General features: G+C 37.7%; 1 protein-coding gene and 2 long non-coding RNA genes across 19 annotated transcripts in view; 1 reads left to right on the top strand and 2 right to left on the bottom strand.

Moving 5' to 3' along the window:
- The window catches only part of LOC110889982, a 15,244-nt gene extending 4,696 nt beyond the window's left edge, over nucleotides 1-10,548 (bottom strand). For 13 of the 16 annotated variants that reach the window (XR_004872332.1, XR_004872336.1, XR_004872324.1 and 10 more), the window contains exons 1-3: nucleotides 2,578-3,898; nucleotides 899-2,152; nucleotides 1-609 (exon numbers count right to left, since the gene is read on the bottom strand). The exon at nucleotides 1-609 is cut by the window's left edge. This is a non-coding gene — a long non-coding RNA (uncharacterized LOC110889982). Of the gene's footprint in view, nucleotides 610-898; nucleotides 2,153-2,577; nucleotides 3,899-10,289 lie in introns of those variants that run through there. The other 3 variants (XR_004872327.1, XR_004872326.1, XR_004872331.1) reach the window with 2 other exon arrangements.
- A 19,961-nt stretch (nucleotides 10,549-30,509) lies between these two features.
- Nucleotides 30,510-38,953, top strand: LOC110889980 (ABC transporter G family member 11). 2 transcript variants are annotated; one of them, XM_022137554.2, is made up of 7 exons: nucleotides 30,510-30,892; nucleotides 31,852-31,931; nucleotides 32,033-32,497; nucleotides 32,582-32,668; nucleotides 33,471-33,596; nucleotides 37,786-37,980; nucleotides 38,093-38,953. In XM_022137554.2, exons 1-7 carry the CDS (start codon nucleotides 30,619-30,621, stop codon nucleotides 38,855-38,857), a joined length of 1,992 nt encoding a protein of 663 aa, XP_021993246.1. In that variant the 5' UTR covers nucleotides 30,510-30,618; the 3' UTR covers nucleotides 38,858-38,953. The 2 variants fall into 2 exon arrangements, with proteins under 2 accessions (XP_021993246.1, XP_021993247.1); XM_022137555.2 differs by lacking the exon at nucleotides 37,786-37,980 and having other exon boundaries at nucleotides 30,512-30,892.
- A 5,218-nt stretch (nucleotides 38,954-44,171) lies between these two features.
- On the bottom strand, nucleotides 44,172-49,097 carry LOC110889981. Its single transcript, XR_002564103.2, has 3 exons — nucleotides 48,757-49,097; nucleotides 44,566-45,236; nucleotides 44,172-44,471 (listed from the first exon to the last, which is right to left on the bottom strand). It is a non-coding gene; the product is annotated as an uncharacterized LOC110889981 (long non-coding RNA).
- Nucleotides 49,098-72,089: the final 22,992 nt, after the last annotated feature.

Raw genomic sequence — 72,089 nt, 5'->3', positions numbered from 1 at the left:
TCCACTTTCCCATTGATTATGTTGAGCTAACATTGGAAGGTTCCATGAGACCCATTGTAGTGGCAATGCTAAGGCTTGATTGCCAGCAAGAATTGTGCATTCAGTATAAAGCATGACCAATCTTGGGGCTTTGACGTTACTCATGGTAGCAACAGCTCCAGCCTCCATTGCTACCTATATGAATCTTACCAGTCACAATATACAATACAATTAATAGTTTTCAAACAAAATAAAAAAAGAGGGCATTATTATTATTATTATTATTACTATTATTATTATTATTATTATTATTATTATTATTATTACTACTACTATTGTTGTTGTTGTTGTTATATGTTGTTACCCCATACATGATTAACGTGACAATTGTACTTTCATTGATAGCACACGAATAAATCATTGTCAAATATCATTGGTTTTAAGAACCTCACTGGTACCATCACATCTAAGTAGCTCACAGGGGAACAACCTTCCAAATCTGCATAAATGGAAGATAATCCACCATTGATGCCTTGATGGCCACCCATCATGTTCTAACAATGTCTAAGAAGGGGCATGTGTTCACTACCAGTTGAAACTTAATTGATTTATCAATCTCATGTCTGTTACCTGTCGAAAAACAGAGAAAAATATGATTACTAAAAAAATAAAATGAGTCAGTCCATTGCTACCTATATGAATCTTACCGGTCACAATATACAATGCAATTAATAGTTTTCAAACAAAATAAAAAAGAAGGCATTATTATTATTGTTGTTGTTATGTGTTGTTACCCCATACATGATAAGGTGTCAATTGTACTTTCGTTGGTAGCACACAGATAAATCATTGTCAAATATCATTGGTTTTAAGAACCTTACTAGTACTATCACATCTAAGTAGCTCACAGGGGAACAACCTTCCAAATCCGCATAAATGGAAGATAATCCACCATTGATGGCCACCAATCATGTTTAACAGCGTCTAAGAAGGGGCATGTGTTCACTACCAGTGGAAACTTAATTGATTTATCAATCTCATGCCTGTTACCTGTCGAAAAACAAAGAAAATATGATTTTTAAAAAATAAAATGAGTCAGTTCTTGAATATAGAATCTACATAGAAATGCATTTAGTTAAAATATTCAAAACGTTACAACACACCCCGCCTAAAAGATATAATCCACTTTTGGGTTCAAATTACATATACTTTTTTTGCCCAAAATATTTTCCCATTGCAAATTATTAATGTGGATATATATTAGTTACATACAATTAAAGAAAATTGGAATGCTTTGATGTACAAATCAACCCTTTAACCCTTTAGACCAACAAATGACTTTGACTTTTGCAGTCAGCATAGTCATTGTTTTAAAATATTTATATGTATGATCGAGTTACAAAGTGAGGGTGAACAGTGAATAGGCAAATAGTATAATATTTATAAAAGTTGTAACAAAACTTCTCAAACGTAATATATATAGAAAAATATAAAGGGTTGGTTTTATGGCGGTTTGGTTCGATTTTTTCTACACATATAAGCATAACCAAACCCTAAAACTTCTTATAGAAAACATAGCTAAACCATCGGTTTCTCAATTAGTGTCTCTTGCTGACTATTTTTTTCTTCCAAATACCATAAACTACTACTTATCTCACACTATATTCTCTTCCTAACTTCTTCAAGTGCACCAATTATGACTGCAGCAAGTGACTGGAGTGCTTATAATCACACAATTTTGAATTTAGTAGAAGAGTGTGTTCCTAAAAAATTGTATGTGAGGTCTAGATTGTCTAGTTATAGTCTTTTGGAGTAAAAGACATCTCCAATGTTTAAGAGCTGCTAAATAAACCAGACATAACTAAGATGTAGATGAACTTAATGAAAATTGTCACGACCCCAGACCCCATCTGGCCGGAATCGGTGCCGTGAGCAGTCCAGTGGTACCGGTGATTATTTTGAAAAACATTGCAGCGGAAATTTCATCAGGACCGTGAGTTAGGAAAAATATCAGAGTTTAAAAACACCGGATTTTATTTAAAAAGATGGAATAAATTCCATGTTTTACAAAGGTAGCTTTTAATAAAAACAATATTTCTTAATTTGAAAATAAGCCACTTCTTGAAGTCCTTCAGTGTCGGATCCAATCCTTACTCCAATCTATTGTAATTACCTGAAACGCGTTTTAAAAAGGTTTTGTCAGCGGGAAATACTGAGTGAGTTCATTCATTTTACTAAAAACGACTCATTTGTTATAATTTACAGTATTAAGAGTTTTTACATATGTTTATTATCAACCAACATTTCAAGAATAGGTATTTGTCACAGACCAGCTCTGTGACTGTGGTCATATCACCATTGGCTGGCCCAATGAGTGACGTATGTCACAATTAGGCTCGCTCACCTAATGTGAAGGAAACAATAATAACAATACTGTGCACAATACCCCACATACCGGCTGTAATTTGGTGATTACATAAACTTAATCACTGTAATTATAACTCTGAAAAATGATTTGGAGTATTGTAAAACAGTTAATAAAAAGAAGAATGACTCACAAACTGTGAGAAAAGAGTTTATAAAAGGGGAATGACTCACAAATCAGCATGCAGTATTTGAATTAACAAGCTTCATGGTTCAGATTCTTCTGAGAATTAGCATCTACTTTGATTGTGAGTGTATTAAGACTAATAATCCTAATTTAGGAAAGGATGCACACAAAACCGGGTTAATGATCAATACAGCAGTTACGATAATTTCCCGAGATCAAATTCTCACAATGAATGACAAAGTGCAATACTTCAACTCATTTATCAAAATGACAAACGACAAAGTATAGTACTTCAACTCATTATCGAATTATCGACAACGACAAAGTACAATGCTTCAACTCATTTATCGGATTACCGACAAACGACAAAGCATAGCCCAATGTGGGCAGCACTTAGACATTCTTTGGGTATATTGATCCCGGAAACTGAATCGTAATAGCGATCGAGTAATTACCCTGTTCTGCGGCAGCGATTTGATATTAGTGTGTGTGTGTTGGACTGTTTCTGTGATAACTTGATCTACGTAACTCGGATTTACGTCGTTCCGAAGACAGAATTCAAGTCCCAACCCCCTCTATTTATACCCGAATTTTGACACCGTCGCGTAGCGCGAGGGGGTACCCCTATAGGCGTCGCGCTACGCGAGTGGTCACCCTACTTTCATAGAGTAGCCCTTCGTGCATGTAGGCTTGCTGTGTCGACAGTTTTTCAATTCTCGAATTTTACAATTAGTTATGAGGATAATCGTTGGCTAGGGTTTATCCCCCTCTGAGTTTTAGGGGCCCTGATCCTGATTCTGATTGTTCTGGAAATTTTATGGTTAGTGCAGAATTACTTGGGTGTCTCAACTATGGTTCTCTATTGGGTAAATAAAATAATAGGCATGACTTTTGATGAAAGTTTGTTTACAAAATAGAAATAATAAATAATAAATAATAGTTTTGGGTAACTTACAAAAATAGAATAAAATGGTGAGAAAAAGGAATGGACCCACTGTGTAACTTTAGGGTTCAAATAGAAGGACTCCTGGTATAAATTTTGAGTATAACCTTTGGGCTAAAAAAAAAAATATATATATATAATATTCGTGTTAACTATAATACCCTTAATTTAACCTTGTCCCGAAGTCCCAAGACAGAACCCAAGCGAACTTAGTCGGGCAGAGCCTTGACATGCGTTATGGGCTCAGATCAATCGGAAAGGGTAGCGATGATTTGGGAGTTAAAACACTTAAAACAAGCAGGGCATTATTATTATTTTTATAGAAAAATAAAAAGAATAACAATGAGAGAGATGGAAAATTGTAGAAGTAAAGAATTGAGGGAGAGGGCGAGATTCTGCCAAAAAGAAAGAAGCTATCTCAATTTAAAAGTGAAAGATGGGTATGGCTATTTATATCATTTTTAGAGTAGGTGTATGATAGACATATGATGAACACGTATCCCTCAATTTATTACATTTAGTTTGCTTTGCTACACGTATACCTATGAGGTGTTAGTGTTTTTTTATTATTATTTTATCTATTGTTTCTAGTTGTGATTATTATTATAAAAATAATAGGGACCCAAAATAAAGGATACGAAACATACATGAATTTTGAAAATAGAATATGAAACTAGTAAACATTTTATTATTTTATTATTATTAAGATGGGACAGGATCTTTACTTTATGGGATTTCTTTTGGTTTTATTATAATTATATTATTATTATTATTTAATATATATTAATTGGACGAAACATGTCCATGAAAAATGTTTTAAACTTTCAATTTATATATTTTTATTTTAATACCTATATTATAATTAATTTAACTGGTCCACTTATTTAGCTTGTATAACTTTTAACATATGATGTTTTATAAATAATAATTATGTTATTAGAGCGAGAATATTTTTGTCTACATTTTGAACCAAGTTTTTATTAAAACAGAGTAGGTTTAAAATACAATGTATTTTTATAATTATTATATGGTTTCTAGGCCTGACTATGAACATATTTCTAATAGTCAGCTTACCCGTAGATTACTAGTCTACTAATATAAGTTTTCATATACTTTTATTTTGTTAAACAGGTTACCCATATATAGGCCAATTAATTGGTATAATATTTCAACCAACTTTATAAAATAGTGTTTAAAACTATTTGGGTTGAAAAAATATAACTAGTTATTAGTTACTAGTGGTTAATAAATTTAACCAAACCTTATAATTTATATGATAAAAATTGGTATGTTACATCCTCCCCACCTTGTTTTAAATCTCGTCCTCGAGATTTGGCTATGATATTTCTTTTAGAGTTATGTTACTTTTTGATTAAAAAGAATAATATTAAGGTAAATGATACCAAATCAAAATATCAAATTTGGTGACTATGAGTTGTACAATAGATGGGACTCAATGGTTCAACTGAATTAGTGTAGGAATTTGATGACAAACGAATGAGATGAAATGGTATAGTTTTCAAGGTAACTAGGTTCAGGCCAAGAGATATATGATAAATAGATTTTAAAATAAATGTGAAAGACTCTTTGGAATCAATAAAAATCTTTTATCAAAAGAAATCTTACTTGATTGACATCTGAGGAAGACTTAGAATTGACGGGTTCAAAAAGGAAATAAAAGTATAAAAATGATTTGTCAAATATTGAATTATGATATGAGAAATTAACGTGTTGAGATGAGTGAATTGCAAAGATACACCAAAGGACAATAGAGTTAGTGTATCATTGTTTAAAGTTCCAAGTTATTGTGAAATAATGTGATAGTATATTATTAATGACTATATTTTTCATACTATGTCATAGAGATGGAAATATAATAAGAACAAGTTGTTTTGGCATGACCAGCTATTATATTATATTACTAAAGCAAATGTAATATATATTATTTGTTACGCATTTTTAGTATATGTAAATGGTTACTACTTTCAAATAGATATTATTTTAGTATTGTATTATACTATGTAAAATAACTTATTTTTATTATGTAATATAGATTACAAAATATTATAGCGAAGTTATTACATTTACAAATATTTTAGTATTATGATTTTGTAAAAGAATCGCTAATTATTTGAAAATTGTGAATAAAAGGGGTAAAAGTATTTGTAAAATATTTTATATAACACTGGGTCAATTCTAGGTGATTACTCATTTTTATTTTGAAATCATATAGCGTTGTAAAAATGTAGTTACAAATGTTGTGGTGGCTATTCTTTATGTATTACAATGTTCTTCTAACCTAATGTAGTCGCTGACTACTACTTTATTCTTATATGGTTATTTTCTTGTTATAGTGTTATAGTACATAGTTACCACAAAATATGTGATACATAATTTATTTATATAATTTTATTCGTCCCTCTGAAAATATGTCTTCTCTTTTTAGTACATAGTAAAATATTTTTATATATAATTAAATTTTACCACATAAGTATGATGACTTCATTAACTAGTCATTATCATGGCGGATATTGGTTAGTGCTGCCTTGTTTAAGCATAGGTGGCCAGTCCATGTCTAAATAAGGCTAGGCTATTCAATACATGCCCCTGATAATAACTTTAGTATCTAAAAATAATAATACCAATAATATTACTAATAATAAAATTGATATTAATTGTTAATAATAAATGCATAAACTTTAAATGAGAATATACTTTAAACAAAATTTTATACGTAAAAATATAATTTCTTTACCTTAATGGTTTTAACAAAATTTTAATTACAGAAATACTATATTGTAAGTTTCTATATATAATCAATTAAGTTTATACAATGTTTTTCGATTAATGATGATAAGGTAAGAAATATCACGAAAGGCTCGATTGGTTGTAAGGACTACGGAATTTAGGACATGAAATGGTGGATCATTATTTTAGCACATAGTTGTGTTAAGATTGCTTTTATAAAATAAATTAACAAAGCGGATTCAATATAGATAACTAAATAATTAAATCCTAGATTAACGCAATCTTCAAATTTTTTTTTTTTGTGAAAATGTCGTTACAAGTGCTCGTGATCAAAGAGATGATTTGATGAATTCGAAGACTAAACAAGCATGTTATGGTTCAATAGAATTGAAGTGCTTGTTGGGATTATTTCGAATTTGAATATGATGGCTTAAAATATCATATGGGACTTTGAATTTGAATACGAAATGTGAGCAAGTTCAAAATGATTGGACTTTGTTTAAACAAAACGGATTCAAGAAAGTTTTGACATGGTTACAACAAAACCATGTATACCATTAAAAAGGAAATCGAGTTTTTCAAGAAATTTATTGATTAAATATCAAAGAGTAATCATTTTGCAAAACGCGGTTTACAATGCAAAGATCAAGTATAGCGAAATAATATTTGAGGTTGGATAAAATAATAATTTGGAATGAAGCCTTCCTATGGTCTTCATAATTCTAAGGAATCATATGTACAACAAACAGTGCATGTGTACCGTGTAGATTTACCAAGAAATAATATAGATCAATATTCGCCATGAAAGAAATTCTCATTGTATGATGATCATTAAGGGAAGTAGCAAAAGTTTATTCATAGAGGTAAGAATTGCAACGAAGGAACTTCTTATCTGGAATTTCGTGTGATAACTATTTGTTAAATGACATTATCAGAGAATGTCAAATGAAGTGAAATGAAATAGGGGATTTGTAAAAAATATATGACTTCTTTTGTAGTGCTAATAATTATGACTCAGGTTAGTCTATGCACTGATGTTTGTGAAATATTGTTCCAATGTACCTTAACGAGATTTTGATCGTTTGTAAGATCCGGTGGCAAAATACCGCTTTTTGATTAGTAGTACTTTTACCGACGGAATTAATATTGGTGTCATCGTGCCTAATTTATATTTTTTTTTCAAAGGTCTTGCCTTGGAAGTTGTGTGTGATAAACTTTGACGTCTGTGGACGTATAATTTAAGTTTTATGTGTTTTCTTGTGCATTAGCACAACTTTACATGCTTCTTACTTGCGTTCATAATTTATGGCGTTAATAATTTATGGTAACGCATTGGTAATTCTTATGGTGTCCCAACTTAATGGGTTTCCATTTATTATTGTTGCTCGAGTTAGGAGGTAGATGATTAAACAAAATAATGTTTGATATCGATATAGGTAAGAGATTCTTGATAAAGGAATCTAGATTTATTATTAACACATATACTTGTGCTTTATCCTTAATTATCAATTGTTATGGCTTTTGAAATTTCTTATAGATACACATATCTATATAATCATATATTTCACATGCTGTAATATATATATCCTTTATAAGGTTAATGTATTTAACAGATTCTTTATTTTCAAAAACAAGTCTGATATCAGGCCATGATACTTACTTAGGGAAATTTTATCACTTGTTTGACATTTTATATACCCCATCTTACCCGGTTCGCGCCGGAGAGGTAATCTCAGTATATCCGGACAAGTTGGAGAGTCTGCTACTCTATACCCAGTTTTGCCGGAGAAAATTTTCTATTTCCCATAAATAGTATCTTTTTCAAAATTTTAAAAGTGTCTCTTTTATTAGGACTTTTATCCAGAATCAAGAAAATTTGTATTCCCATAACATATCTTATTCTAGACCACATAATATTAATAAACAAGAATAAATAGCAATTAAATGCTATTGCCTGCTAGTCGTTATTCTTACGAAATACCAATTATACTTATTTATACTTATATAAGAAATTTTATCTTTGAAATTTATATTAAGACAAAATTCTTAAGTTCGAGTCTAAATATCATTTAGAGTGCTAGATAATATTAAGTTTCTAATTCTCCGTTTAAACTTAGATATTATTATAACACCTAATTGTGTAAACCAGTGGCTTAGCTTATACTAAGGCATCTTATGTTCAAGTCTAAATGCTATCAAATGTGCTACCAGTTAATACTAATCTGCTAACTCTTTTATTTAAGTTTAAGTATTATTATCACAACACTTATAGGCTTAAAGCAGTGGCTTAGCTCTGATACCACCTTCTGTCACGACCCCCGACCCCATCTGGCCGGAATCGGTGCCGTGAGCAGTCCAGTGGTACCGGTGATTATTTTGAAAAACATTGCAGCGGAAATTTCATCAGGACCGTGAGTTAGGAAAAATATCAGAGTTTAAAAACACCGGATTTTATTTAAAAAGATGGAATAAATTCCATGTTTTACAAAGGTAGCTTTTAATAAAAACAATATTTCTTAATTTGAAAATAAGCCACTTCTTGAAGTCCTTCAGTGTCGGATCCAATCCTTACTCCAATCTATTGTAATTACCTGAAACGCGTTTTAAAAAGGTTTTGTCAGCGGGAAATACTGAGTGAGTTCATTCATTTTACTGAAAACGACTCATTTGTTATAATTTACAGTATTAAGAGTTTTTACATATGTTTATTATCAACCAACATTTCAAGAATAGGTATTTGTCACAGACCAGCTCTGTGACTGTGGTCATATCACCATTGGCTGGCCCAATGAGTGACGTATGTCACAATTAGGCTCGCTCACCTAATGTGAAGGAAACAATAATAACAATACTGTGCACAATACCCCACATACCGGCTGTAATTTGGTGATTACATAAACTTAATCACTGTAATTATAACTCTGAAAAATGATTTGGAGTATTGTAAAACAGTTAATAAAAAGAAGAATGACTCACAAACTGTGAGAAAAGAGTTTATAAAAGGGGAATGACTCACAAATCAGCATGCAGTATTTGAATTAACAAGCTTCATGGTTCAGATTCTTCTGAGAATTAGCATCTACTTTGATTGTGAGTGTATTAAGACTAATAATCCTAATTTAGGAAAGGATGCACACAAAACCGGGTTAATGATCAATACAGCAGTTACGATAATTTCCCGAGATCAAATTCTCACAATGAATGACAAAGTGCAATACTTCAACTCATTTATCAAAATGACAAACGACAAAGTATAGTACTTCAACTCATTATCGAATTATCGACAACGACAAAGTACAATGCTTCAACTCATTTATCGGATTACCGACAAACGACAAAGCATAGCCCAATGTGGGCAGCACTTAGACATTCTTTGGGTATATTGATCCCGGAAACTGAATCGTAATAGCGATCGAGTAATTACCCTGTTCTGCGGCAGCGATTTGATATTAGTGTGTGTGTGTTGGACTGTTTCTGTGATAACTTGATCTACGTAACTCGGATTTACGTCGTTCCGAAGACAGAATTCAAGTCCCAACCCCCTCTATTTATACCCGAATTTTGACACCGTCGCGTAGCGCGAGGGGGTACCCCTATAGGCGTCGCGCTACGCGAGTGGTCACCCTACTTTCATAGAGTAGCCCTTCGTGCATGTAGGCTTGCTGTGTCGACAGTTTTTCAATTCTCGAATTTTACAATTAGTTATGAGGATAATCGTTGGCTAGGGTTTATCCCCCTCTGAGTTTTAGGGGCCCTGATCCTGATTCTGATTGTTCTGGAAATTTTAGGGTTAGTGCAGAATTACTTGGGTGTCTCAACTATGGTTCTCTATTGGGTAAATAAAATAATAGGCATGACTTTTGATGAAAGTTTGTTTACAAAATAGAAATAATAAATAATAAATAATAGTTTTGGGTAACTTACAAAAATAGAATAAAATGGTGAGAAAAAGGAATGGACCCACTGTGTAACTTTAGGGTTCAAATAGAAGGACTCCTGGTATAAATTTTGAGTATAACCTTTGGGCTAAAAAAAAAATATATAATGTATTCGTGTTAAGTATAATACCCTTAATTTAACCTTGTCCCGAAGTCCCGAGACAGAACCCAAGCGAACTTAGTCGGGCAAAGCCTTGACATGCGTTATGGGCTCAGATCAATCGGAAAGGGTAGCGATGATTTGGGAGTTAAAACACTTAAAACGAGCAGGGCATTATTATTATTTTTATAGAAAAATAAAAAGAATAACAATGAGAGAGATGGAAAATTGTAGAAGTAAAGAATTGAGGGAGAGGGCGAGATTCTGCCAAAAAGAAAGAAGCTATCTCAATTTAAAAGTGAAAGATGGGTATGGCTATTTATATCATTTTTAGAGTAGGTGTATGATAGACATATGATGAACACGTATCCCTCAATTTATTACATTTAGTTTGCTTTGCTACACGTATACCTATGAGGTGTTAGTGTTTTTTTATTATTATTTTATCTATTGTTTCTAGTTGTGATTATTATTATAAAAATAATAGGGACCCAAAATAAAGGATACGAAACATACATGAATTTTGAAAATAGAATATGAGTTATTATTTTATTATTATTAAGATGGGACAGGATCTTTACTTTATGGGATTTCTTTTGGTTTTATTATAATTATATTATTATTATTATTTAATATATATTAATTGGACGAAACATGTCCATGAAAAATGTTTTAAACTTTCAATTTATATATTTTTATTTTAATACCTATATTATAATTAATTTAACTGGTCCACTTATTTAGCTTGTATAACTTTTAACATATGATGTTTTATAAATAATAATTATGTTATTAGAGCGAGAATATTTTTGTCTACATTTTGAACCAAGTTTTTATTAAAACAGAGTAGGTTTAAAATACAATGTATTTTTATAATTATTATATGGTTTCTAAGCCTGACTATGAACATATTTCTAATAGTCAGCTTACCCGTAGATTACTAGTCTACTAATATAAGTTTTCATATACTTTTATTTTATTAAACAGGTTACCCATATATAGGCCAATTAATTGGTATAATATTTCAACCAACTTTATAAAATAGTGTTTAAAACTATTTGGGTTGAAAAAATATAACTAGTTATTAGTTACTAGTGGTTAATAAATTTAACCAAACCTTATAATTTATATGATAAAAATTGGTATGTTACAAAAATAAAACACTCTAGCGTATATTACCCTATAACTTCAACTATAGACCTAGTGATCATCATTGATGAAACTCAATAAATAAATGAACTTTAAAACCCACATAAGGATTAATCAAATTTCAAACCACAAGTGAAAGAAAATATATTTGTGAACACCCTATAAAATAAAAACAACCGAATACTTAATGTCTTAATCATACAACATCAAGCATACACATCCAACGATACACAACTTACAATACTTTTCTCATCCCTTGATGCCAATTCTCCCAAATCAGCACTGCAATTGTACGTCCTTTACCAACACCAGCTCCATCTACAAAAAAAAAAAAAAAAAAAAAAAAAAACCATCTCGGAGCCGTTTTCAAGATGTTAAACCACCGTGGTCATCAAAACCACCCATCAATGTCCAATGCTAGCAGTTACTTCAACTAAAATAACATAAAATCTGTTCAGTGATAATTATAGTAAACAAACTAAAAAATGCAGCTATAATATCATAAACTTTTGGTCACTTTAGGCAAAACAAAAACAATCTATCTACAAAAAAACAATATTTACACATAACACACTAACAACAAATGAACCTAATATTTCCACTTTTGGTAAACAATCAACCGAAAGTAATCACCCAAATAAAGTGAGTAAACCACACTTCTACTTCTATAACAACCAAATTAATGCAAAATCAAAATCAAATTAGCATTTTCAAACATTCAGTTTTCACAATTTCTCATGAATTCCGCCCAAATTCAAAACCATAGATCAAAATCTAAACCTAAAAACAATCTAATCGAATGAGATTCATTAAAATCAAAGATCCAAATTCAAAAAAAAAAATAAGACTAATTACACATCAAATATGATTAAAAAATCATCGTGTTCTTTATACAATCATACCAACAATTAAACATATGAAATGACAGTAACCAAAAAAAGAATCTAAGAACAAAAAACCTAAATTTAAAAACCGATTATGAACCTGATTACAACTTACGAACAGTCGATTGTAGGCTGATAACAATGAGAACTTTTGGTGATGTATGATTAGTTGATTGATTGATCAATAGTCCTTTGCAACACCACAATATGCCATAGATCTTCAATATTTGAAGGACGATTGTCTTTGAAACAATAAACAGATCTTGATTGCAATGCCGCTGGAAGAGTTCTAGGGTTTGTTTCCAGGGATTACGGAAACACAAATAGAAAATCTATTAGAAAAAGATACCGCCTAAATATGAAGCAAAAAACTCCGTAAATGCAGTATATTAGGGTTTGTGAATGTGAATTGTGAATACGAAGGGGAGAGCGTGTTTTTGTTTTAGCACTCAAATTGATTCAAAATAGAATAATAGGATGCCAGGTGGCAATAAGTGGTTTAATAAGATGCCATGTGGCATTAGCTTGTTTTGCTTTATTGTAATTTATAGATTAGATTTGATTAGATATTAATAACTATTAAAAAAATTAAAGGAGAGAATGTCATGTGACATTTATTGGAATCCTTTATTAGAAGATTAGATATAACAATTATTGGATGGTCTTATGCTTAGTGTTTATTTATTTATTTTTATAGTTTTTGGCTTTTAGTGATTCTTTTTTGGTTTTTGCATTTGTATCATTGGAATCGGTTTAATGGTTTCCAATGAGCAGAACCGATAATGACCAAAGTCGCCCGTGTAACACGGGGAAAACGATCAAATTCCGCTGAGTAGCGAGGTGGGAAAAACTTATTTTTTCGCTTTTATGATTTCTGACGAGTAGAGCCGATAACAATCAAAGTCACGTCGCTATCATAATGGAAAACGATCAAATTCTCGCTACGTAGCGCAGTGTGAAAAACTAATTTTATTTTTTGAATTGGTATTATCGGAATCGATATTGATATTCACTTTTATCAATGTTCGGTTTTATGGTTTGCCGATGAGCCGAGCCAAGAACAACCAAGGTCACGCCGCGTAACATGAGGGAAAGCCGATCATACTCCCAGCACATAGCGTGGGGACAAAACCCGGTATCGATATCCACTTTTATCGGTCTTCGTTATTATGGACAATGGTTTCTAATTAGTCGAGCCAATAATGACCAAAGTCATGCCGTATAGCACAGGGGAAAAACGATCAAACTCCCGTCGCGTAGGGCGAGAGGGGGTAACTTTTTTTAATTAGTATTATCGGTTATAGATCTTTGCTTTATATGGTTTAGCACGGGGAAAACGACCAAACTCCCGCCATGTCATGTGTGGGAAAAACCTATTTTTTAATCTGAATTTAAGGAAACAATATTGATATTCACATTTATGGTTTTTGATGAGTCGAGTCAATAATGACCAAAGGCATGCCGGCCTTGTAGTACGAGTAAAATGATCATACCCCCACCGCGTAGCACGGGGAAAAATCCGGTATCTATATTCGCTTTTATGGTTTCCGACGAGTCAAACAGATAATGAATAAAGTCACAACACGTAGCACCGTAAAAACCGATCAAGCTCCCATTGTGTAACGTAGGGGGGCCTTCTTTTAGTTGATACTATTAAAATTTGGATCAATATTCGCTTTTATCGATCTTCATTTTAGTGGTTTCTGATGAGTCGAGCCAATAACGACAAAGTCACGCCGCATACCATCGGGAAAGACAATCAAACTACCATAGCACAGAGAAAACCTAGATTTTATTATTATTACAAGAAAACATTATATATTTCTCTAATTTGCAAGATTTTCGTGCAGTAAAGGTTGTACATGCTGCTTTAGTCATGTATCACTTTTGATGGGCTTAAGTTAGTTGTACGGTTGGCTTCAGCACTATTTTTTTTTTTGTATTTCTTTATTGTATTAAGGGTGTGTACGGTTACCCATCTTCTAGAAAGAGAGAGTTCCTTAGGAGAGAGAGAGAGAGAGAGAGAGAGCCCATGCGATAAGAAACCTCCACAGGACCGCTCCGCCTCCACTTTGTGACAACTGGCACAAAACGGGTAATTTTCGTACTATTTTAATATTATTTATTATCTGCAATTATGTGCTTAAATGTCAACATTGTCTGATTTCATGCTATACATGTGAATTCATGCACGTTTTATACTTCAAATATTGCTTTATGCATTACTTTAAGCGTTGCATCAGAAAGACTAGTAAACTCACCGGTAAGACACACTGTGTCAGCAAATCTGCAGGAAGCAGTCAGATATTAGAATTAGGGCCTAGGAATAGGTCCAACATTTAAAATACATTAAAACACAGGTGTGGATACAAGGGTTAACATATAAACTTTCCGGAAGCTAAACTATGAACTAAAAAACACCCGAAACGCACTTTAAATGCAGAATTCTGCATAAATCAGCACTAATTCAGCTATAATCAGCTATTTAACACAATAATATCATGCAAAATTTATGTTTTGTTGTCCAAAATAACTTATAAAGTGTCGGGAATTAAAACTGCCACAAAATGTGCTTCTCACTTAGTGAGACTGCGCAATTCAGCACTTTAACGAACCGTAACGAAACGAATAACCGGACACTACCCGGAACATCAAAATTTGACTAGAAGTAATGTTTTTAGATATTAAACTAGTATTGCTACTAGAACACCTTAAAAATCATGAAAACCCCTAAACACATTTAAACTAAGTTAAACCCCCTCGTTTGCACTTTAAACCCTCAACTTCCAAAACTTGACACTTTAACCCCCCCCCCCCCTTCACCATAACCGGCCCAAAGGGCCCCACATGACTATTATTATTTTATATAACCATGTATCCTAACTAGAATACAAATAAATCTTAAAGAAGATCATGTGTTGAATTTTTTTTATAATGACCATAAGTATTCACCATTATCCATCATTCACAATATTCACCATCTTTGTCACACCCCCAAATTACCACCTAGGGAGTGTCCCTGTTAGGCGTGTGACGACTAGCAATGAGCCACCAATTACATTGAATCACAAGTTTGAAATAAAGTTTCATCATTTAATAATACTGAAATCCCAAACATAAGTTGTTCAAAAACCATAAGTTCAGCGGAAGCGTTAATGTATCATACTGTAAATACTATCCAAACAACCTCAATAAATAATTGTCTGATAACTAAGTTCATTAATGTAACCATGACCACTCTCGCCCTCCAGCCAGCAAGTTCCTGTGTTCCCAGTACCTAAGGACCTGCGAGCATGTAACACACGTATCAGACAAAGCTGGCGAGTTCACAGTTTTAGAAAACGTTTGTTACCCGTTGTATGTAAAACAGTTCAATAATCAATGCAAGTAATATTGTTAATATCTCATTTCCGAACAATGACGGCTCCTGAAATACACGACTGCCCTTCCCACGTACTCCTATCTAGTACTGGGCCAGACTGGGTCATTAGTTCACCTCCGTCCTCTACAGGCACGGGGTGAGGGTGCCAAACCTAAGTAGCGCTACTAACTAATACCCGATGAGGGACTTACAAAAGATGATAGGTGAGAATATTAACCAATATACCCGTTTTTACCCAAAGACTTATCCCCCCATGGGATACCCACTGACTGTCCCCAACCACTGGGACACATGCTCGAATGTAGTGAACTCACCTTGGATTGCTCGGTAGAATTAATTACTCGTTTAACAACAGTGATTTACCAAGCCCTATGATAGTTACACATAACAGTCAGTTTGCATATCAGCACAACACGTATCATTTCACATTTAATCATCAACTAGTGTACACGAATACAATGTTAACACCTCAATATCTTTCGGTTCACACTTTCATTCGACACCTCAGTTATGTTTCGACACTATCTTTCGTTTCGTATTTATCCTTCGACACATAAGTTATCAATTGGTTAATGGTTATGTTTCGACACACAGTTATATTTCGATTCACAGTCATCCTTCGACCTATTACCTGTCTTTCGACATACTTATCTTTCGATCTAATAGTTATGTTTCGAACCAAATGCTATGTTTCGAACCAAATACCATGTTTCGAATCAAATATCATGTTTCGAACCAAATGCCATCTTTCGACTATGCCAGTTATCCTTCGACTACCACAGTTATCTTTCGGTTACAATTCAGCAATTATTATTCGATTCATCAGTTACGAAACGGAACCCTAATGGTCATCAAGCAGTACAGTAAACATGTATCAAGATCTAATCAGTTTGACCCAGCAGTTTAGATTGTGCCGTCTAACAACAATTTTATCAAAACCAATATCCATGCTAACTAGTCACTATGATTTAACACATAATGTCTAACGATCTAATTCTCACACAACGTTCATCATATCAGAATTATTCACTAGTAGTTATCGGCACAAGACATGTGGGTTCACCATCACTGTTACGATAAACGATAATCGAAATTGCAAATCAAATATAATATCACATGCATAATCGGTCGTGACCTAATCGCATACGTATTCAATCCATGAACGAGGTTGTTACTATGTTAAATCAACAAGCAATCATAAGCGTTTCTAATTCACTAAGCGAACAAGAATCTTACTAACCGAAAGACAGGATCAACAGTTTGATGCTTCTAAGGAGAAAACTTGCTCTTCTGCCGTCACACAATGAGAGGGTCTAGGGTTTGTAACTGTTCGTATCACACACGTATGTTCTAAATATAACCTTAAACTCGTGGGCCGAAGGACTGGGCCGAAAGATTGGGCCGTAATACCCGGATCCCAGTCGAAGGATCCTATCCTTGGTCGAAGGATAGGGTCTTCGGTCGAAAGTTATGTCTTATGTTTCGTGATCCTTCGAAGGTTGGATCTTTCGGTTTCGTGATCCTTCGAAGGTTGGACCTTTCGGTCGAAGGATCTTTGGTTGAAGGATGTCTTAATATAAATCGAGTATTTCAATACGTTACTCATTAACAAGTTTGCAACATAATCCCACTAGCGCAATGATCTAGGATATGTAAATACAACAAAGGAGTCGGGGAATAGGATAATACTAACCTCAAGAAGTCGAGTTGTCACATCATCCCCAACTTGAAGGAAATTTCGTCCCGAAATTTAGCAAATAGGTACAAGAGAGTGAAGCGACAATTCAAGATCGTTGCGGAATTTCCTCAGGTGTTACATCATCCCCAACTTGAAGGGGAATCTCGTCCCGAGATTCACTAGTTTTGCTTGACTCTGCCTTGTCTTTGGGAAAGAGGTGAGGGTACTTTAGTTTCATCTGATCCTCGCGTTCCCACGTGAACTCTGGTCCACGTCTTGAATTCCATCGGACCCTAACAATCGGAATTCGACTGTGTTTATGCACCTTGACCTCCCGATCCATGATTTCAATAGGCTCTTCAACAAACTGCAGCTTGTCATCCAACTTGAGCTCTTGAAATGGCACAACTAGTGTCTCATCAACCAGACACTTCTTTAGTTGAGAAACGTGAAACACATCGTGAACATTGCCTAATTCCGCAGGTAACTCGAGTCTCTAAGCGACTTTACCGATCCGCTCAATAATTTTGAATGGCCCAATGTAACGTGGATTAAGCTTGCCACGCTTCCCGAAGGGTACAACGCCCTTCCACGGTGAAACTTTCAACATAACCCGATCATTAACTTCGAACTCCAAAGGCTTTCTACGCTTGTTAGCATAACTTTTCTGGCGATCACGCGCTGCTGCCATACGATCCCTTATCCGAGCTATATTTTGTGAAGTTTCCAGAATGAGTTCAGGACCTGTGAGTTGACTGTCACCTACTTCTGCCCAACAGAGAGGGGAACGACATTTCCGCCCATACAATGCTTCGAACGGAGCTGCCTGAATACTTGTGTGGTAGCTGTTGTTGTAGGAGAACTCTATTAACGGCAAGTGTCTTTCCCATCCCTTCCCAAAATCGATCACACATGCCCGCAGCATGTCTTCAAGTGTCTGAATAGTGCGCTCACTCTGACCATCCGTCTGTGGGTGGTAAGCGGTGCTCATATCAAGTTTCGAACCGAACAATTTGTGCATAGACTGCCATAATTCAGAAGTAAAACGCGGATCTCGATCTGAGATGATAGAAGTTGGCACTCCGTGCCGAGCAACTACCTCCTTAAGATACACCGCTGCAAGCTGCGAAAACTTATCTGTTTCCTTGATTGCTAGAAAATGTGCCGATTTCGTGAGTCGATCAACAATCACCCATATAGTATCGTTTCCAGCCTGAGTCCTCGGTAATCCAGTAACGAAATCCATAGCGATCTGTTCCCACTTCCATTTGGGTATTTCTGGCTGCTGCAGTAGACCCGAAGGCTTCTGATGTTCCGCTTTAACTCTTGCACAAGTTAAGCATTTGCTCACGTACGTGGCGATGAGGGCTTTCATATTCGGCCACCAATACATAACCTTAAGATCGTGATACATCTTGTCCGATCCCGGGTGAATAGAATATCGTGACTTGTGTGCTTCATCCATCACAAGTTCTCTAAGATCACCAAACAGGGGAACCCATACTCTTCCCATGATGTAGTAGATGCCATCAGATCCCTGTTCAAGCTGTTTTTCCATACCGCGTAAACCCTCAGCTTTAATGTTCTCTTCCTTCAATGCCTCAGTCTGGGCCGTACGAATCTTATCAGGAAGGCTGGAATGGATAGTGAGCTGTAATGCGCGAACGCGTTTAGGCTTCGTTTCTTTGCGGCTAAGTGCGTCCGCCACAACGTTAGCTTTACCTGGGTGGTATTTGATGGCACACTCGTAGTCATTGAACAATTCCACCCAACGACGCTGACGCATATTCAATTCTTTTTGGTCAAAGATATGCTGAAGGCTCTTGTGGTCGGTATAGATAACGCACTTCGTACCGTATAAATAGTGCCTCCAAATCTTCAGCGCAAACACCACTGCTCCTAACTCCAAGTCATGTGTCGTATAGTTCTTCTCGTGAACCTTCAACTGTCGAGAAGCGTAAGCTATCACCTTCTCGCGTTGCATCAACACGCAACCGAGACCCTGAATCGAAGCATCACAATAAACTACAAAATCCTCAGTGCCATCCGGTAGAGATAAGATTGGTGCGCTGCATAACCTTTGTTTCAAAAGCTGGAAAGCATCCTCCTGCTTCGTCCCCCAAGAGTAAACTACTTTCTTCTGTGTTAACGAGGTGAGTGGCTGTGCAATCTTTGAGAAGTTCTGAATGAAACGACGATAATACCCTGCTAGACCGAGAAATTGCCGCACCTCCGAAGGGTTCTTTGGTGCCGCCCAATTCCTAATGGCGTCAACCTTGGCTGGATCCACATGTATGCCCACCTCATTGACTATATGCCCCAGAAAATGTACCTCCCGTATCCAAAAATCGCATTTAGAAAATTTTGCGTACAACTGCTCCCTCCTCAGGAGTTCTAGGATGAGGCGTAAATGCCGTTCATGATCCTCCTTGTTCTTGGAGTAAATTAGAATGTCGTCAATAAAAACGATCACGAAGTCATCAAGGTAGGGCTTGCACACGCGGTTCATGAGGTCCATGAAGACCGCTGGTGCGTTGGTTAACCCGAATGGCATAACCAAGAACTCATAGTGACCGTATCGCGTCCGAAACGCGGTTTTGGGGACGTCTTCCTCTCTGACTCGCACTTGATGATAACCAGACCTTAAGTCGATCTTAGAGTAAAAGCTCGACCCTTGTAATTGGTCAAACAGGTCGTCAATACGAGGCAAAGGGTAACGGTTTTTGATGGTCATCTTGTTGAGCTCGCGATAATCTATACACATTCGTAAGGACCCATCCTTCTTCTTCACAAATAAGACTGGGGCTCCCCAGGGGGAAGAGCTAGGTCGGATGAAACCCCTATCCAACAGCTCTTGGAGTTGGTTTGATAATTCCTGCAGTTCCCCTGGCGCAAGACGATAAGGAGCACGAGCAACTGGGGCTGCCGCTGGGGCGAGGTCAATCTGGAATTCCACCTGACGATGTGGAGGTAAACCAGGGAGTTCCGCAGGAAATACGTCAGGATAGTCACGAACAACTGGAAGATCCTCAATCTTCCTTTCATTAGGCGGTGAATCAGTGACAAGAGCCAGTATAGCAGGATAGCCCTTACGCAAATACTTCTGAGCCTTCATTGCCGAGACAATACTAACTGGGGTCCCGCTGCGATGACCCTGAACTGATAGAAATTCCCCACTAGGAAGGGGGACACGTATGATCTTCTCCTTACAGAGAATCTCCGCTTGATTCTTGGACAACCAGTCCATACCAACGATCACGTCGAAACTTCCAAGAGTAATAGGAATTAAGTCAATGTCGAAGACTTGACCCAGAAGATCGATTTTACACCCAAATAGAACATGTGTAGCTTCGATTGTTTTACCATTTGCGATTTCTACTATGTGTTTCATTACGAGAAGTGTAGGACTTAACCCTAACTGGGAACTAAACTCTAAAGACACGTAACTCCAGTCGGCACCAGAATCAAATAAAATAGAAGCAATAACACCGTTCACTGAAAACGTACCAGTAACCACGTTGCCGTCATTCCGCGCTTCCCCAGCTCCCAGCACAAACCCGCGCCCACGCGCAACATTACCCCCGTTATTCCCCGCATTATTGTTCCCGTTACCACCCCCTGTGTTCTGCCTCAGCTGAGGGCAGTCTCGCTTGAAGTGTCCCTCGGCTCCACACTGATAACACCCTCTCTGAGTACCCTGAGTTTGCTGAGGCTGTTGCCTACCCGTCTGCTGCGCTGGCTGCTGCTGAGCTGGAAGTGTGGTCCTACAATCCCTGGCCATATGCCCTGGTCGATTACATCGATGACAAACCCGAGCACACTGTCCCTTGTGATGATAGTTACACTTGCTGCACAAGGGTAGCTTCCCCGCATATGATCCCTGCCCTGATTTGTTACTCGAGTTCTGATTCACTGATGCTGTCTGACTGAAACTGCGGGTGCTGCCAGTATCCATCTTCTTCTGAGGCTGTGCAGAGTTGGACCCCTTGTCCGTATCGTTCCACTTACGTTTGCTATCAGCAGCAGATGCAGTGGAAGTAGTGGCAGCTGTGGTAGTGCTAGAAATACGAGGTGGCAATGAGTCGCTCTCCACTTCCTGGTCAACGATCTTATGCGCCAATCTAACAATCTGAGTTAGGTTATTGAGGTTCGCCGCTGTAACTAAACCCTTCACCCGTGGAGGTAACCCCTTAATAAACAACTCGATTCTTCGGGACATGGGTCGGGACAGAGTCGGACACAAATCAGCTAACTCATACGACCGCTTTACATACGCCTCAATTTCAGACCCCACCATTTTTAGATCGTAGTACTCATTCTCTAACTTCTGTATTTCGTCTCGAGGACAGTATTCCTCTCTCATCAGTTCTTTGAAATCATCCCACGTAGTGGCGTTTGCCGCCTCAATACCTAGCAGTTGGACCTGGGCATTCCACCAGGTCAAGGCACCATCCTGAAGCGTGCCTGCTGCAAACTTTACTCTATCCCCAACTGGGCAGTTACATATCGCAAACACTGACTCCGCCTTTTCGAACCAGCGTATAAGTCCTACAGCCCCTTCAGTGCCACTGAAGGTCTGTGGCTTGCAATCCCTGAAAGTTTTAAAAGTGCAGACCGGTGGGTGAGGCTGGTTTTGTGGCGCCGGCTGACCTATTAACGAGAGAAAATAAACCAACAAGTAAGACTCAAGTTCACGATTCAAAGGAAGGAATGTCTGGTACATGTCATACCAGCCTGATAAGCTGCCAAGGCTGCAGCCACCTGGGCGTTGAGTAATTCCTCTAGCTCAGCTTGAGTCATATGGATCTCGCCATGTCCGCCACCACGGCCTCCACCACGTCCACCGCGTCCACCACGACGACCTCCACCACGTCCGTTCATGATTCTATAAGTATGGGAAGAAGTAACAAATTAACAGACCATTTCAAGCGGATGTCAAGTATTGCTATAGTATTCACAGTTTTCGAGGTTCTAATACAACATTGACTAACAACGCGGGATTCCTTTTTCACACTAGTCGAGATTTACTGGGACTCACATGCACCTCACGTTGTTATTATGTGTGCACCCATAATAATAACCTGATTTGCATGCTTATCTCAGTTCCTCCCTACTCATGTTAAAAAGGTTTCCCAAATTCATACAGTACGACCGTCGATATCACAACATAGAGCATGTAAACCCAAGAAGAGTTCTACTCTTAAAACACATAGTATAGACAGATAGCATAGTAATTCGTATTGTAATATCATGCGTGCGTTCGAGTGTGATACTAATCATGAGTATGTACTAACTATGCTATGCAATAGTAAACAAGAGACGAACCTTGCTGCCTGGAGCTGAGTGTCATGGTCCATGTCGTATCAGTTCAGTTATAGTCTGGTTTTATAAAACATTTTTAAAACCAAATTCACTATAACCAGTGGCTCTGATACCAAACTGTCACACCCCCAAATTACCACCTAGGGAGTGTCCCTGTTAGGCGTGTGACGACTAGCAATGAGCCACCAATTACATTGAATCACAAGTTTGAAATAAAGTTTCATCATTTAATAATACTGAAATCCCAAACATAAGTTGTTCAAAAACCATAAGTTCAGCGGAAGCGTTAATGTATCATACTGTAAATACTATCCAAACAACCTCAATAAATAATTGTCTGATAACTAAGTTCATTAATGTAACCATGACCACTCTCGCCCTCCAGCCAGCAAGTTCCTGTGTTCCCAGTACCTAAGGACCTGCGAGCATGTAACACACGTATCAGACAAAGCTGGCGAGTTCACAGTTTTAGAAAACGTTTGTTACCCGTTGTATGTAAAACAGTTCAATAATCAATGCAAGTAATATTGTTAATATCTCATTTCCGAACAATGACGGCTCCTGAAATACACGACTGCCCTTCCCACGTACTCCTATCTAGTACTGGGCCAGACTGGGTCATTAGTTCACCTCCGTCCTCTACAGGCACGGGGTGAGGGTGCCAAACCTAAGTAGCGCTACTAACTAATACCCGATGAGGGACTTACAAAAGATGATAGGTGAGAATATTAACCAATATACCCGTTTTTACCCAAAGACTTATCCCCCCATGGGATACCCACTGACTGTCCCCAACCACTGGGACACATGCTCGAATGTAGTGAACTCACCTTGGATTGCTCGGTAGAATTAATTACTCGTTTAACAACAGTGATTTACCAAGCCCTATGATAGTTACACATAACAGTCAGTTTGCATATCAGCACAACACGTATCATTTCACATTTAATCATCAACTAGTGTACACGAATACAATGTTAACACCTCAATATCTTTCGGTTCACACTTTCATTCGACACCTCAGTTATGTTTCGACACTATCTTTCGTTTCGTATTTATCCTTCGACACATAAGTTATCAATTGGTTAATGGTTATGTTTCGACACACAGTTATATTTCGATTCACAGTCATCCTTCGACCTATTACCTGTCTTTCGACATACTTATCTTTCGATCTAACAGTTATGTTTCGAACCAAATGCTATGTTTCGAACCAAATACCATGTTTCGAATCAAATATCATGTTTCGAACCAAATGCCATCTTTCGACTATGCCAGTTATCCTTCGACTACCACAGTTATCTTTCGGTTACAATTCAGCAATTATTATTCGATTCATCAGTTACGAAACGGAACCCTAATGGTCATCAAGCAGTACAGTAAACATGTATCAAGATCTAATCAGTTTGACCCAGCAGTTTAGATTGTGCCGTCTAACAACAATTTTATCAAAACCAATATCCATGCTAACTAGTCACTATGATTTAACACATAATGTCTAACGATCTAATTCTCACACAACGTTCATCATATCAGAATTATTCACTAGTAGTTATCGGCACAAGACATGTGGGTTCACCATCACTGTTACGATAAACGATAATCGAAATTGCAAATCAAATATAATATCACATGCATAATCGGTCGTGACCTAATCGCATACGTATTCAATCCATGAACGAGGTTGTTACTATGTTAAATCAACAAGCAATCATAAGCGTTTCTAATTCACTAAGCGAACAAGAATCTTACTAACCGAAAGACAGGATCAACAGTTTGATGCTTCTAAGGAGAAAACTTGCTCTTCTGCCGTCACACAATGAGAGGGTCTAGGGTTTGTAACTGTTCGTATCACACACGTATGTTCTAAATATAACCTTAAACTCGTGGGCCGAAGGACTGGGCCGAAAGATTGGGCCGTAATACCCGGATCCCAGTCGAAGGATCCTATCCTTGGTCGAAGGATAGGGTCTTCGGTCGAAAGTTATGTCTTATGTTTCGTGATCCTTCGAAGGTTGGATCTTTCGGTTTTGTGATCCTTCGAAGGTTGGACCTTTCGGTCGAAGGATCTTTGGTTGAAGGATGTCTTAATATAAATCGAGTATTTCAATACGTTACTCATTAACAAGTTTGCAACATAATCCCACTAGCACAATGATCTAGGATATGTAAATACAACAAAGGAGTCGGGGAATAGGATAATACTAACCTCAAGAAGTCGAGTTGTCACATCATCCCCAACTTGAAGGAAATTTCGTCCCGAAATTTAGCAAATAGGTACAAGAGAGTGAAGCGACAATTCAAGATCGTTGCGGAATTTCCTCAGGTGTTACAATCTTCTTCCTGCCCTCTTCTCCTTTGGTCTCGGCTCAACCCACACACAAACACACATCCATTTTCAAGCTTCAATCTCATGATCCAAGGTCACTAGGAGGTGTAAGAAGCTTATCTAAGAAGGTGTAAGGTGCTAGAAGTGGAAGGACCTCACTTTGGAGCTTTTAACCACTTGATTTCTTCCTTGTTCATCATCTTCATTTTTGTGCCACTTCCCTAGCCATTAGAGCTAGTAGTAAGCTTCTTGATCACTAATATAAGTCATGTTTATGTTATGTACAAGTTCCACCATTTAAACAACTTAACTTCTAATGTTCAAAATGAAAAGATCTAACATATTTATGAAGAAAACAAGTGATTACATGAATTTTTAGTGTATGTAATGAAGTTGTTGATGTTATATCTTGTGTTTATGTTTAGATCATGTATGTTAAAGCTTGGATCTAACAATTTTAAGCATGGCTCTTGAAGGATCCATGGTTAAACTTGAAGATGAACATATGAAGCATTATGTGAAACATGAAAAATGAATTTTGATGCATAACCTTGTAATCTTGAAGTAATAAAGTGTGTGTAGAACTAATTTTTGAAACTAAAACTCAAGAAAAGTTTGTTAAAAATTTAACATAAAGCTTGTTTTTGAAAGATCTAAAGTTATTAAGCATGGATCTTGAAAGATCCATGGTTAAACATGATGTTAAAAATAATGATCTTTCTAATGAACATAAAAGTGGTCTTAGAACATGATTTACAAAGTTTTGAAACCATAAAACTCATGGATGATTGAGTTAGTGGATTAAAGTTTCACATAAGTTTGTTTAAAATACTCAAGAACACTTATTTTTGGAAAGATCATCTTATATAAAGTGTTGATCAAAAAGACTACACATTTTTAACAAGAATCAAGTTCACCATGATGTTTCATATGGAAAAAAAATTAGTGTATGTTGTTGATGATTATTGTTGAAAATTGTTTTTGGTGTTGAAAAGAAAATAAACACATTCTTTGAAAATATGGGAAACCTCCATTTTTTGGGGAAACTATGTCAAAATTTTTATAAAATTTTGACACTTAGAAAATATAAGTTGTGGTGAAACTTATTCCCTAAAAATTCACTTAAAAATATTTACCAAGGTTTCCCTAATTTTGTAAAACTTAAAGTCAAGAAATGGTGATTTCTTCAAGTTTAAAATTAGAATTAAGTATGTATATTTTTAGGAAAAATGTATATATTTAGTGATCACCAAATTTTGTGCTAAGTGTATATTATGTGTATTGTATATATTAGTGTATTAGGACTTGAAAATACACTAAATACTCCCATGGAGTATGAATACAAAAACACACATACAAATACATGAGAATACATAAGCATACAAGTATACAAAAATTCCTCACAAAGAATTGAAGCACATGGACAAATACAAGAAAATATATTTACAAAAATATATTCCTTTACATATTATTGAACTTGGACATTTATGGACTTAAATATATATTTTTGGACAAATATATAACCTATACCAAGTATTGGAATTTATACGAAAATCGGGTGGATAACAAGAATAACCATATATATATTTTATAGCATGACAAAATACATATTTCATACAAGTCTTAAAAATATATTATTTTTAAAAAATATAATTCTGGAAAGTAATAAAAATCAAAGTATTGATTTTTGGTGAAAAAAAAATACAAAATACACAAGTATTTACAATAAATACAAGTATACTTTCCTAAGAATACTTGTACAAAAATAATATTGAAAATATTATTTTACAAAATACTTATATTTATTTTTGGGAAAATAATATAAGTAACATACTTGAAAAGTTAAAAATATAAATTATTTTTAACAACTTCTTACCTTGACAAAGGCTTCATAAACAAATATATATTTGAGAGACAAAATATATATTTACAAAAATACAATACATATTCAAAGTGCAAAAGCATGACAAACGGGCAAGACCCGACAAACAAGGGCACGACCCTCACAAAGATTGAACGTATAAAGAACATATACATAAACAAAAGATGATGACTTGTACTTGTGTGATACAAGTCTAGTGACTAACATTAATAGAACGCATATAGGTGACGACGCTACGAAACCAACCGGTGAAGTTTACGGCGCAGGATACGCAAAGTTGTGAGTTCATGTCCCCACTTTTAAACTTTTACTTGTTTTCTAAACTTGGGGAAAATACATGTGCTATGGTATGTTGAATACAAAAACTAAGGAATGATACTATAGATCATGTGACGTATAGGGTGCCATAAGCACCATTAATCAGTTACATACCAAGACCGCCGAACAAAAGGTTAGATCTAATGGGTTTCAGGCAACCACACTCTTGGCCACTCTTTTACCAAGCAGTGCTTTTGTGTCTCTAGTCGTGAATCGACAAGTAAAAATGCCTACGGTTTGGATGCTTCCTATGTCGTTACATATGTTAGTGGCCTCGCGAACCATTAGCGATCTCGTATTCCCTACATTTACAAAGATACTTGTTTCATACAATTACATACCATGTTTTCTACAACGGATGCTTAAATGTTTTACACAAATCTGCATGAATTCACACCAACATTATGTTGACGATTTTCCAAAACTTACATGTATTTCAGGTAACTAAATTGGATGTGCGTGCGGTCTTACTCTTGCTCCAGGATGTCGTTTATGTTTTTAGATGTGTTGTGTCAAGACTCTAATGCATCTTTTGTGGGATTTGGTTGTTATATCCCATCTCGTGTGGTGATATAATGATTAAAAACCTTGTGGTTGTCTTTAAAATAAAGTTGTAAACTTTTCAGACAATGTGTTATCTTGTGATGTAAACACTTAACTTATGTTATGTTTTTAATTATGTAATGTTAATGGCATTTGAAGTTATTACGAGCATGTAGTATGTTTACCATTCGTATGCAATGAGAACCTTTCAGGATCACACCTCGTGCTTCCACCTTAGAAAGGGGTGTGACACACTTCCCCTCCATTCAGCAGTCGACCTCAAGAGAACACAATCAGATTACACTGATGTGATAAGAAATCTCAGCAGCGACGGTATAACAATCATGGGTTTTCGTTAGTTTTTATAATTAGGGGTATCCTGCATCAAGGTTTTCATGGATTTTTTAGTTTTGATAACTTTTCTTTATGATTTTTTAGATTTGATAACTGAAGATGACGATGTACTGACCGGAACAGCCAGAGGTTATTGTTGATGGCGTCACCGTGAGAAATCGATTAGAAGTTCACTCAGAGAGCTCAGTCAGCCCGTTGAAGTTTCTCAGGTTTGATCACATTAAGTGTTTTGTACGAATTAGTTCAGGGGTCTGTTAAAATTGCTTTATATTTGTACTAATCGAAATTAGGGTTTTTACCAATCGAAGTTAGGATTTCAGGTGTTTTCCATTAATTGTATGAGTTTAGTACTTCCAAGCTTACATGAAAACACCATCAGGTAGAAGACTTCTCAAATTCTATTTTAAAGACACCAAATAAAAAATGATTTAAGTCTCTATTGAAAAAGTGAGTGACAAAATGATTTAAGTTTCTATTGAATAAGTGAACATTTGGGTTTGGTTTTGGTTTAGATTTAAAATAAATGATATATACTGTTTGTGAGAAGGTAGAAACCTCTCATAAATGTCTATGGCTTGCCAAGCATTACCACATTTGTCATTGACAGTATGCATTTATTGTCGGTTTTTTATTACAAAAATAGTTGAACTTCAGGGCTAACATAGTATTACATGTCTGTTAATATATCTTCTTAAATAATATTGACGATATATAGTTTATTAATCTATTATCATCTTACTAAAGGGAAAAAATCATTACACTGGGTAGGGATGCAGGCATATAGTTGCAAAGACTAGCTAACTGCAATTAAATCCAGCTGAGCATACTGTACGTTACTTATATTTTTTTTTTTTTTGTGAATAAAAGTATCAACACAACTAAGGGTGTGTAAAAAGTGGTCTTTAAAATCAGCTTAATTGAATTGGTTAGAACCAATTTATATGGTCTATGTTGTCATGCGAACATCACAATGAAATTAGAAAACCAAGACACATGTATGTTCTCAATGGTGGTGCTGGTGGTTCTCTACTGCCGTATCGCAGCAGCGACATGGTGTGTAGTCAGGAGCGAGGCCTCAAGAGAGGCATTACAGGCTGCTCTTGACTACGCATGCGGCACAGGAGACGATTGCGGGTCGTTGCAGCTGTTTGGATTGTGTTTTCTTCCCAACACAATTCAAGCACACGCCTCATATGCCTTTAATAGATATTACATGCGTTGATCAATGGCTCCTAGATCATGTGACTATGCTGGCACTGCTACCATTACCAAAAATGATCCAGGTTAGTTTACTAATTTTATAATTACAACTTTAAAGATGAGATTGTAAACTGATTAAAAGAATGTACATGAACATGTATTTGCCTTCTGGTTCACCATGTTTCACCATCATCAGATGTTTTATATTCGTGATTTGGTTGCTTCATAAAGAAACAAAATTATGCTTTACTAACACTTTTACTACTAAAAGTTAACTAAATATAGTAGACTACCAACAGTTAATTTAATAATTTACTTTGGTAGGTCTATGTGCTGGTTTCATCTGCTGCTACTCTATGGAAATGAGTCTACTCCTCACCAAAGCACTAAAAAGAGGCTTCACACGTTAAATAATTATAGAAACTATAGTAGTGGTAACAACTCCTTTTACTTTTTATTGGGTAATTTTTCCATAGATTATGACTAATTTGATGTAACTTTTGCATGCGTAGAGGTGGAGGTAAGAGTAACATTCACCGCTGGAAAAATTAAAACGCATTTAATATTGACTTTTCTAACACAATAAATATTTAATATGTCTTGGATGATAAGTGATAAGGTATTGTTTTACATTTTTACTAATTTTAGTTATATGTTTTTTTCTATTACTTGAAGAATTGTTGTTTCTATGCGAAATTCTTAAATAATCTATTATGTAATATACTTAATTCTATTCCTTGATATTGGAACTATGTGTACAGCCAAAGGTACGGCTTCATGGGTGGGACTTTAAGACAGAAGAGGAGCGGAGAACATACAATAAGCAATGCCGAAGGCTGCAAGTGAGTAGTACCGGCCGCAACGCGGCAAGTGCTATTTCTAGTTTAATACAATTTTGTACCATACATGAAAAAAATATTGTTTTATTCTTATCAGCCATCATTATAAAATGTTTGTTTTATTCTTATTAGCCATGTTATAAAAATATTGTTTTATTCTTATCAGCCATCATTGAACATTAAATATTGTTTTATTCTTAGCAGCCACCATTGAAAATTAAAGTCATTATAAAAATATTGTTTTATTCTTATCAGCCATCGAACATTAAGTCTTTAGATTATATACCAAGTGGTATACCAAGTCTTTGGATTGTATTAATAAGTCAGCTTGCAAGCATCGATACTCTTGGGTGGTCAAGAACCATGGCTGAAATCATTACCTAACCCTTATATAAACCTAACGCATCCTCCATCTTCACACACGGAAATATATATCTAATTATACCCCCCCCCCCCCCCTTTCTCTTTCTAGAATCAGAATGGAACCCTCTCATGACATAAAAGTACAAAATCCTCAAGAGGTGGAGATTACATCTCAACGCAACCATAGTGGTAATGGTAAAGTAGAGGCTGACATCAACAATGGTGTGTGCTTGACATGGAAAGACTTGTGTGTTATGGTGCCCGATGGACAAACCGGTGGAACCCGATCCATACTTCAAGGTGTTACGGGGTATGCCAGACCTGGGGAGCTCCTAGCTATTATGGGTCCTTCTGGCTCTGGAAAATCCACGCTTCTTGATGCTTTAGCAGGTATAAAGCAATCTGGTTCAAAGAAACCAAATCTCCATGCATTACTAATCATGCTAACAATTGGCAATTGTTTTGCAACAAAGAAACAGTTAGCCCGGTTAGGGTGGACGGAATGGATCATGATCATCCGTAAGGGTGTAAATGAGTGAAGCTTGAACTCCACTAGGTTTGAGCTTTGTTTCTAAAGCTCAAATTCGGCTCGCTTCGAGTTTTTTTTTTCTAGAGCTCGTGGGTAGTTTTTCAAGCTCGGGCTTGTCTGATTCATTATTTATTAATTAATCTATATTAACTATAACAATTTTTTGTCAAATTTATACATAACATAATATGTATGTATATATATTCATTATTTAGTTATTTTTATGGTACTTTTTTACATATTCAGCTTTTTTGGAGTCGATCTCGAGTAGCTTGCAAGTAGCTCGGCTCATTTTCACCTCTAATCATCCTAATCACGATTATAATTTTGGTCGGTATCCATGGCACTGTATGGATCTTTAATTCATCCCACCCTCTTCATCCTGATCATCCCCATCCTCTTCATAAATCTCCATCCTGATTATGACCACAATCCCCTCCACCCAGACATTGATTCTTTCATTTGCCTAGGTGGACTGGGTAATGATCTCCATCCTGTGAATGTACCGTCCACCCTTATAATGATAAAAAATAGCATTACAGTTTTAACTAATATTTTGTAGTGTGTTGTTAAGGATTGAACATCCCTAAAGTGTACACAATGCCATTGCATCGTACAAGTTGTATGATAGATTAAAACGCCATAGGGTCGTATGGGTCATTCATTGGTTACATCAGTCGTTTATTTGTGAATCTGGACATCATACGTGCCATATGATTTACCTTTCATACAAACCATATGAACACATTTCACCCCTATCATGCGGCCTGTATGACCTATCATAATTGTGTTTGTTTAACATTTTCCATTTGGTATGCAGGGAGACTAGATCGCAAGACTAGGAATACTGGTGATATTTTAGTTAATGGAATCAAGAAAACCCTAGCATATGGGACATCGGTAAGAACTAAATATATGTAGGAAATGTGATTTTATTAGGATCATCCTTGATCTCGTTTTTATTTGATAAAGCAAAGATACTGAAAAATAAAACCCTCTAGGCTTATGTGACTCAAGATGATACACTGATCACAACACTTACTGTCCGGGAAAGCGTCTACTATTCAGCACAACTTCAACTACCAGACTCCATGTCTAAAACAGAGAAGAAGGAGAGAGCGGAAATGACGATAAAAGAGATGGGTCTTCAAGATTCGATCGACACGAGGATTGGAGGGTGGGGAGCTAAAGGTCTGAGTGGAGGCCAGAAGAGACGAGTTAGCATATGTATCGAGATTTTAACTCGTCCTAAGCTTCTCTTTCTTGACGAACCAACAAGTGGCCTTGATAGTGCGGCCTCGTACTACGTGATGAGCAGAATCGCAAGGCTTGATCAGCACGAAGGAAGGACCATCATTGCATCCATTCACCAGCCATCCAGTGAAGTATTTGGGCTTTTTCATAATCTATGTCTCCTTTCTTCTGGAAGAACAGTTTACTTCGGAAAGACAAGCTATGCAAATGAAGTATGGTTATCATACAATTGTTAATTCATGTCTAGATGGTTTTTTATCGATGGTAAGCTAAATTTATATCTTATTTGGATGCAGTTTTTCACTTTAAATGGCTTCCCTTGCCCCAATTTCCAGAATCCGTCTGATCACTTTCTTAGAACAATAAACAAGGATTTTGATGAGGTAACTTCTTTGCATAACACTAATTTGTATTCATCATACTTGGATATTGGGTAGTTGATTGTACATCTTTTTTATTGCATATGATTCCAAGAGCATGCCCAACTTGGGGTAATTCGTGGCCCACTTGGAGTGCCTTTGAGATGGGTACTAATTTGTTTTTGGTCACGGTTTTCTTTCTGTATAAATATACACACAGTATTGTATTGTTCTAAAATATATTTAATTGCTACATATATATAATTTATAAGTTTTTAATATATTCGAAGTGATTTTGTACATCTTCAATATATATTAAATGATTTTACTATATGTTTTAAGCCTTGAAAAATTATGTGACCAGAATTAGAGCTAAATATGCCAACTAGATTTATTTTTATTTCAATCTAGAATAAAATATCTTCTTAGTATGCCAACTAGATTTATTTTTATTTGTATAATCTAGAATAACATATTTTTTTAATTGATGGGATACTTGTTGTATGTAATGTCTAATTGTTTGAAGTCCCAACTTTAGAACTTTCCTAGTTTTTCAAAGACTATAATATTTCATAAATACAATTATTATTTCAAATAATACCGAAATGAAAATAAAGTTGTATAGTATAAAAAATTAATTTTGAAAAATAATGGTAAACGGTGGTGATGATATGGAAGAGTGTGGATATGTTTTTAAATGGAGAGAATACATGTGTTTCGAATAACTAGAAATCTAACGTTTCTTTGACTGATTAGACGGGTTTATATATGTTTTTGTGGTTTGGCCAGGACGAACATGGTCTAACATCATTATTGAAATTCACAGGATATCGAACTAGGTTTAGGTGGAAGGAAACCTACAGAGGAAGTTATTAAAACCTTAGTAGATTCCTACAAATCATCCACTACTTACCAAGAAGTGAACAATACGGTTGCTGAAATATGCGAAAAGGTAAGTTAGATATTTAAAAATAACAAGCTAATATCATAATAGATTGTTCGGTTTGTGGTACTAACAGTTAGATGTATAAGAATGGACAACGTTGGCTCACCCGTCACCGAACGAAACTTGGTGATTCAATTAATCACCGGTCTCACAGAAGCTTATGCCACTGTTGGTGCCATCCTACAAAATACCAAGCCATTTCCTTCTTTTTACGAAGCGCGTTCCCAACTAATACTCGAAGAAACCACCAAAGCAACCCGTGTCAAAAACGACACCGCACTTCATACTGCCCACCAAACGACTCCAACCCCTCAATCTCCCTCTCCTCAACCAACTCAAGCTTCATCACGAGGTGGTCGCGGCCGGGGTCGCGGTCGTGGCAGGGGACGTGGAAGGCAACCTGCTACAAATCAATCTTGGCCACACTACCAGGCTGGCACAAACAGGCCCATAACTTGGCCAAGCCCCTTCGGTTATTACTGGGCCGCACCTCCCTGCCCTTTTCCCACAAACCCACCACAAAACTCAAGGCCTGTGACACCTTCTCAACAACCGGGAATCCTCGGACCAAGACCACACCAAGCTTACACCACCTCCGAGCCTACTCACACGCCAACAGAACTTGACCAAGCGTTCAATGCCTTCTCACTTTATCCGCCGGATCAAAATTGGTACATGGATACGGGCGCCACAGGTATAATGACCAACAACTCTACTAATCTCACTTCTCAAATTCAAAAAGTTTATGCCCGAAACATAATCGTCGGTGATGGCAATAACATTCCAGTTCTTGCGATTGGAAATCATACCCTTCCACATCCTTTTCCAAATTTTAAATTAAATAATATTCTTTTCGCACCAAAACTAGTTAAGAATTTAATATCCGTCCGACGTTTCACCACCGACAACAATGTTTCAATCGAATTTGATCCGTTTGGTTTTGATGTGAAGGATCTCCAAACCCGGAAGCACCTCCTTCGATGTGATAGTGTCGGTGATCTTTACCCACTAACACTACCTTCAAGTATTCAAGTTCAAGATTCTAGTACTCCGCCTACTTCGTTTTTGGCCGTGACCCAAGACACATGGCACCGACGTCTTGGACATCCCGGAAATAATATTTTGAGATGTTTGAAACCTATTTTGCATTCTTTTTCAAATAATGTTAAACCCTCTACTGTTTGTGCCTCGTGTGTTTTTGGCAAACAAGTTAAATTTCCCTTTTATGATTCTAATACTAGGACTTCTTTACCTTTTGATATAGTGCATAGCGATTTATGGACATCCCCGGTTCTCTCCTCTACCGGGTGTCGTTATTATGTTCTATTTTTAGATGATAAAACCAACTTCTTATGGACGTATGCCATTGCTTCTAAATCTCAAGTTTTTTCTAAATTCATCGAATTTCACAAATTGATTGCAACCCAATTTCACACAACCATAAAATGTTTTCAATGCGATAATGGCCGAGAGTATAATAACATTTCTTTTCATAAATTTTGTGCCTCAAATGGTATGACTTTCCGTTTTTCATGTCCGTACACATCTCCTCAAAACGGTAAATCGGAACGCAAAATTCGGTCAATTAACAATATCATGCGTACCATTTTATCTCAATCCTCGGTACCCCATACATTTTGGCACCATGCTCTAGAACATGCCACTTATTTGTTAAACATTCTACCCACCAAAGTTCTCCAAAATTCCACACCCACTTTTTGCCTTTATAATCGCCACCCATCCTATGACCATTTACGCGTTTTCGGTTGTCTTTGCTATCCTCTCCTCCCTTCTTCTACTATTCATAAACTCGCGGATCGCTCCACTCCGTGTGTTTTTCTTGGTTATCCCGCAAATCACCGGGGTTTTAAATGCTTCAACATCAAAACCAAACAAATCACTATCTCCCGAAACGTCGTTTTTGACGAAGGCGTCTTTCCATTTGCTAACCCCTCACCCAACCCCTCCTCCTATGATTTCTTAACATCCACACCATATCCTTTTTATTGGACCACCCCACCTAATCCCACCTCTACCTCCCAAAATTCTAATACCCAGAACAATCCACCTACTGTTCAAAACTCACCCCCTAATAATTCTACCAATTCTCCCTCACCTACTGTCGTCCCCCTACCTCACCAATTCACTCACCAAGACCCAACATCCCCTCACCATTTAATTATGACCATCCCCCAAACCAACCAATCCATTCACACCCACAACTCGAGACCCACAGCCCACGAGCCCAACAACCACCAAACACCCCTTCACCTCCACCCGAGACCCATCCAAACCAACCAGCCCATCCCGATTCACACCCACACACCGTAAACCATCAGACCCAACCCATTCGCACTATCAATACCCGTTCCATGTCTGGCATCTATAAACCTAAACAATTATTTAATTTAAACACCACAACTTCTAAAAAAATTTCCCCACTACCTAAATCCCCAACCGAAGCCCTCAACGATCCAAACTGGAAAACTGCCATGGCTGACGAATTTCGGGCACTTATTGAAAATGGGACTTGGGAATTAGTACCAAAACGGACTGATATGAATATCGTTCGGAGTATGTGGATTTTTAGGCACAAAAAGAAAGCGGACGGTACTCTTGAGCGATACAAAGCCCGTTTGGTTTGTGATGGTAGATCTCAACAAGTTGGTATTGATTGTGGAGAGACGTTTAGTCCGGTTGTTAAACCGGCAACTATTCGAACCGTTTTATCATTAGCATTGTCGAAATCATGGCCAATACATCAACTTGACGTTAAAAACGCTTTTCTACATGGCCATCTTAATGAAACGGTTTTCATGCATCAACCAATGGGTTTTCGGGATGCCACATATCCGAATCATGTTTGTCTTCTAAAGAAGTCTCTATACGGGCTCAAACAAGCTCCGAGGGCATGGTACCAAAGATTTGCCGATTTTGTGTCAAAGATGGGATTTCAACACAGCAAATGTGATCATTCTCTATTCATTTTCAAACAAGGATCCCATATGGCTTACATCTTACTCTATGTGGACGATATCCTCTTGATTACTTCTACCAATGATCTTCGTGAAAAATTTATGGCTCTCCTATCCAAAGAATTTGCCATGACCGATCTCGGTCCTTTAAGCTACTTTCTTGGCATTTCGGTGACACGGTCAAACAACTCACTATTTCTTTCCCAAGAAAAGTATGCTCGAGAAATATTGAACCGTGCCGGTCTCACGGATTGTAAGCCGGCTGCCACTCCCGTTGATACTCAAAACAAGTTGAGTAACACACACGGTTCTCCTGTTGACAATATCACGGAATATAGGAGTTTCGCGGGCGCCTTACAATATCTCACTTTTACACGACCGGATATCTCTTATGCAGTCCAACAAGTGTGTCTTCATATGCATGATCCAAAAATGACCCATTTGAATGCCCTCAAGCGAATCCTAAGATATGTCAAAGGCACCATAACCTATGGCTTACATCTACAACCGTCACAAACCTCCTCACTTGTGGCTTACACGGATGCGGACTGGGGAGGGTGTCCCGACACCCGTCGGTCAACTTCGGGATATTGCGTTTACATGGGCGACAACCTTTTATCATGGTCTTCAAAACGCCAACCCACAATGTCACGTTCTAGCGCCGAAGCCGAATACCGTGGCGTCGCGAATGTAGTCTCTGAAGTATGTTGGCTACGCAACCTTCTCCTGGAAGTTCACCATCCACTAGATCGAGCAACCTTGGTGTATTGTGACAACGTAAGTGCTATCTATCTTGCGGGCAATCCCGTTCAACATCAACGTACCAAACATATCGAAATGGACATTCATTTTGTCCGTGAAAAGGTCGCCAAAGGCCTCGTCCGTGTTCTCCACGTTCCCTCCAGATATCAAATCGCCGACATCTTCACCAAAGGCTTGCCAAAGGTTTTATTCGACGATTTTCGGTCCAGTCTCAACATCCGAGAGCCTCCCGCTTCGACTGCGGGGGAGTATAAGAATGGACAGCTTTTGAATAGGCTATAATTGTTCCATGATTGTATCATTTGTATTTATGTATTTTGACTAGCTTGATTAGTGGTCTAGCTCAATTTTAGGAAATGTCATTAATACCCTTTGTATATATGTTATACGATGCATGGAATGAAAGGCAAGGAAATTACAATTCCATTAAGATGAATATTTTCTTGGAAATTTTATAGAGAGATGAAGCACATGACAATAATAAAGACCATGCAAGCTTCTTAACCCAATCTCTTGTACTCACGAGGAGGTCTTTCGTCAACATGCGTCGTGATCTTGGCTACTATTGGTTGCGCCTTGCTATCTATTTAGCGTTGGCCTTAGGTCTTGGAACACTCTACTATAATGTTGGGTCAACCTATACTTCGGTTGAGGTAACACAATTTAGATTATGTCCGAATCTAAACATGTTCCAAAAACAATCTAATAAACACTTACAAATCATATTATTTCTATCATCATACATCATGGATTTTAAACTTGCAGGCTAGAAGTTCGATGCTGATGTTTGTGGCTTCATTCTTAACATTCATGGCCATAGGGGGGTTCCCCTCATTTGTGGAGGACATGAAAGTATTCGAACGTGAAAGATTAAATGGACATTACTCAACAGGGGCTTTTGTTATAGCCAATACCCTATCATCAATACCATACTTGTTACTAGTATCCGTGATTCCAGGGGTAGTAGCATACTACCTCGCAGGACTTCGTGACGGATTTGATCACTTTGTATACTTCACATCCGTAATATTTGCTTGTATGCTGGTAGTTGAGAGTCTAATGATGACCATCGCGAGCGTAGTTCCAAACTACTTATTGGGAATCATAGTGGGTGCGGGGATTCAGGGCTTCATGATGATAAGTGGTGGGTTCTTTCGCTTACCAAATGATTTACCGGACCCGTTTTGGAGATACCCTTTGTTTTACATCGGATTTCACAAGTATGCTTTTCAAGGATTGTTCAAGAATGAGTTTGAAGGAGTAAGGTATGCATATAACGAAGCCGGGGTGCCAAAAGTTATGGATGGAGAGTATATATTGAGGGTAAAATGGCAAGTTGAAATGGGTTACTCAAAGTGGATTGATTTGTTGGTATTACTAGGGATGGTGGTGGTTTGGAGGGTCTTGTTTTGTGTTTTTATCATGATTGCTGAGAAGGTTAAGTCTGGTTCAATGACTTTGGTGTCTTCTATTCCAGAGAAGCAGAAAGTGCAGGTGATGGTTAATCCTGTTGCCACACCTTCTCATTAAGTATTTCTTTTACGTGATTGGAGTTTGATGTAACAACTTTGATGGAGTAGAGTATGTCTGAAAAAATCGTAAATTTAATAGTCGAGTTAACTGCCATTTTCGTCCCTGTGGTTTGGTCACTTCGGCCATTTCAGTCCATTTTTCAAAAATGCGCCATTTTCCTCCCCGACGTTCTGGAAATGTGCCATTTCAGTCCAAAAATCATAACCCAGTTAAGTCGGTTTGTAAATAAGGACTGATTGTGTAAATTTGTAACATAAAGGACTGATTGTGTAAATTTGTAACACCACCACCACTAGCCCTGCCACCACCACCACTCCGCTGCCACCACCACCACCACCACCACCGCCACCACAGCCACCACCGCCACCACAGCCACCACAGCCACCACCGCCACCACAGCCACTGCCACCACTCTCTCCCTACTCTCTCTCTCTATGCTGGAGATGTAGTTTGATCGGAGAAGAGGATGTCACGGTGAACAGGGTGGTTCAACGATGATGAAGAAGATTAATGGAAGATGATGATAGTTGCAGGTTTGGTCGCCGGTGGGAGTGAATCGGAGAATACGGAGATGAAAATGAATGGTCTGCAATCACCACCACCATCAAAACAGTCAATGAAAATTCAAATATTTGAACAAGTTACTGTTCATCGTCTTCCCCAAAACAGTCAACGAAAGTTAAACCCGATCCGATTTCGATTCCAAAAACATGATTATAATGTAATTAAACTTGCAGAAACATAATATAAGTAATAACATACTGATTTAACAAGTAAAACCGATCCGGTATCGTTTGGAATGGCGGCGCGACTAAGCTCCGGCGATGGTTTTTCCGGCGAGACTTGCAGAGGTGATCAGCTATAAGTCAAACTTAATTCTCAAAAACTTAATTAACAATTACAAATCTTATAACAACCGATAACAAACATAGAATAAATCAACTGATAACTACCTGAAACAGAGGCGAACGTTAGGGCTTGTTCAATCATACGGATCTGAGCGGAACGGTGATCGGAGAGTTCAACTACCTGAAACAGAGGCGAACGTTAGGGCTTCTGCTGCTGGTCATCATCTGCCGCCGTAACCTTCTCCGTCATCGGCGTTGCCGATTCAGTTGGTGGCGGCGGAGGTCTAGTGTGGCGGCGGTGAAGGTGATGGTGGTGGTGGTGGTGGTGGAGGTGAAGGTGATGGTGGTGGTGGTGGTGGTTTAGAGAGAGAGGGAGTAGAAAGAGAGAGAGTGGCGATGATGACGGCGGTGGTGTTTTTGGGATGGTGGTTGATGATGATGGCGGAGGATGATGACGGCGGTGGTGTTTTAGGATGGTGGTTGATGATGAGGAGAGGAGGATGATGACGGCAGTGGTGTTTTTGGGATGGTGGTTGATGATGACGGCGGTGGTGTTTTTGGGATGGTGGTTGATGATGACGGCGGAGGATGATGACGGCGGTGGTGTTCTGTAGCGGTGGTTGACCGGCGGTGGAAGTGTAGGTGATGGTGGTGGTGGGTTAGAGAGAGAGTAGAGAGACAGAGCAGTGATTTGTGTGTTTATATATTATAGATTTTATAATTATATAAATATTTATACATTTTACTTAAATGGTCCTTTATGTTAACAAATTTACACAATCAGTCCTTATTTACAAACTGACTTAACTGGGTTATGATTTTTGGACTGAAATGGCACCTTTCCAGAACGTCGGGGAGGAAAATGGCGCATTTTTGAAAAATGGACTGAAATGGCCAAAGTGATCAAACCATAGGGACGAAAATGACAGTTAACTCTTAATAGTCCATATGAAAGTCGTAATTCATTGTTAACTAGAGCATATGGGTATAATCATAGTTCTAAATTACAGTTAAAATAAACGAAAGAAGTAAGGATAGAATAAAAGTAAATGTCTTAACCCTCAACTTCATCTGTTGGACCACCTTACATAACACCTTCATACCACTACTATAGGCTACAACCCCTTTGGTCCTTAGTTATACGGAACACAGATGAGTGCAGTGTATTAGCATAACAAGCATCGTTCTATATTCCAAGATGTTGTCATGGATTAAATAGCAGAGCAATATGCAGTAACTAAAAGCAATTAATATATGATTTGTGTGTATATATATATAGGGGAAGGTTCAAATGAAAACTACTAGTTATTATGAAAACTCGAAAACTAATTAAAAAAAGCCAAAAAAACATACAAAAAAAATTTTTTTTTTTTTGCAATCAAAATTTCGCAGCTTTTTAATATAAAAAAAAATTTCAAAAAAAAAAAAAAAAAAATTTTGTGTAGTGCACATGTGTAATACTGCACATATGTATGTGTACTACACATGTGTATTATTACACATGTGCACTACACAAAAATTTTTTTTTTTTTTAAAAAGTTTTTTTTATATATAAAAACTAGCGATTTTTATAAAAAAAAATTGAAAAAAAAAATTTTGTGTGTTTTTTAGGCTTTTTTTAGTTAGTTTTCACAATAAAAGTGGTTTTCATTTGAACCATCCCATATATATATATATATAGGTAGAGGATCCTGTAAAAAGTGCTCAAAGTGTGAGAAGTGTGAGAAGTGTGTTATAACACTCTATATAATACTATATAACACTATATAAACACCGTATAAAAATATGTAACACCATATAATATCATATAACACTATGTAACACTATATATCATTATATAACAAATATAACACTATAGTTTGTCTGATAGCATGTCTATGATAGATGTATAGTGTTATATTTGTTATATAATGTTATATAGTGTTACATAGTGTTATATGGTATTATATGGTGTTACATATTGTTATACGGTGTTTATATGGTGTTATATAGTATTATATATAGTGTTATAATACACACCTCACACTTTAGGCCCTTTTTACACTATCCTTACCCTATATATATATATATATATATATATATATATATATATATGCTACTTCATAGTTTCCTTGCATTAATATAATAAACCGGCCAGCAGCCCGCCAGTGGTCTTCCCTCTCACATGTCTCTGTCTTTGATTGTTGTGGTGGTCGGCTGGGGGTGATGATGACTGGTAGAGACAGGGGTTTAGGAGGTTGCGAAGGATACGCGTGTGAATGAAGCTTGATGAGACAGAGTGTGGGCAAAATAAAGTAACCACGTCATAAACTGGTAAATACTGTTCATAAGCTTAGTTTTTTAATATATAGGATAATTCTTTTGATGAATGGTAAATAAAAATGTGAAAATGCTCATAAGCTAATCACCTATAGTGTGTAACAAGCCAAATTACTCTCTGGAAATTTATAGCAAGGTACAAACATAAGAATCAGAATCAATGTCCCAAATTTGACACTCAACCAACTGATACGGTTGAAACGTCCGAGCCACATAGCAACCGTCCAACATGCATAATCCGAAAACAAAGAATAACTTCACACATAAGAAGGTCTCCGACTGCTGGTTTGTATGATCACGGTCCTCCTGGTTGCGCCATTAGGTCTTAAGTTCTCGCTTTCTGGCGTCACGTAGGGTTAGGTACATTTGTAATTATGAACTGTAATATGTGAAATTAAGTTTCGTATTAGTAATTTGTGAAATCCAAATTAAATTTCAATATCTAAGCAAATTCCAATTCCATTACATTGCATGAAACGAAGGCTACCTTAGTTTTTTACTAGCAATTTGTGAATTAAATTTCTTATTGACTGTTATAAATGCGATTTGTGAATTGGATACGCCATGCATTTCGCATTATGATTCATTATTTTATGCCACTATGATCGCTTTGAAACTGTATAAATCAATTTTGGGGGAATTTGACACTAACAATCAAAATGTAGGAGAATTGTTTTAGGGAATTTGGGGAAGTGGTGGATTGTTTTCAAACATATAGTCTAAATGTCCCATTAATTCAATCTGAACATGATTTTTTTAACCGTTTATTAGCTCCAAAAATTTTCTGTGACATTAGTTTACTTTTAGGTGTATTAAGAATTTTAGTGTAGAGAACCACACCTAAGAGAACCAGCATGATGTTTGAAATAGAGAAACTCTTTTGACACACTTCTCCAAGAAAAAGGGTATTAAATAGAGTAGTTTTGTCATTGATTGATAATACTAGATTTACATGAGCTGAGTATTTAGATAACAGTCGGGTATCTGGCCTTTTGTGTATGAAAAGAAAGATTCTCAATTTCTCATTACTGCTCTTCCAATTCAATATAATGGGATTTGGGGTAATAAAAATTCGAGAAAATATAAAAGCCAAAAATTTATTAATATAATCAAACGGGTAGCCGGCATAAAACTGAAAGGGGTTAACTTTTGTGGAAAATTTGAAGAGAGAGAAAACTAAACGCTTAGGGCATACGGAGTGGTAATCGGCAACATGCGGCAAACATGTTTACCACTCGGCAAACACCACCACCAACAAAGTTTGCCGCTTCCAAGTTTACCAAATCGGTGGTGTGATGCCGATGCGGTGAAGTAGAGGGTGTGTGTGGTGGGGTGGGGTCCATTCCTATCTCAACCAATCACAATTTTTTCCTTTTTTTTTAAAAAAATAGTTTACCACTTCACCAAGTGTCTAAACCATTGCCAACAATTTTCAGCAAAGTTTAAACACTTTTGCCTGATTGACATGGCGTGCTCTGATTGGTCGGTTTTTTAGTTTACCACTCCAAAGTGTTTAACCACTCCTTACACCCTTAATACGAAAGGAACACACACATATCTCTGCATTGATGATCTTATTGAGATAAAGTAGTGTAGGGGTATGTTCCTAAATCCTACTCAAAGCCTTACAAACCATGCACAGAAGACTATGGTCCTAAAGCCTGCGCAAGGCCTTACAAACCATGCGCACGGAAGACCATACCTAAACTTAGCAACACAACGTTAACGTTCAGCTATCACCAGAGCAAATGCTCAAGCCCTTGTCTGCACATGCAATGCAATGATAGCTAATACAAGTACAAATAGTTTTCGTATAAAATTTTTTAAGTATATACGTTTTCGACCCCCGGGTTTATAATTTTTTTAGCTATATATACGTTTTCGACCCACGATCGGAAATTTTAAGCTTCGCCACTGAGTTCCATTCCTCTAATTTTTTTTTTTTTTTGAACGGCCAACAAACTCAATCCCGAGTACTCTCGGGGCACCCACTGGACAAACGGAGTACTCCGAGAGTAACCCGAGTCCACCACCAATTCCAGGGAAAACCCGGTAACCCACCCGCCCGTAGGCACGACGGTGAAATTACCGGTAAAACCCGTTTGACTTAAGGATCCAACCCAGGTTTCCCTGGGTCTCCTATCATTGCCCACCAATGCCTCACTCTGCACCAAGTGGGAGTCGAACTTGCATCTCTCAAGAGAAATGCAAACCCTCCACCACTTGATCTAGAGATCATTGGCAGTTCCATTCGTCTAATTAATTGCCCCCATACAATGAGCCTCACTTTCTAAGTCCATTCGTCGGCCTTACTTTCCCAATGTAATTTTAATATCAATTAAATCAATGGTGCAGCCCATACGCAAGTTTTTCTTCAGCCCAATAAATTTTGTAATTAAAATCTATGTATTGTCATCAGCCCATCTTCATTTATTCAACACATTCTGCAATCAAAACAAGTTAATTATTAATAAGAGAATAAGTTAGCTCATAATTGTGTAACCAATTAAGGTGTAATAAAAATATTGAGTAAACTACAATTTTACTCTCTGTGGTAAACACCCAACGGCACGTTGAGTTTTTATTTGGTAAAATTGAACAATCAAGCTCCTGTAGTTGTCGATTTGGTCAATCACGTCCCTGCTAACAGATTTCGTTAGTCAACCATTAGTTGACCTGGGCAATATTGTCTTTTCAAGTAAAATTCGAAGGGCAAATGTGTCGTTTGCATTATTATTGAAACAATACCACCACTTCATCTTTATAAGATATTTATGTTCATCAAATCTTTTCATCTTCATCACCATATAACATCTTCATCAACAAGACATACACTCACCCCACAATCATCACCACCTCTGCCACCCCTCTCCACACAACCACCACCACCGCCGCCCTTTCCTCACCTCACCTCACCACAACCACCACTGTCGTCGTAAGAACAATAGCCACCTTTGTTGATTCTTGAACTATAATTCAAGGTTTAGATTAACAGATTTAGAATTAACACCAAAGTTGGGTGGATCTATGGACTTATTGGTAGCACTTTGATATGTAATAGATCAATCTGAAGAAAGTTTGATCGTGACTAGCCATTCTTTGGCTAAATTCTTCTTTGACATTTTGCTCTAACATGTGACCTAGTACATGTGGCATTTCTTGAGACCTTGAATGCCATTGGCATCGTATTACAGGCCCAGGTTGAACTCCTATCAAGAATCAGATGTAACGATGAAATTAAGAATCAGATGTATGCACGAAATCAAGAATAGATTGCAGTTCTAGCAAAACAAAAATCAAGATTCAAGATTTAACAAACAAGAAGCTAAATCAACACTAAATTATCAACAATTTCATCCAAACACCTCTATCTCACACCTGCATCACCATACCTGCATTACCATCCCCATCCCAACCATACTTGCATCACCACACCTACATCACCATCCAAACACCTCCATCCCACCGTCCCACCCCAACCATACCCTCCCGTCGCCCTGCTAACATCCAACAAACATCTCCATGTCACTGCACCACCCAAACCATAGGGCCCCACGGTCGCTGCCCCTTCCTCGCACTATATTAGGTTTGAGATTGAGTAGAATGTTTGTTACCAAATCAACACTGATCAGTTTAAGTGAAGCCGGAAAAGATGATCATAGGTTTTCGGGTGGTGGTTGTTGACGGATATTGTGAAAAGGTGGAAAGATTCCTATAAGACCATCCGTAGTGGGGCGTGATTTTTTAAAAAAAATTGAAAAAAAAAACGCCCTAAAACGCCCCTCCCCCACTACAACCGGCGTTACCGGGCGTTATTTTCGCAAAAAATTGAAGTTGGCGTTTTAATTGAAACGCTTAAGATGCACATGGTGGGGGTTGACTAGCCAATGGGAGGCTTCCAAGTAGTTTCTTTTTTTTTAAACATATCACATGACCATTTTGTTTTTTTTGTTTTTTCTAATTGGAAGTTGCGTTATTGGAATAATGCTCCACTACGCCACTTTTGAAATAATGCCCCACGCTGACTGGGATGACACGTGTCGGATAATGCCCCATGGTGGGGGCATTATTTTTCTAAACCACTACGGGTGGTCTAATGCTTAGATCTGATTGTTGACGGATACTGTGAAAAGGTGAATTGCAAGTTTTGTCCTTTACCTATATACCAAGTTTTAGACGGTGTCCTTTGTTTTTAGAATTGACGAGTTTTGTACATAATGTTTTAAAATAATACATGTTTTGTCCTTTAGTCCTAACCTAATTAAATTTTTTTAATAGTTTAGATGACAAAAGGGTACTTTAGTCTTTTAACCCATTTTTATAAAATGTTTTAACAAATAAAACAAAAATAAATTTAAAAAATTAATCTCTCCCTCTCTCTCTCTCTCTTTCTCTCTCTATATATATATATAGGCAAAAGATCTAATACAAATAATCTGAACATACTAAAGATACAAATTGAAGGAAAACTCAAAAAGACAAGATAGCATTTTTGTAATTACCACCAACTATCAAAGTTACTATACAAATGTGAACTCAACCAAAAATACCTAAAAACATAATTTTTTTAACATTTTTTATTAAAAAATCGCTACATTTTGTTAGCAAAAAAAAAAGTATGCTACTAAAAGTAGCGATTTTTTAATAAAAAATGTAAAAGAAAATAAAATAATTTGTGTGCTTTTTTTTACTTTTTTTAGATTTTTTAAGGTTTTTTAGGGGTTTAGTTTTTAGCATTTTAGCTTGGGTGGGGGGGGGGGTTAGGTTTTTGGGGGTGGGGGGTTAGGTTTTTTGGGGTGGGGGGGGGTTAGGTTTTTTAGGTATATTTGTAGAGTAACTTTGATAGTTATTGATAATTACAAAAATGCCACCTTGTCTTTTTGAGTTTTCCTTCAATTTGTATGTTTAGTATCTTAAGATTAGAGTTAAATGCTTGGTTGGTCCCTGCTGTTTTCAAAAATTGCAGACTTGGTCCCAGTGGTTTACTAATTACACGCGTGGTCCCAAAACTTGTCAAAAATGCACTCGGTTGGTCCCCAGCCCTAACATCAGTTAAATTTCTCAGTTAAGTCCATGTTAAATGACCAAAATACCCTTGCTTATTAACTCTCTTTACATTTAACTCTCTTTCTCTCTGTATACCACACACTCTCTCTAACTTTACAGCTCTCTATCTCTCTCCACCACACTCTCTCTCACAGATCCCACCACCACCTCCGACCTCTCACCACCATCAACCGACCATCACCACCATTAACCCACCTGCCACCGCCACCACCATCAACCTACCACCACCCGACACCCACCTGCCATCAACCCACCACCACCCGCCACCCACCACCACAACCCACTAAATCTGGCCACCGTCTTCATCTACTCTCTCCCTGACCAACAAATCCGGTCAACATCTGCATCTCCTGTTCTACACGTATCACCCCATTTCCTCTTTCTACCCCAACCCCTGCATACACCCCACCATTGTTTTAGACCTAAAAAAATGAGAGAATGGGAGATGTGATCGGAAGAGAAGCCGCCGACCATGGCCTATGGTCGGCCGGCCTGTTCAGACCATGAAGAGAGAGAACAGAGGCGACAGTGACGGTTGTAGCTAGGAGGGTAATGGGGTGGTTTGTAATTGTTCCGGTTGTAGCAGGTTACAAAGCCGTTGTCCTAGGGTCTCGATAATGTCCGCTGTGGTAATCAACCTGCAAATTATAGGTTAAAAAAAGAATAGCTTTTGTGAGAGTAAACATTAATTGAGGTGTTGTTGCTCTTTGCTTTCTTTTAAAACTTTCTTCTATTCATCACTACCAGTTTTCCGTGACGGCCACTCACATGGCAATCACCACCAAAATCATCGATTTACAATTTCATGTTTAGGCATCTCCTCAAGAGGTTCAAATTTCTCCACAAAGTTGTTCAAATTTCACGATTTAAACCCTAAGGTGGTTGAATATTTTCCATGTTCCTGGTCAAGAACCCTCGATATGCGGTAATTTGTTGGCCAGATAAAGAAAGGAGATGCAGATTTTGGTCGGATTTGTTGGTCAGGGAGAGAGTAGATGAAGACGGTGGTCGGATTTGGTGTGTTGTGGTGGTCAGGGATAGAGTCATGAAAATTATAAAGAGAGTTAATAAGCAAGGGTATTTTGGTCATTTAACATGGACTTAACTGAGAAATTTAACTGATGTTAGGGCTGGGGACCAACCGAGTGCATTTTTGACAAGTTTTGGGACCACGCATGTAATTAGTAAACCACTGGGACCAAGTCTGCAATTTTTGAAAACCACAGGGACCAACCAAGCATTTAACTCTTAAGATTATTTGTACAAGAACTTTACCCTATATATATATATATAAAATATGTCTACCGCTCTCTCTCTATCTCTCTCTACCTCTCTCTCTCTCTACATCTCTCTCCACCACCACCACCAACAACCAACACCATCAATCGTCGACAGCCACCACCAGGAACCATCAGAATCCACCACCACCACTCTCAACATCACCACCACACCACCACTATCTACACCAACCACCATCACCCCACCTGCCACCATAAAACCACCACACCACCACTATCTCCTCTAACCACCACCACCATAAAACAATCCCGGATAAAATAAAACATTAAATTCAACACAGAGTACTTTCAAATAAAACATTAAATTCTAGAAAGAGTACTAATTCGGATTCGTATATGCACAAAATATTTAAAACAACCAAACCTGACTTCCGAATTGGTGCAACAACGGTGACGACAAGCTTCCATTCTGCCAATTCTTGGTAAATATCGTTTGGAACTACCGCTATATAACACGTTAGAACCGTCACCTTAAAACCATCACCATCCACCCACCACTGATGCAACCCCACCATCACCACTCACCCGCCACCGATGCAACCCTATCGTTTTCAGATTTACACCCTCCAAGAACCAATTGTTTTGAGATCTGTTACTAACCAATCCCATTCCAAAAGGCGTCGTTTTTTAGATTTGCGATGGTGGAGGTCTAGGGTTTAAGGAGGGTGTTCAGGTGGGTTTTCAACATTACAGAGAGTGGGGGAGTTAAAGAGAGAGAGGGAGTTTTCTTCTATTTGTGTATACATATTATATTTTTGTATAAAAATAGTCCCTGGATATATATTATTTACAAAATAGTCCATACTGAGTGAAATGACAGATATACCCTAATGTGTAAGGTACGTGACATAATTTAATGTTAAAAACTAACTAGGTTAGTGCCAAAGGACATGTCGTGCAAGATTTTGAAAAAAAAGTATAAAACTTGTCAACTTTAAAGACAAAGGACAACGCCTGAAACTTGGTATATAGATAAAGAACAAAATTTGTAATTCACTCTTTTGGTGATTTTGTAAACTTATTTTTATGGAATTTTGTTGAGGAGTGAAGGTAAGGTAGCTAGGGTTTTAGGTTCTGTTTGTTTTTTGGCCAGAAGTACTTCTGGCCACTTATGTCTGCGCGACGCAGACGCGCGCAGACGTTTGATGTCTGCAGCTTGTTTGTTTTCTCGCAGACCTTTCATTAAAAAAGGTCTGCGAGACCTCTTCTTGGAGCAGACATGGACCCAAGTCTTCTCCTCGCAGACGTTTACCTCTTCTTGGCACCACCTGCACCTCCGACACCACTGCTCCGCCACCACCTCCACTCCACCACCACCTCCACCTCCGACACCCCTGCTCCGACACCATCATCGTCATCATCTGTTATCATCATCATCGATGGCAAACAAAACCCCCAAATCGATCGGAAACAAACCCCCCAAAATCGATCACATCTGTTATCATCATCATCGACACCACCTCCACCTCCGAAACCCCCACCTCCGCCGACACCTATCGACCTCCACCTCCGAAACCCTAAATCAATGGCAAACAAAACACCCCAAATCGATCAGAAACAAAACCCCCAAATCGTCATCGATCTGTTACATCATCATCATCATCGATCTGTTACATCATCATCATCATCGATCTGCATCATCATCATCGATCTATGGTGTAGTGGTGACGGTGGTGGCTGTGGTGTAGTGGTGACGGTGGTGGCGTTCGTGAAGTGGTGGCGGTGGTGACGGTGGTGAAGTGGTGGCGGTGGTGAAGTGGTGGTCGCTGGAGAAGTGGAGGTGTGAAGGCGGAGGTGGTGACGGTGGTGGTGATGATGGCGGTGGTGAAGTGGTGGCGGTGTTGAAGTGGTGGCGGTGGTGCAGATTGTAGAGAGAGAGTAGAGAGAGATACTGTGTGTTTGTGTGTTTTAAACCTAGAAGAGGTTTTATAAAAAAAAAAAACAAAAAAACAAACAAACCCTCTTCTTCTTGCAGACTGCAGACATTTGGTCCACCTCTTCTCCTGCAGGTGCCTGCAGATGTGGTCCGCAGACTGCAGACCTTTTCCTACAGAAAAAACAAACAGCACCTTAATGTCGAAATGGGGAGATTGCAGGAAGTGGGTATAGATAAATAAATAAAAACGATAAATAAATAAAGATTTTTTATTTCATAAGTTTAAATACAATAAGATAAGGGTATTTTAGACTTTTCAATGGTCAACTAACAAATTTGTCAAGAGGGACATTATTGATCCAAATCGACAACCAAAGGGACTTGATTGTTTAATTTTTCCAAATAGGGACTCAACATCTCATTGGTGTTTACCACAAGGACTAAAATTGTAGTTTACCCAAAAATATATAATGACCATTTAATTAGTTGACTTGTACACCTACGATAACTACATGACTTTATCGTTTTATGGTTCAAACTATCTACACACCAAGTGTGTAGATAGCCAACCCAAAAAGGTGTTTTTTGTCCTATGTTCATACCCTGCAGTGTCGAGCTGTGGTCAAAGCGCGGCGTTTTGGTCCGATCAACTAGACAAAGACTGACTGGTGTCTGACGGGTCTGTTGACCGGACCAAAACGCCGAGCTTTAACCGCGTTTTGGTCCTGTCAACCAGACCGGGTGTCAGTATTTTGTTTGGTTGACAGGACCAAAACGCGGCCAAAGCTCGGCGTTTTGGTCCGGTCAACAGACCCGTCAGACACCCGTCAGTCTTTGTCTAGTTGTCCGGAACAAAACGCCGCGCTTTGGCCACAGCTCGACACTGCAAGGTGTGCATATAAGACAAAAAACACCTTTTTAGTGTGCCAATAGGCAAATAAGTGTACAAATAGGTACACCTTTCTTATATTGATAATACCACATTACATGAGCTCGATTACTTATTAAAATCTCTTTCATCTTTTTTTTTCTTTTTGTTTATTTAATTATTATTTAATTAGACCGTTTAACTCGTTTTCATTTGAAACTTATGAAATCTAAATATTCACTAATCATAAATAAGATTCAATAAAAACTAACCTAAAACTATTCAAATTGTCACACCCTCAAATTCTATCTGCGTAGTTTTACCGCGAGCCGCGTGACAAATCAGGATCCAAGACACTAGTCATATAGAACAACCTCTATATGAGTAAAAATATGTTTTTGAAAACCAAAGTAAGTTGCAGAAGCATAAATAAATGTAATGTAATGTAAAGCAGTGCGTTAAAACAAACGCCCAAAAACCAACATAAGTAAATGTATGAATGCAAACGCCAAAAATAGTTTTAAATGTCATGTTGTGCTTCTAGACGTGATTGAGTGCCTTAGCGTCCAAAGAAATACATGCAAGAACAAGTGTCAACACATAATGATGAATAAGTTCACAGGTTTTGTTCACAGATGTAAAATAGTTCGTTATTTCAGTTGTTTACATTTTAAAGTAGTGACTAGCAGTTTCTTGTTATATTTGCAGGTAGCTAACCTATGCGTTATGTCACTAAGTGTTCACAACCAAAGCTGACTGTTGATGCGTATACGTTATGTCACTAAGTGTTCGCAGCCGAAGCTGACTGTTTATGTGTTGTTGCCTTTGATTACCAGGTCTATTACTGACCATGGCGATGTGATAGGCAAATTTAATACTCGTTCGACCATTACCGGTTGAGTTAGCGTGACTAACTCGGGTGGGGCTTGTCGGACCCAGTAGTACTACTCGAAATTTCCTCGCTATAATCCAATACTAACGATCCGAGATAAAGGACTTCCTATGATAGTGTGCACTTTCGTGACCATAACTAATATAATAAAAACTCTAACACTAGTGACGTTACTGTACCGTAACGTAAGACATTACTTTACCGTAACGTAATACATACTTTCTCCCCCTGTGTTTTGTAAAAGTTAAAAGTGCAGGGGCCGCGAACTCACCTTCGATTTGCTCGGCTAGAATTAAAGTGACTAAGGGTAGGTGTGGTTAACCACGTACTGATATGATTACCGTTTTAATGTTAGTTGTCATTCATGTAAGTCACTTGAATTCTACACGTATACTAACACATAATATGCAAACACGTTGACACTTAGTTATCCGTTCGTGTGGGTATGTGCATGTGTTGATCTCATAACATGCAACATGTTTAATGATAATCGTTTAGGTATCAAACAATAAGTAAGACCTAGGAGTAACACATAAACATATTTAGTTGAGTTGTTTTCATGAATTTTGCTAAAATACTTGACGAGCTAGAAAAATTACAAATAATTTATGAGGGGTGTCATTAGGTCCGAAAAGGTTTATGAAATTTTCTCAAAGTCTAATTGCTCATAGAAAAATCACCAAAAATATTTAACACATAAAGGGAAATCTCATCACATTTTGTCGACAGTTTACAGTTTATTTTATTTAAAAATCCATGTCGATCCGATTGACGAAATTCTAGTCCGAGAATATTCTAACCTCCCAGCACTATTTACTTTAAAAATTACAAGTATTAATAGTGTGTGTCGGGTGTGATATGTTTTTATTGATATTTTAAGCCTATTTTACACATTAGTCAAGTTTAAAATTTTTAAAACACGATATTCTACTATACTAAACAAACACATGGGTAAGTGCACCCATCGTGAGCGTAGTATAGCGTTGGTAAGATACCGAAGTCGTCCAAGGACACAAGAGCTTTTAGTACCGGTTTATCCTCAACGTCTAATCAAATCAAAAATTTTAGAAAAGGATTTAAATATGAAAAATAAAAACTAAAATGCTGAAAATAAAAATAAAATAAAATGAAAACAGATATACAAGATGAATCACTTGGATCCGACTCGCCTTTAATGTATCCATTGATGATTTTCGCACTTTTGCACTTTTTAAGAGATTATCTTAGTTATAGTAGTAGGCCCCTATTTTTGAAGGTGACGTTACCCTCAACCCAGTGGTTTGAGTCAGCAAGGATACAATCCCAAAGGATTGGAATATTGGAAGATAATTAATTAAGTTATTAATGCGTAAAGTGGTAGGCCCCTCTTTTGAAGGTGACGTTACCCTCAGCTAAGTGGTTTGAGTCAGCAGGGATACAATCCCAAGTAGCGGGTTTAATGTATTAATAATAGTTTACATATGAGGGGATCAAGCCATTCGCACCCCCGCCATCCAATACCAGTGGGTATTGAAGGAGGTCCTAGTAAGCTTGACCCAGGTCCTTGCAGGATCTATACACTGAACAAGGCAAGAACCTTACCAAACCATTCCCTTAACCCCCGACCAGGTAGCCAACATATCTCTATATAGACCGTAGAGATATGAATTGTGAAAATCTTTTACTTTATATAGACAGTAAAGTAATGCCAAGACACCACGGACAAATGATAAGGAAGTTTCACCTTCAACATAAGAAACTAGTTATTAACGTCATTAATACAAAACCAAATAAAAAGTGCGAAAAGATTAAAAATCAAAAGTAATACATTAAATGCTTGTCTTCACCAAGTGATGTAAGAGACTTAGCCAAACATGTCCTTTGATTGACAAGAACTCATACGATCAATCTTGGATCCCGATACTACTACACACACTCTAAGGTGGATGATGGATGATGGTGGTGGATGTGGGTGTTGTAGTGGTGGTGGAGTGGTGGCAAAGTGGGAGAGAGGTGGTTTGCCAAGGGATGCCTTTGAAGTGAACCAAGAACCCCTATTCATAGCCTGAACAAAAGCCCGGCCACGGCCCCGTGTCCGCTGGACACGCCCCCGTGGCCATCATCTTTCTCTTCCTTCATTAATTACTCTTATCTGCATTAGGCTCCACACGGCCCCGTGTGCAAAAGCGTATCTGTACTATCAAGATTTGCAAGATTCTGCAAATCTTAGCGTTGACCATACCCCGTGCTGAGCTGGGCACGCCCCCGTTTTGGGAATAGAAGCTTCCATAATTTGTCCATTTCTCCAGACACCTGACCATGCCCCCGTTTCCGCTGGGCACGGGCCGTGGTCAGCCTCCTGTTTCTTGTTTTTGCTTCTGCTTCGGGAGATGCTGTCGGGCATGCCATGTTTATTCCTTTTCTTTGTATTTATGTTAGTTTTTGCTGAATATATGTTCCTTTTGTTCATTTAAGCTCGTTTGGTCCTGAAAATACAAAAGGAAGACAAAAGCACACTTTCTCCAACATTAGTACTAAAATAGGGTTAGTTTTATGCCTCATTTGATATAATTTATATGTTGCATTTTACACACATCAAATACCCCCACACTTGAATCTTTGTGTTGGTGCACTACATCTGTTGATTTCGTCTAGGTGTCTAGGATCAGGTCTTACATCGTATTGTATAGCATAGGGCACGAAATACGAGAAACAGGAGTCTGTATAGGTTTTATGAGTTAGGTCCGCTCATAGGGTCATGAGGTTCCTGGTTCGCTTATTTGTCCGCCTATGTGTACCATTGTGGTCCGCTCTTATGGTCATGTGACACATAAGCGGACCCATAATTCTATATATAGTAACCTCATGAGAGGTCCTCAGTAGTTGTTGTCGAATTCCACGCCGAAGCTCTGTCGGTGTGAAGATTGAGCTGTAAAACGTTTCAAATCAATAAAACAAGCAGTTAGGAGGAAGAACAAGCTATATCTACTTGCATTTCTTGTTATTCCGCATTGAAATGCAAGAGACAACCTCTGAACGACTCGTTCGGGTCAGCAAACGATCCTACAAGTGGTATCAGAGCTTGGGAGAAGGTTTTCTGCAGATTATAGCCGGATTTCATCGATTTTTCTCACTTCTACACCTTCTTTTCTTCGTTCGGAAAGTTTTAACGGTCAGAATCGTCTCAAAATTTCAAGGATTGTACGCATCTGTATAACGACAAACCCTGGAAAGTTTCGTGTCAAAATTCGAAGTTTTAGTGGGTCAAATCATGTTCGTAATATGGTTCGCTCGTACTGACGTCATCATGATCCGCTCATAGATCACTGTCTGGTTCGCTCATTTGTACACGTTTAAGTCTGGTTCGCTCCAAATTAGTAGTTTGGTTCGCTCGAGTGTACATTTTTGCTTCTGGTTCGCTCCAAAATCAAGACAGGTCCGCTCATTTGTCAAAAATGGTCCGCTCGAACGGACATTGATTGAGTTCGCTTATTTGGTCCGGATTGCCTGGTTCGCTTATTCAGTCACCCGGTTCGCTCATTTGTCCGATTCGCTTTTAAGGGTCCGCTCCAAAGGATTTTGTCTGGTTCACTTGTGTGTATCTTTCTGGTTTGCTTATCTGATCAGAGTTGGATCGTTTTTCTGTCATTTGTTTAGTTCGCTTATAAGTCAGTATGGATTCCGAGTTTTACAACGCTTTTGCTACATCGACTACTCCAGCCGCAATTGCTCAAGCAATGAATTTAGAAAACGAGACGGGAACAACTCAAAAGCCCCCTAGATTGATGAGCATTGAGGAGTATTATGGGTGGAAGGATCGATTTGAAAACTGGGTTCAAGCCAATCATCTCAGATCATGGGAATGCATATTGAAGAAGTACACTTTGCCTCGAACAGATTTGCAAGTTATTAAAGAGATATCCGAGTTTACTGATCCAGAACGAGCAATGTATAGAGCCGAGAAAATGATGATCAGTTTGTTGCAGCAGGCGATTAAGGAAGATATATTCATCTTGTTACAGCACGACAAAACTGCTAAGTCGATATGGGATACTCTTAAGGTTAAATTCGAGGGAAGTGAAAACATGATCAAGAGCAAGAAAGCACTATTAAAGAAAGAATTCGATTTGTTTAGCAGTTTGCCGGGAGAGCATACTAAAAAGCTAATCGAGAGATATTGTCACTTGGTGCGATCGTTATCAATGTTGGGAGTTGAGAAAGGTCGTGAGGAATGGGTGGATAAATTGGCTGATGCGTTACCTCAGAAAGAGTGGGGAACATATTTGATGATTTTAAAGAATACCGGTGTGTATGACGGGCTGACTATTTCACAGTTCATTGAAAAAATAGAGAGTCAGGATCTTGAGCATCAAAAGATCGCAAGAATGAACAGTCCGAGTGGTCAACAGGACGTGAAGATGTACTACCGGGGTAGTGTTCCAGTCACTGAGTCTGAAAGAAGCCCGAAGATTCAAACTGCGTTCAGTGCTGGTGATTCATCTGAGAAAGTTGATCAGGGGTCGAACAAGAGTAGTAGCGGGTTTTCATCGTTTCCGAGTGTGAATCCGAAAGAGACTAACACAAGTTTTCAGTCTCAGAGTACAAAAACTGGAAACGGATACGTGATTGAATGCAATATAGCTCTTAATCTTCCAGAAGGTCAAAGCTTCTCTGAAGACACTGCTAAAGACCACATGGCACTTCTGGGTTCAGTTCTGTTATCCTATGAGGGTCTTGTTGCTGGTCGGATCGGAAATCCTATGCTTACCAAAGAGGATTACGATCAAATAGACGCCGAAGAAATGGAACTCATGGATATCAAATGGTGTCTTGCTAGTGTTCTTCGACGAGCTGAAAAATTCAAAACCATTACCGGGAGAAATGACTTTCTAGATGCTCATGTTTCAACTTTAGGTTTTGATAAATCTAAAGTTACTTGTTTTCGATGCAGGGAGAAAGGCCATTTCAAGCGGGAGTGCAAAGGAAGAGAAGCTAGCGGAGCACAGAATCCATTTGTGAAAGATGATTACTACCGCAAAGCTATCTATCAGCAAGTCGGTCAATCCCAAGAACCGCAGACAGCTCACGGGAGAAAAATTGAAGATCCGAAAAGAGCATGTTTGGTAGATTTCAGCTGGAGTAATTACATATCATCTGAAGCCACAACAGCACGCATTATCAATCAAGATGATGAGAAACTACCAGAAGGTTTCAGTTGGGATATGTTTGTGGATGAAAAGGGAGAGTTTAAAGCTTTCATTGCCAAGATCGTCCGAGAGCCAGATTTGTTTGCTACTTGGATGAAATCTATTGGAGAGACTGTGAAAAGTGAAGATGAAAAATCTGTGTCATCTGATGAAAGTTCAGATAGTACTGATGAACTTTCAGAAAATTCTGGGGAAGTTTCAGAAAGTTCAGATGAAGGTTTACAGGGTTCAGATGAAGATTTACAGAATTCTGATAAAAGTGTAAAAAATGAAAATGTTCAAGAAAAAGAAGTTATTTTTGATAAAACACCGACTGTTTCTGATGTATCAGATGATGATTCTGATAAATCTGTAAAATTTGATCAATCACCAGATCACAGTAGTAGTGATGATGAGGAAGAAAAACATATAAATATTGCAAAAACTCATCTATCTCCTGAAAGTTTTCATTTCTATTTTGAAGAAAGAATGGAGAAACTGAAGGAAAAACGAGCTGCTAAAGAACAACAATCTGAATCTGAAGGTGAGATTCAAAATGCTGAGAATGTTGCTGAGAAGACTACTGAGGTTGTGAAAGAAGAAGAAAAAGTGATTGAAGTAGAAAAAGTGGTAGAAGTTGTTAAAACAATTGAAGTTGAAAAGATTGTTGAGGTCGTCAAGCCGTGTGAGAAGTGCTTGGAAGCTTGCAAGAATTGTGCAGCTAAAGACGACATCATAGCTGAGTATGAAAAGAAGAAGGAGCAGTTACTGTTCAACCTCAACTATGTGAAAGAATCTTACGATGTTTTGAATAAAACAGTAACTGGCCTCCAAAAGACTAACTCAGAGAGAGAACAAGCACTGACGATGTTGAATGCAGTTTTAATGACAAAACAAAAAGCAATAAACTTCTACATCGAAGAGAGTGCTAAGTGCAAGCAAGAGTTGGAGACGGAAAAGATAGAGAATGAGAGAATTAGACGCTTATTGCAAAGTTATTCTAGTTCTGATTATCTCATTGATCGTATTTACCCAACTGTTGCAGGTATGGAAGCTTTCAAAGATGAAAAGCTAAAAGACAAGAAAGAATGTGGTAAGAAATCGACTGTTAGTTATAACAAATGTCCGCCTCCGATTTGGGATGGTTATTCACCTAGGAGACCAAATGAGGAGCAATTGGAAAAAGCAGTCAATATAAAGCTTAAAACCGACACAACTGACGTTTTACCAGATAACATAGATGTCACGTATACCTCGTCCGATACTGATCATGAGTCTGTACTAATCAAAAAGGTGGTCGATCAGGTGTTGGATACTGATGAGGAGTTTGAGTCGAAATCTGGGTCTGGAAAGTCAAAGTCGTCAGTCAACAGTCAAAATTCATCGGATAAACGGTCTTACAGTAAAGAATTTTTATTGTCAAAAGCAGATTTGAATGATGAAACATTTGAAGTTGTGTATACTTTCAATGGTTCGGATAAATTATATTACAATAAAGAGTTCCCAATAATGAGTATTAAAACAGAACTAATAAACAAAACTTTCAAACTTATAGAAGTTAATATTCCAGAATTAAAAGTTTTGAAAAGTTTTGAAAAATCTAAAAAATACACTTCTAGAGTTCAGCAACGTTTAAATAAGAAAAAGGGCAACAATTCTGGTCCTGGTTTTCAAAAGAAATCTAACCAGAATCGTAGCTACAAAAAGAAAGGTCTTGGTTTTGTTCCACCAGAAAATGATAAAAATATGAAAAATTCTAAAACAAAATCTGAATTTGTGTCAGGTGGAAGTGCTGAGGAGGAACAACAGAAACCGTTCTGGAGACAGTCTAATAAAGAGTTTCTTGCTGAAAGAAAGATGAATGGAGCTGATATATGTTATCTAAGAGAGACTAGAACCTGTTATAGATGCAATGAAGCTGGTCATATTGCATGGAATTGTTCAAAAAGTGTCCAATCAAAACAGGGAGTTTCTCAGAAGTTGAAAGAGAAAGTTGTTGATGTTGACATACCAACCAATAGACCTAAAATTTTTGAGAATTCAAAATTTGAGGTTGGTGAGTGTTCGGAAAAGAATTTTTACAAAAAGAAAGGAAAAGATAACCAGGTATGGGTTGCGAAGAAAGGTGAAGTGAATGTCGGCGATGAATCTGGTTCCACAAAGCCAGAAGAGCCACAAGTTGAGAAGAAGATTTCAGTGAATGATGAGGAGTTTCCATCATTGAAGTTTGAGGAAGCAAAAAGAAGAAAGTGGGAAAAACTGAGATTTCTAATCAGTTTTATAAAGAAAAAGATGAATTTGATGTCGAGAAAACATTCAATGGGAATGTTAAAAAGATATTTGGGAAAATGTTGAGTGGGAGAGCTAAAGGGGTAAAAGATTTTTACGCGACTAAAAAGGCAACATACAACCCTACGGCTCAAGAGCTGAAAGCCATCAAGTCTGAGAAGACTTGGATGGAAGTCTGCTTCCCATGATAGTCGAAGGACTACGCCGGAGATCCCAAGTTTATATCGTGGATCAGGAATCGACATCATTCTAGTGTTTGAAAAGTTTGTTTGAAAGAATTTGAATAGTGTTTTGGATTTTACAGGTTGAAGGACTACGCCGGAGCTTCCAGGTTGGTAAGTGCGAAGCAGGAATCGGCATCCTGATTGGTAAAATGGTGATGTAGACGTAACATTCCTACAAGTGGTAACCTTGATCTTACAAGTGGTATTTGTGGTTATATTTTGAGATGTTTGTATTTTTACAAGTGGTACAGAAGGATCTAAAATGCAAATGGTAAATCAGGGACATTAAATTGTACTTGATTTACTATTCATGGTAAAAGATAGACAAGATGATGAACCACGTCCCCGTTTTTAAAATGATAAGACCTACAAGTGGTTTTTATCAACACAAACTCATTTTCCGGAAAAAACATTTCGATTAAAACAAACTTAAGTGTTTTGAAATCTAAATGAGAAAATGGTTTGTGATAGGGGGAGTTCTGATTGTTTATGCCTAGTGAATGGCGATTTGATGTGATTCGATGTCAGTTGTCAAGTTTCTGTACAGTTTGTTTTACTTTTTATGTTTCTAAGTGGGTCAAGAGTCTAGAAGTTTTCAAATTTTCTTTGAAATGTGTTTGCATTTTAGGGGGAGTAGGGAAATTTTTTCTGAAAATCCAAAAACATTTGAAAATTTGAAAAAGCCAAAAACATGGTAAAATTCAAAAATGAGTTTCGTTGTGAAAAGAGGAAATGATAGTACATCAGTGGACTATCACGGCACGTTAAAGAAATGTAAAGTAAAAAATGTGATAAACAATCTTACTGTGGATGTGTCAGTAGATTTTCGCACATTTAGTAAATTGAAACGAGATATAAATCTAAATTCAAACTTGCTTGATTTGTGGGTAACTATTCTTGAATATATGGGTAACCCCCGAAATCTTGTTTGAAAGGTCCCATATTCTGAGATACTAGGTCTTTATACTCAGTGATATCTGGGGTATTATCCGGGGACTTCTGCTGAATGGAAGTTCTGACCTAGTCCCCGGATAATACTTTCTGCAAATGCTTGAAAAAGCGCCGCCCTCAGCAATCTGATTAAACAATAAAATTGATAGTCATTGCTGTTGTAAAAAAGATCCTCTAAAGGGGACCCACCAAAAGTCGAGCCGTCATCTCTCTGCTGAACGGAAGTTCTGACCTGAGCTCTCACGGTTTCGCACCTAACCCCTTTACAGATATCAGCTGTGGTATACTCACCTGTAAGACTGAATATTTGGGATCTGGATACGGGAGTATATTCAAGTGGAGTGATACACAATTAAGTTTAAGTCTCTAAAACATTAATATCGTATCTCGAATCAATTGAAATTTGTGTTGAGAATTTAAGAGGACAAACATACTGACAATCTAGGTAAACTGTTTAAAGCTTAAAATGTAATCAAGCTTAACGGTGTTGGTGATTTGTCTCATAAACTGATATGATCCTCTTACACGAACTCACAAAAATATTGTTTGTAAATATTACATTTCTGTATGTTTGTGTTTACTAGTAGTGTCAGGTAATATCTCTCAGAAAATCCAAAAAGATTTTAGTGTGTTTTAGCTAAATTTTGAAAAAGTCAAAAAGATTTTCGACAGCTGATGTTGGAAAACTGATTTTCAAAATTACGAGTGCTAAACATGATGAGCAGCATTTGAGGGGGAGTGTTTGTGTAAATCTAACTATTTTTGTTAATCTAATCTTCTTCAAGTGGTTCATCATAGTCATATGAGTAGTCATGTGTTGATACATAGTTGTTTGAAATGTTTGTGAAAGAAATTTTATTTTGGGGTTGAGATTGTGCAGGTAGCTAGGTTTCGATTCCTGAAGTTCTTTGATGGAAGAGAGTCAAGTTTCGATCCTGAAAATCAATCCTGAAAGCATGAGTAAAGTCAGTTTCTGATCCTGAAGTTTACTTCAACCGTTGATGCTGATGAACTTAAGGAATCAAGAGATCTGATCAAGAGAATTAGAGTGTATTAAAGTCAGACAATGATCCTGAAGATGATACTGAAGAACAAAGGAATACCAGTAAATCGAGAGGGGGAGTCTGAAGATTGAAAGAAGAAAAGCCCTGAGACTGATCAAAACAAAAGATGTGAAGACACGGAGACGGTGCTTGATAGTCGACTCCATCAACATCTGAGGGGGAGTCTGTTGGTGCACTACATCTGTTGATTTCGTCTAGGTGTCTAGGATCAGGTCTTACATCGTATTGTATAGCATAGGGCACGAAATACGAGAAAACAGGAGTCTGTATAGGTTTTATGAGTTAGGTCCGCTCATAGGGTCATGAGGTTCCTGGTTCGCTTATTTGTCATGATGGTCCGCTTATATGTACCATTGTGGTCCGCTCTTATGGTCATGTGACACATAAGCGGACCCAAAATTCTATATATAGTAACCTCATGAGCGGTCCTCAGTAGTTGTTGTCGAATTCCACGTCGAAGCTCTGCCGGTGTGAAGATTGAGCTGTAAAACGTTTCAAATCAATAAAACAAGCAGTTAGGAGGAAGAACAAGCTATATCTACTTGCATTTCTTATTATTCCGCATCTGAAACGCAAGAGACAACCTCTGAACGACTCGTTCAGGTCAGCAAACGATCCTACACTTTGCTTGTCCTCAAGCAAAACTCTTTATTATGTGGCTTAAACACCCAAATAGAATGGGTAGAAGAGAGGTTTTGGGCTTGTCTTGAGTGTCGGGAATCCAAGATCTTTATTGGGTTTTATTTTTCTATCATTTACAATCCTATTTGTTATGATTTATTTAGAACGTTTCATAAGACAAATTACTTATTTGGGCATAACATGCCTTTTTAAAATTCCATTTATATACAAGTTCGCATACCTCACGGGAGATCACTCAACACTCGGCCGAAGATGTATTTTGTGAAACATTTGAGACCGGCATGGAACTTACTTCTACCATATGCTTGCCAAGCAATCAATCCTCCTCCTTTTTAACTATAAACCTTTGTAAATATCAAGAGGACTTGGGGAAGGGTTAGGCTTAGGTTAAAGGTAGATGGTTTTGGGTTAGTGGTTAGTAAAAAGGACTAAAAGCGTCGGTCGTCGTAAAACCTTTTGTTTTTGTGACTTTTATTCAAACTAGGCATTTTCAAACAAAGTTTCTTTGAGGACTTTGTTTGTTTATTGCTAGACTTCTCTTTTTTTTTATAAAGAAATGTCACAAGAGAACCGTGCTTTTTACTAAAATAAAGGGTTGAAAAGAAAAAGGTTTTGGTAGGTAAAGGGTGTTTTTTTTGTGGGTTTAGAAACGAAAAGGTTTAGGCTCAAAGGGGTTAACTAGGGGGATTTTGGGTAGGTGATAAAAAAAATGAAAAATAATGGTTTTGAAAAGAAAATGGGTTAGTCCTAATGCCTCCATCATTTACTTACTTGGGTTTAAGTTGGCAAGGACCGGGAATGTATCGTCGTGGCAAGTTCTAGAGTCGTAAGAACCAAGCGGCTATTCACACAAGAAACGAAAAATGAGCATTTAGTATAAAGATGTATGTTTGTATGCTCAATAAAGGCTCAAAACTCACTTATTGTGGGAATGGGTTTATAATGTGATCAAGTACATATAATCAAATTTTAATTAGATTTGTCATGCCGTTTCATAATTTTCTTATGTCGGTTCTTTTCATCACGACGCTATCGGTTGTTAATTTGTAAAAGTATAACCTTTTAGAACTTGTTATTCCCAAATTAATTAAAGACAGGTAAAAAAATGAAAAGTTTTTGAAAAAATTTGGGGAGATTAGCGGTTCCAATAGAGTTTTATGTAGGGCTTGTTATTAGGACTTGCAAAAAATTCAAGGTTTTAGCATCCCCCCTCCCCCCACTCTTAAATTACACACTGTCCTCAATGTGTCCCAAAAATATGTTTTTAGGTTGATTGAATGTGTAAAAAGGTGTTAAATCAAGGTTGTGGTGTTACTGCCACGACCTCGTGTGGAAAAATATGGGTGATAGAAAAAGGTTAAGCCGTTGGCCATTGACTTTGAATGGAATTCCATTCCGAGATTTAATTTCAATTGCACCGTGTGGAAAAATATGGGTGATAGAAAAAGGTCCTGACGACCTAGACTTTAATTTACCGGGAAATAATTGAAGTCTTGAATTAAACAATTGAACTTGATCTCCTATCCGAAATTCATTAGGTTTAATGTGTTTATCATGCAAATTTTTCATTCTTTCCTTATAAATTTTGGAGTCAGAGTATGCGTGATTTCGTTATTTCAGTTTTGTTCACAGATGATAAATGACATGCAAGAACAAGTGTCAACACATAATGATGAATGAGTTCAAAGGTTTTGTTCACAGATGTAATATAGCTCGTTATTTCAGTTGTTTACATTTTATAGTAGTGACTAGCAGTTTCTTGTTATATTTACAGGTAACTAACCTATGTGTTATGTCACTAAGCGTTCACAACCGGAGCTGACTATTATGCGTATACGTTATGTCACTAAGCGTTCGCAGCCGAAGCTGACTGCTTATGTGTTGTTGCCTTTGATTACCAGGTCTATTACTGACCATGGCGATGTGATAGGCAAATTTAATAGTCATTCGACCATTACCGGTTGAGTTAGCGCGACTAACTCGGGTGGGGCTTGTCGGACCCAGTACTACTACTCGAAATTTCCTCGCTATAATCCAATACTAACGATCCGAGATAAAGGACTTCCTATGATAGTGTGCACTTTCGTGACCATAACTAATATAATAAAAACTCTAACACTAGTGATGTTACTTTACCGTAACGTAAGACATTACTTTACCGTAATGTAATACAAGCTTTCTACCCCTGTGTTTTGTAAAAGTTAAAAGTGCAAGGGCCGTGAACTCACCTTCGATTCGCTCGGCTAGAATTAAAGTGACTAAGGGTAGGTGTGGTCAACCCCGTACTGATATGGTTACCTTTTTAATGTTAGTTATCATTCCCGTAAGTCACTTGAATTCTACACGTATACTAACACATAATATGCAAACACGTTGACACTTAGTTATCCGTTCGTGTGGGTATGTGCATGTGTTGATCTCATAACATGCATCATGTTTAATGATAATCGTTTAGGTACCAAACAATAAGTAACACCTTGTAGTAACACATAAACATAATTAGAAACATATACACTAACTTTCAGCAGTTCCAACTCAACCTCCTAAGTTGAGTTGTTCTCGTGAATTTTGTTAAAATACTTGACGAGGTAGAAAAATTACAAATGTCCAAAAAGTTTTATGAAATTTTCTCAAAGTCTAATTGTTCATAGAAAAATCACCAAAAATCATTTAACACATAAAGGGAAATCTCATCACATTTTGTCGACAGTTTACAGTTTATTTTATTTAAAAATCCATGTCGATCTGATTGACGAAATTCTAATCCGAGAATATTCTAACCTCCCAGCACTATTTTCTTTAAAAATTACAAGTATTAATGGTGTGTGTCGGATGTGATATGTTTTTATTGATACTTTAAGCCCATTTTACACATTAGTCAAGTTTTAAATTTATAAAACACGATATTCTACTAACACTAAACACACACATGGGTAAGTGCACCCATCGTGAGCGTAGTATAGCGGTTCCAATAGAGTTTTATGTAGGGCTTGTTATTAGGACTTGCAAAAAATTCAAGGTTGTAGCATCCCCCCCCCCCTCTTAAATTACACACTGTCCTCAATGTGTCCCAAAAATATGTTTTTAGGTTGATTGAATGTGTAAAAAGGTGTGAAAAACAAGGTTGTGGTGTTACTGGGCATCTGGCCACGGCCTCGTGCTGGGTGAGCACGGCCCCGTGGTCAAAATACCAGTAACAATAACTTACAGAAGGTGGCCACGTGGGCGTGCCTGGTGGACACGGCCCCGTGGCGGGCAGATTACAGACAAACAGCAGGTACAGGGTGGTGGACACGGGGCGTGCTGGCTGAGCACGGCCCCGTGGTCAGAGTCTGCAATTAATGAAAACAGGTTTTTGGCTTTTGGTCCTGGTTTCCGGGCTCATGTAGCACTGATACTTAGTGCTTCCAAGCTTCTTAGGTACCTATTTTGCTTAAATACCACACCACACAAATAACAAACATCCTAAATACCACAAGTTATCATCCACATCACAAACTAAAAAAAAAAAGAAAATGCAGAAAAGTAAAAGTGTTAACGAAAAGTATATTGTTCAAATTTGGCATGCAGGCCAGATAATTGTTCGTGGGATTAAATAGGTTAACCTGGTAGAAGCCGCAACCGTGTCACACCACCTCCGGCGCCTTCGCCTCAATCCATATCTTCATCTTCATCATCTCCTCCTTGATTCACCATGTAGTCCCGGATGTGGCTAATGTCGTCTTGCATGTCGGAGATGTTCCTCTCGATTGCTCCGACCCAGGTGTAGGTGTTGCTGGCCATGTTGTAGGTGTTGTGGGTGCATAAGAGGTTTTCCTGCAAAAGATCATGTAAGCTTTGAAAGTTAGGAAAACCACCCCCTTGAGAAGAGGATGAGCCCGCATGGCCATGAAACTGAGGAGGAGGATGGATTTGTGGGGCGTGAAGGACGAGAGCCTCTTGTGGGTTCCAAACATGTCCCTGAACCGTTTGAAATCGAACCGTCCCGTCTCCCGCTTCGTTGATGATTCCCATTAAGCGGCATATGGCGAGATCCACCTTGCCCGACCATAGGCCTAGGAAGGATCTTGGCATCCTTTGCACAAATTTCTTGTAAAGGCGGTAGATCCATCCTCCAAAGAAGATAGGGGTCGGGGGAGTGGCTAGTTGGTTCAGGTTCATGTTTCAGAGGAGCAGGTGTGGGATATCAATAGGCACACGGTTGTGGATGCACTATAAGTCCGTCAGATCCCTTAGGTTGACAACACCGGTACTGTCACGCCTTTGGTTGAGGAAGTTGCTAAGGACCCTATGAATGTAGCGGTATAGAGGGTTATTCAACTGGGTGCTTTTGGTTTGACTTGGATCGCAATGTCCCTCCCCGATTTGGGACAATGCCGTTTGACGTTGGTTTTGCGGGGTTTCACAAAGACCTCTCGTGTTTTCTTCATTTCCAGCATCCTCTTCAGCAAACAACCCAATAATCGCCCCAAACTGTGCAATGGAAATTGAGAGTACATTTCCGGCACAACGAAACTCAACCCCTTCCTCATCAAACGGCTCTGCTTTAGCTTTGAATGCAAACGAGTTATAGAACTCCATGTTGTATTCGTGGACCTAATGGAGTCTCGTGCATAGAGCCGCCCTGAGTGGACCTGTGACTAGGGTGTTGAAGCGGTCAATCTGCCCTACTGCTTCCAGGGTGTCTAGGCAAACTTGTCTTGGGTTTTCCTTGGGCATGTTCTGAAGAACTTCAAATCGGGCTTGATAAGTCCATTCATCTTGTTGAAGCATGTGAATTTCTAGGCCATCTGAAAGAAAACACAAAACAATTAGCTCGAAACAGTAAATTAACGAAGAAAACTGAAAACAGCAAGCTGAACACGGCCCCGTGGGCGGGTAGAATTTAAATATATTTTTTTTATAGTGCACGTGTGAGTGACCTGTTTCCCAAAACTTGGTTTTAGAAATCTTACCGATTTAGAAGTTTTCCCGGCGTTCGTTACTTACAGGATTTGATGTTGATGCATAAACCTTCGTTTATTCGTCGGCCGCTTGTAGCGAGATCGCCTCCTCCTCATCCTTAATGAATCCTTGATAAAGCTTAAGCCGTTGGCCATTGACTTTGAATGGAATTCCATTCCGAGATTTAATTTCAATTGCACCGTGTGGAAAAATATGGGTGATAGAAAAAGGTCCTGACCACCTAGACTTTAATTTGCCGGGAAATAATTGAAGTCTTGAATTAAACAATAGAACTTGATCTCCTATCCGAAATTCATTATGTTTAATGTGTTTATCATGCAAATTTTTCATTCTTTCCTTATAAATTTCGGAGTTAGAGTATGCGTGATTTCTTAGTTCGTCTAATTCATTTAATTGACAAAATCGATTTTTACCGGTAATTTCTATGTCTAAGTTTACGTTTTTTATTACACAGTAGGCTTTGTGTGCTATTTCTACTGGAAAATGACAACTTTTTCCATAGACAAGCTTATATGGGTTGGTACCTATTGTTGTTTTATATGCAGTTCGAAAAGCCCATAAAGCATCATCTAATTTATCGGCCCATTCCTTTTTATTTGAGGGTGATATGCTGTTGAGATCCGGTGATAGACCCCATATCTTGTTAAAAATTTTTCACAGATGTAAAATAGCTCGTTATTTCAGTTTTGTTCACAGATGATCAATGACATGCAAGAAAAAGTGTCAACACATAATGATGAATGAGTTCACAGGTTTTGTTCACAGATGTAAAATAGCTCGTTATTTCAGTTGTTTACATTTTATAGTAGTGACTAGCAGTTTCTTGTTATATTTACAGGTAGCTAACCTATGTGTTATGTCACTAAGCGTTCACAACCGAAGCTGACTGTTATGCGTATACGTTATGTCACTAAGCGTTCGCAGCCGAAGCTGACTATTTATGTGTTGTTGCCTTTGATTACCGGGTCTATTACTGACCATGGCGATGTGATAGGAAAATTTAATAGTCGTTCGACCATTACTGGTTGAGTTAGCGCGACTAACTAGGGTGGGGCTTGTCGGACCCAGTACTACTACTCGAAATTTCCTCGCTATAATCCAATACTAACGATCCGAGATAAAGGACTTCCTATGATAGTGTGCACTTTCGTGACCATAACTAATATAATAAAAACTCTAACACTAGTGACGTTACTTTACCGTTACGTAAGACATTACTTTACCGTAATGTAATACAAGCTTTCTACCCCTGTGTTTTCTAAAAGTTAAAAGTGCAGGGGCCGTGAACTCACCTTCGATTTGCTCGGCTAGAATTAAAGTGACTAAGGGTAGATGTGGTCAACCACGTACTGATATGGTTACCGTTTTAATGTTAGTTATCATTCCCGTAAGTCACTTGAATTCTACACGTATACTAACACATAATATGCAAACACGCTGACACTTAGTTATCCGTTCGTGTGGGTATGTGCATGTGTTGATCTCATAACATGCATCACGTTTAATGATAATCGTTTAGGTATCAAACAATAAGTAACACCTTGTAGTAACACATAAACATACTTAGAAACATATACACTAACTTTCAGCAGTTCCAACTCAACCTCCTTAGTTGAGTTGTTCTCGTGAATTTTGTTAAAATGCTTGACGAGGTAGAAAAATTACAAATGTCCGAAAAGTTTTATGAAATTTTCTCAAAGTCTAATTGTTCATAGAAAAATCACCAAAAGTCATTTAACACATAAAGGGAAATCTCATCACATTTTGTCGACAGTTTACAGTTTATTTTATTTAAAAATCCATGTCGATCCGATTGACGAAATTCTAATCCGAGAATATTCTAACCTCCTAGCACTATTTACTTTAAAAATTACAAGTATTAATGGTGTGTGTTGGGTGTGATATGTTTTTATTGATATTTTAAGCCCATTTTACACATTAGTCAAGTTTTAAATTTATAAAACACGATATTCTACTAACACTAAACACACACATGGGCAGGTGCACCCATCGTGAGCGTAGTATAGCGTTGGTAAGATACCGAGGTCGTCCAAGGAAACAAAAGCTTTTAGTACCGGTTTATCCTCAACGTATATTCAAATAAAAAATTTTAGAAAAGGATTTAAGTATGAAAAATAAAAACTAAAATGCTGAAAATAAAAATAAAATAAAATAAAATAAAAACAGACAGACAAGATGTATCACTTGGATTCGACTCGCCTTTAATGTATCCTTTGATGATTTCCGCACCTTTTCACTTTTTAAGAAATTATCTTAGTTATAATAGTAGGCCCCTCTTTTGAAGGTGATGTTACCCTCAACCAAGTGGTTTGAGTCAGCAAGGATACAATCCCAAAGGGTTGGAATATTGGAAGATAATTAAGTAAGTTATTAATGCGTAAAGTGGTAGGCCCCTCTTTTGAAGGTAACGTTACCCTCGGCTAAGTTGTTTGAGTCAGCAGGGATACAATCCCAAGTAGCGGGTTTAATGTATTAATAGTAGTTTACTATGAGGGGATCAAGCCATTCGCACCCCCGCCATCCAATACTAGTGGGTATTGAAGGAGGTCCTAGTAAGCTTGACTCGGGTTCTTGCAGGATCAATACACTGAACAAGGCAAGAACCTAACCAAGCCATTCCCGTAACCCCCGACCAGGTAGCCAACATATCTCTATATAGACCGTAGAGATATGAATGGTGAAAATCTTTTACTTTATATAGACAGTAAAGTAATGCCAAGACACCACGGGCAAATGATAAGGAAGTTTCACCTTCAACATAAGAAACTAGTTATTAAATTCATTAATACAAAACCAAATAAAAAGTGCGAAAAGATTAAAAATCAAAAGTAATACATTAAATGCTTGTCTTCACCAAGTGATGTAAGAGACTTAGCCAAACATGGCATTTGATTGACAAGAACTCTTATGATCAATCTTGGAACCCGAGACTACTACACACACTCTAAGGTGGATGATGGATGATGGTGGTGGATGTGGGTGTGGGTGTTGTAGTGGTGGTGGAGTGGTGGAGGAGTGGTGGCAAAGTGCGAGATAGGTGGTTTGCCAAGGGATGCCTTTGAAGTGAACCAAGAACCCCTATTTATAGCTTGAACAGAAGCCCGGCCACGGCCCCATGTCCGCTGGACACGCCCCCGTGGCCATCCTTTTTCTCTTCCTTCATTAATTACTCTTGTATGCATTAGGCTCCACACGGACCCGTGTGCAGAAGCGTATCTGTACTATCAAGATTTGCAAGATTCTGCAAATCTTAGCGTTGACCACGCCCCGTTCTGAGCTGGGCACGCCCCCGTGTTAGGAATAGAAGCTTCCATAACTTTGTCCATTTCTGCAGACACCTGACCACGCCCCCGTGTCCGCTGGGCACGGGCCGTGGTCAGCCTCCTGTTTATTGTTTTTGCTTGGGGAGATGCTGTCAAGGGGTCGGGCATGCCACGTTTATTCCTTTTCTTTGTATTTATGTTAGTTTTTGCTGCATATTTGTTCCTTTTGTTCATTTAAGCTCGTTTGGTCCTGAAAATACAAATGGAAGACAAAAGCACACTTTTTCCAACATTAGTACTAAAAAAGGGTTAGTTTTATGCCTCATTTGATGTAATTTATATGTTGCATTTTACACACATCAATTAACTCCAAACATATGCCAAGTTATGACTTTTGTAACGGGCTGTAATTTCTGCAGAAAAACGTAGCCTGCACCTGTGTTTCTATTTTAATCTTTTGGCTGACCTAAACTTGTCAAACAATTATGATGTCAGTTGGGTTTGAAATCTATTTCATTGAAGTTATTTTTAGACTCAAGAACTGCATGTTTACTTTATGTAAAATTTGTCATTTTTAGTTACCAACTTCTTTATGGGTTCAGTTTTGATCTTGGTGATTTGATTTTTCAAAACCTTTTTCTCAACAAACGTTGGTGCTTTTCCCTTCACATCATCTTTCTTCTTATGAGTCTTTACAACGTCGGTCTTAGACTTCACGTTGGTACACTTTCGTGCAATATGCCCAACTTGATTGCATCTGAAGCATGTTCGAGTGTCAACTACCTGACTTGTGCCTTCAAACTGAGGTTGTAAAGCTTTCTTTTCAAAGAACTCTTCATTCGATTTCAAAAAAATCTTTTTCTCCTCATCAGACAATGAACTCGAACTATTCACAAAAATTTTCTTCTCAACAAACTTTTTGTTTTGAACATTCCTTCTCTGGTAATTCTTACCACCCTCATAACCACCCGACCAATTGTTTCGGTTGTTGTTATAAAAACGCGGTGGAACAACAGGTTTCTTATAGTAAGCTTTATCTTTATCAAAATTCATTTGTCTCTTTGTTTGACTCAAACTGTTCACTTCTGACAACTCAACTTCAACCAATTTGAAAACATTTGTTAACTTGTTCACATTAACATTCTCAATGGGAAACTCAGAATCCGAAAACAACTTATCAGATCCCGACATCTTGTACATGACAAGAGTAGGTTCATCATTTAAGTTGTCTTTGGAGTTTTGTTTTGGAATGTATTTGTCCAAGAAACATTCATCATCTTCAGCTGAATCAAACATCAAAACACTTTCAGCTGTGCTTTTAACAATCTCTGCCTGAACACTATCATCAGATGATGTAGAAGAAAATGTAACATCAATTGAATCAGGAAGTTTAACTTCATTCTCTTCTTCAATTTCAACCAACCCAGATTGCTTTTTCGAATAATTGTCAAGAACTGGTGGTGGAACTTGATGAAAA

Source organism: Helianthus annuus, chromosome 11 (genome assembly GCF_002127325.2).
Source record: "Helianthus annuus cultivar XRQ/B chromosome 11, HanXRQr2.0-SUNRISE, whole genome shotgun sequence".
NCBI classification, from domain to species: Eukaryota; Viridiplantae; Streptophyta; class Magnoliopsida; order Asterales; family Asteraceae; genus Helianthus; species Helianthus annuus.
Note: the sequence above shows the minus strand (reverse complement) of the source record. Positions and strands in the feature narration are given on the sequence as shown.

Bases quoted from the DNA above. Each gene is read 5' to 3' on its own strand.
- LOC110889980 (XM_022137554.2), top strand. From the start codon at position 30,619: ATGGAACCCTCTCATGACATAAAAGTACAAAATCCTCAAGAGGTGGAG. The intron at 31,932-32,032 runs GTAAGAACTAAA...AAAACCCTCTAG, and splicing joins CCCTAGCATATGGGACATCG to GCTTATGTGACTCAAGATGA. The intron at 32,669-33,470 runs GTAACTTCTTTG...TGAAATTCACAG, and splicing joins TAAACAAGGATTTTGATGAG to GATATCGAACTAGGTTTAGG.